Here is a 64,941-nt window from a genome sequence, read left to right on the forward strand (position 1 = left end):
GGCTTGAACAATGGAGCCCAGAAGAAAGTATTGGTGTGGAGGGGGGGGCAGGGATAAGAAAGAAACAGGCAGAGTGTGATCTGGCAGAGAGTGTGACCAAGAGAGAGTAGAGTTTCTAGACTTGTGGACCTCCTGAGGGCACCTGGGTTTTTTGGCCCCTGTGTGACACAGAGTGTTGGACTGGATGGGCCATTGGTCTGATCCAACATGGCTTCTCTTATGTTCTTATGTGACACAGAGTGTTGGACTGGAGGTGCCATTGGCCTGATCCAACATGGCTTCTCTTATGTTCTTATGTGACACAGAGTGTTGAACTGGAGGGGCCATTGGCCTGATCCAACATGGCTTCTCTTATGTTCTTCTGTGACACAGAGTGTTGGACTGGATGGGCCATTGGTCTGATCCAATATGCATTGTCTTATGTTCTTATGTCTGGGACAGTGATGCTCTGTATTCTTGGTACTTGGGGGGCAACAGTGGGAGGGCTTCTAATGTCCTGGCCCCACTGATGGACCTCCTGATGGCACTTGGGGTTTTTTGCCACTGTGTGACACAGAGCGTTGGACTGGATGGGCCTTTGGCCTGATCCAACATGGCTTCTCTTATGTTCTTTAAGAAAGAGCACAATAAAATTTAGAGGTTCCGAAGTTCCACTCCTGTGAGCTCCTGCCCAAAATGAGACCTGCGGAGAACCGAAGCAGATGCTCACAGGAGTGAACTGGAGAATTCACTTTCCCCTAAAAAATATTAAATCACTGAGAGCTCTGTGGAACACACAGTTCGGCCACGGCATCTGTTTCAGCTGGCTTACATTGTCTTGCTCTACGCCCTTGCAATTTGGTGGAAATCAGGGCCAAGAAGTATTGATTCCTGGAGAGCTGCTCTTAGCCTAATGGGGCTTTAGCAGAGATTAGTGGAGGAGGAGGGCTTCGCTGAGCTCTGGATATCGGAAGCAGGCTGCTGGCACGCCAAGTGACCCTCCAAAGTTGTTGCCGCCGCCCTGCTACCCAACTGAAGATCCCAAAAACCGAACCCAGAACCTTCTGCTTGCAAAACACAGGCTCCACCTGAGCTGATATCCGAATATTCTTGTTGGCTGCCATCTCCAGCCACAGTAATCACAATAACCACAACCGCTTCTTTGCCCTTTGCTCTACCACTGAGCCTACAACCCCTCTCCTAAAACACTCTGAACACCAGAAACCCTTTTCTACTGAAGGAGACATCACAGTCAGTCTTGTCTACTCAAACTGGCAGCCGCTCTCCAGGGTCTCAGGTGGAGGTTTTTCCCATTACCTCCTGCCTGGTCCTTTTATCTGGAGAGGCCGGGGATTGAACCTGGGACCTTCTGCATGCCAAGCCGAGGCTCTTCCACTGAGCTATGCCCATCCCAGATCGGCAGCAGCCCTCCAGGGTCTCAGGCTGAGGTCTTTCTCATTACATATGCTGAACATGACTCATTACATATGCTGAACATGAGTCCACAGTGCGATGCAGTGCCTGAAAGGGCAAATGCAATTTTGGGCTGTTTCAACAGATGTCTAGTGTCCAGATCACGTGATGTGATGGTATCGCTTTACTCTGCTCTGGTAAGACCTCACCTGGAGTATTGTGTTCAGTTTTGGGCACCACATTTTAAGAAGGATGTAAACAAGCTGGAATGGGTCCAGAGGAGGGCGACGAAGATGGTGAGGGGCCTGGAGACCAAGTCCTGTGAGGAAAGGATGAAGGAGCTGGGGATGTTTAGCCTGGAGAGGAGGTGGATGAAAGGTGATATGATCACCATCTTCAAGGACTTGAAGGGCTGTCATCTAGAGGACGGGGTGGAATTGTTTTCTTTGGCTCCAGAAGGTAGGACCAGAACAAACGTGTTGAAATTAAATTCAAAGAGTTTCTGGCTCAACATTAGGAAGAACTTCCTGACTGTTAGAGCGATTCCTCAGTGGAACAGGCTTCCTCCGCGGGAGGTGGTGGGCTCTCCTTCCTCGGAGGTTTTTAAATAGAGGCTGGATGGCCATCTGACAGCAATGAAGATCCTGTGAATTTAGGGGGAAGTGTTTGTGAGTTTCCTGCATTGTGTAGGGGGTTGGATTAGATAACCCGAGAGGTACCTTCCAACTCTATGATTCTACTTACTGCCTGGTCCTTTTTAACTGGAGAATTGGGGATTGAACCTGGGACCTTTTGCATTCCAAACTGATGCTCTTTATGGTCCTTTACCAGAGGTGGAATTCTAGCAGGAGCTACTTTACATATTGGGCCACACACCCCTGATGTAGCCAATCCTCCAAGAGCTTACAAAAAAGAGCCTTGTCAGCTCTTGGAGGCTACATCGGGGGGGTGTGGCCTAATATGCAAGGAGTTCCTGCTAGAATTCTACCCCTGCCCCTTGCTAAACAAAACTGCCTCATACTGAATCAGAGCCTTGGACTGTCTTGGTGTGTACTGTCTTCTCAGACTGGCAGCGGCTCTCTCCAGGGTCTTTCCCATCAGCTCCACCCTGGTCCTTTTAACTGGAGATGCCGGGGATTGAACCTGGGACTTTCCACACACTAGGCAGAGACTCTGCCACTCAGCCACAGCTGCACCTCACTGCTGGGCCTGGAAACGGGCAGACGCAACAATGTGGAGATCTGAAGGGAGAGGAGAAATAAGAGAAGCCATGTTGTATCAGGCCAATGGCCCATCCGGTCCAACACTCTGTTTCTCACAGTGGCCAAAACCCAGGGGCCATGAGGAGGTCCACCAGCAGGGTCAGAACTCCAGAAGCCCTCCCACTCTTGCCTTCCAAGCACCAAGAATACACAGCATCCCTGACCCAGTCATAAGAACAGAAGAGAAGCCATGTTGGATCAGGCCAATGGCCCATCCAGTCCAACACTCTGTGTCACACAGTGGCCAAAAAACCAGGTGCCATCAAGAGGTCCACCAGTGGGGCCAGACACTAGAAGCCCTCCCACTGTGCCCCCCCCAAGCACCAAGAATACAGAGCATCCCTGCCCCAGACATAAGAACATAAGAGAAGCCATGTTGGATCAGGCCAATGGCCCATCCAGTCCAACACTCTGTGTCACACAGTGGCCAAAAAAACAGGTGCCATCAAGAGGTCCACCAGTGGGGCCAGACACTAGAAGCCCTCCTACTGTGCCCCCCCAAAGCACCAAGAATACAGAACATCCCTGCCCCAGACAAAAGAACATAAGAGAAGTCATGTTGGGTCAGGCCAATGGCCCATCCAGTCAGACCCACTGTGACACTGTGGCCAAAACTCAAGGGCCATCAGGAGGTCCACCAGTGGACCCAGGACACTAGAAGCCCTCCCACTGTGCCGCCCCCCAAGCACCAAGAATACAGAGCTTCACTGCTCCAGACAGAGTTCCAACAATACGCTGTGGCTAGGAGCCACTGAAGGACCTCTGCTCCAGATGTTTATCAGGTTTATCAAGAGCAGGTGGGAGGAAAACAGTGGCCGGCCTTCGTTACTTTCGTACTGAAGTGCTATCGACATGCAAATGAACAGCTCAGTTCCGAATTCCTCGTTTGCATAGCTCACAGTCGGCTTGCCCACAGACACATTTCCAGTAAGCATGACAAAGCAACCCACGCAGCCGGCATCTTATTTATTTGTTTATTAAAGGGCTTTTATCCTGCCTTTCTCCTTGTGCCTCAGGGCACCTTACAAAGGTATTTTATATAATCCATTTGTGCCTCCGCCTTTCTCCCCAGTTGGACCCAGAAAGCTGCTTACATCATTCTTCTCCCCGCCATTTTATCCTCACAACGACACTGTAAGGTAGCTCAGGCTGACAGGATGCGCCTAGCCCAAGGTCACCACACAAGTTTCCATAGCATGAGCAGAGATTCAAACCTGAGTCTCTCAGAGCCTCATCCAACGCATTAACTACTACAATGTGCTTCCCCCCCACCCCCACGCCTTTAAAAAGATACAAAATAAAATAGAACCTCCACAGTCAGAGGCACTAATCCTCTCAATCCCAGAGCCAAGAGGCAACCTCGGGGGCACGCCTCAGCCTCTCTGCCCTGTTGTTGGCCCTCCAGAGGAACTGGCTGGCCACTGTGTGAGACGGGATGCTGGACTAGATGGACCCTCCCTGGTCTGACCCAGCAGGGCTCTTCTGAGGTTCTCCTCAGGGGAAGGCCTCAGCCTCTCTGCCCTGTTGTTGGCCCTCCAGAGGAACTGGCTGGCCACTGTGTGAGACAGGAGGCTGGACTAGATGGACCTTCCCTGGTCTGACTCAGCAGGGCTCTTCTGAGGTTCTTCTCAGGGGAAGGCCTCAACCTCTCTGCCCTGTTGATGGCCCTCCAGAGGAACTGGCTGGCCACTTTGTGAGACAGGAGGCTGGACTAGATGGACCCTCCCTGGTCTGACCCAGCAGGGCTCTTCTGAAGTTCTTCTCAGAGGAAGGCCTCAGCCTCTCTGCCCTGTTGTTGGCCCTCCAGAGGAACTGGCTGGCCACTGTGTGAGACAGGAGGCTGGACTAGATGGACCCTCCCTGGTCTGATCCAGCAGGGCTCTTCTGAGGTTCTTCTCAGGGGAAGGCCTTGGACTCTCTGCCCTGTTGTTGGCCCTCCAGAGGAACTGGCTGGCCACTGTGTGAGACAGGAGGCTGGACTAGATGGACCCTCCCTGGTCTGGTCCACCAGGGCTCTTCTGATGTTCTTCTCAGGGGAAGGCCTCGGCCTCTCTGCCCTGTTGCTGGCCCTCCAGAGGAACTGGGTGGCCCCTGTGTGAGACAGGAGGCTGGACTAGATGGACCCTCCCTGGTCTGATCCAGCAGGGCTCTTCTGATGTTCTTCTCAGGGGAAGGCCTCGGCCTCTCTGCCCTGTTGTTGGCCCTCCAGCGAAACTGGCTGGCCACTGTGTGAGATAGAAGGCGGGACCCTCACTGGTCTGATCCAGCCAGGCTCTTCCGAGGTTCTTACCAGGGAGAGATGGTGCCCCCCCCCCCCACAGCACTGCCTCAGGGAGCCCCTTCCACAAAGTGGGGGCCACCACGGAAAAGAAACAGGCTCTGGTTGAGGCTACCTCCAATGGCGAAGCAGCCAGGAGACAGCAACCAAAGGGCCAGAGTTGGCACACAGGAACATGTGGGAAGGGCTGATCCTTTAGATCCAGGGTCCCAGACTTTTGAGAGCCTGCAGTCACCTTTGGAATTCTGGAACACCAGGTGAGCGCAGCAGCAAAATGCCTGCCACAAGAGGTGGAGCCAGCCACACAACGGCTGCAAAAAAGGCGGAGCCAGCCACGCAATGGCTGCCACAGCTAACCTTCAATCCTACCATAAAGAGTCTTGTTTATTTACAAAATGAGATTCCTGCCTTTCTACCTTCACAAGGGCTACCAAGTTTATTTTGAACACACATGACACAACCACCGTCTTTGGGCTGGGGTGGCAGCTGTTGTTGCAGCAATGTTTTTAAAAATCCGCCCAGCCAATCATATCTCCACAGGCCAAAAAGAAGCCTCACCAAGCAAAAGACCCACCCACTTTCTGGTGGGTGCCAGAAAATCTGTTTGTGGGCACTGTAGATACTCCTCGATTGGACAAAGCCCTACGGAGGGCTCATAGCCACCACCTTAAACCGGCCTTGGAAACAAACTGGCAAGCTATTACAAGGTAGGTGTGCAGTGTTGTTGCTGCGTAGCCCCCAGCATTAATCTGACTGACACACTGCGGACCAACTGCAGTTTCTGGGTTGCCTCAAGGATGGTCTAACGGAGAGCACAGCGTTCCTTATTTATATTATGTTTTAAAAGTTTCTACCGCAACTTTCGGCTCCCTCATAAGGACCACGGAGGCGGCTAACAAACCAAAACATGCATATTTTATAAAACCATTTAGGGCCAACAAAAACGCACCATTAAAACATTACAGCAACTCGACGTGAAGTTATAAAAGCAAAGAACATTGGCTGAGCCCGAGGAAGGAGAGAACTGGCAAACCAATGCAGTTGATAGAAGCTCCTAGCCACGGCGCCAGCCCACTTTTCAAACAGCGTGGTTGGCTTCATGTGCAGCGCCCCCCCCCCCAAAAAAAAACCTCTTAACCTGTCCTGCAAATGCCAATATCGCTGCATCCAGCACAAGTGGATCCAAACACCCTCATGACTTCTAGCCGCTCAGCTAGAACCACCACCTTCAGTGGAACAGGCTTCCTCCTCGGGAGGTGGTGGGCTCTCCTTCCTTGGAGGTTTTTAAGCAGAGGCTAGATGGCCATCTGACAGCAATGTGGATTCTGTGAATTTGGGGGGAGGTATTTGTGAATTTTCTGCATTGTGTAGGAAGTTGGACTAGATGACCCTGGAGGTCCCCTCCAACTCTAGGATTCTATGATTCTCCTTCCTTGGAGGTTTTTCAACAGAGGCTAGATGGCCATCTGACAGCAATGCGGATCCTGTGAATTTGGGAGGAGGTATTTGGGAATTTTCTGCATTGTGCAAGGGGTTGGACTAGATGACCCTGGAGGTCCCTTCCAATTCTAGGATTCTCCTTCTTTGGAGGTTTTTAAGCAGAGACTAGATGGCCATCTGACAGCGATGAAGATCCTGTGAATTTAGGGGAGGTGTTTGTGAGCTCCCTGCATTGTGCAGGGGGTTGGACTAGATGACCCTGGAGGTCCCTTCCAACTCTAGGATTCTAGGATTCTCCTTCCTTGGTGGTTTTTCAACAGAGGCTAGAGGGCCACCTAACAGCAATGAAGATCCTGTGAATTTAGGGGGAGGTATATGTGGGTTTCCTGCATTGTGCAGGAACTAGATGACTCTGGAGGTCCCTTCAAACTCTAGGATTCTATGATTCTCTTTCCTTGGAGGTTTTTCAACAGAGGCTAGATGGCCATCTGACAGCAATGCGGATCCTGTGAATTTGGGGGGAGGGGTTTGTGAATTTTCTGCATTGTGCAGGGGGTTGGACTAGATGTCCCTGCAGGTCCCTTCCAACTCTTCTAGGATTTTAAGGCAGCCTCATGCGTCCATTATAGCACTCATGGTTTATTCTCTCCGGCCTTCTGTATCGTTTTAAGACCAGAGAGTCGCCCACGCACCCTGGCATGTGCAATGTCATAAGGAAAGCAAGGCCACCCCATTCTATGCACCAGCTGTTCTTGGCGCTGCCGGGCAACAGGTGAGAAGTATAGAGCCCTTAATCAGCCATCTGTAGTGCCCAGCCCTGGAACAATGGAAAAATCGAGGGGGGAGGGGTGGGGAGCCGGCATTTCAAATGATCCTTGAAAGAGGAGCAGCTCACGGGATTGTCTCTGCTCCTGCAAACAGTCCCTGCGCATGATGGCTGTCCATTCACTTCCAACTTACAGAGACTCTAGGACTCCGTGATCTCCTTGCTCAGCTCTTGCAAATGAAAGACTGCAGCTTCGTTGGTGGAGTCCGTCCCTCTCTGGGGAGATCCAGTTTGGGGAAGTGGTTAAGTGCGCGGACTCTTATCTGGGAGGACCAGGATGGATTCCCCACTCCTCCACTTGCACCTGCTGGAATGGCCTTGGGTCGGCCAGAGCTCTCTAATCTGGGAGAACCGGGTTTGATTCCTCACTCCTCCACTTACACCTGCTGGAATGGCCTTGGGCCGGCCAGAGCTCTCTTATTTGGGAGAACCAGGTTTGATTCCCCACTCCTCCACTTGCAGCTGCTAGAATGGCTCTTGGGTCAGCCAGAGCTCTCTTATCTGGGAGAACCGGGTTTGATTCCCCACTCCTCCACTTGCAGCTGCTGGAATGGCCTTGGGTCAGCCAGAGCTCTCTTATCTGGGAGAACCGGGTTTCATTCCCCACTTCTCCACTTGCAGCTGCCTTGGGTCAGCCGTAGCTCTCGCAGGAGTTGTCCTTTAAAGGACAGCTTGTGGGAGAGCTCTCTCAGCCCCACCCGCATCACTGGGTGTCTGTTGTGGGGGAGGAAGGGAAAGGAGATTTCTCCTCCTTCTCTTTCTTCTGTAGCGATTAAGTGTGCAAACTCTTATCAGTGAGAACCGCGTTTCATTCCCCACTCCTCCACTTGCAGCCGCTGGAATGGCCTTAGGTCAGCCATAGCTCTGGCAGAGCTGTCCTTGAAAGGGCAGGTTATGGGAGAGCTCTCTCAGCCCCACACACCTCACAGTTGTGGGGGAGGAAGGTAAAGGAGATTGTGAGCCACTCGGAGATTCAGAGCATAGGGCGGGATATAAATCCAATATTATCCTCCTCCTCCAACTTTCTCCAGCATTATTGCCTTTTCCCAGTGACTCTTGTCTTCTCTGAATCTGGCCAACACATATGTCTACCCCCTCCCTAATTCTCCAGTGTTTCTCTCTGACCAACCATTCCATTCGAGTCCCAATTTACTACAGTCCCCTAGTAGTTTTACATGCCATGAACTTTGTTAGCAGGTGGGACGGGAGGGGGGGGGCGATCGCCCCCAAGAGAAGAACAGCTGCAGGAGATTCAGCGAGGGCCTCTAAGCATGGCTTCCATTCCACATTTTTGTCCCCTTGGGTGGGTGGGAAACAACACACACGAAGTTGCCTTATACTGAACCAGAAGATTAAGGAGATATCCCAGGATGACAGAACTCTTTAAATATTTTTATCCGATAACAGCAACATGCAATGTATTGTCTTAATGAACTTTGTTATACTATTAATTGTATTACTCTGGTGATTGAGAATCTCATTGTTACAGTGTGTTTTGAAAAAGAAGACGACGACGACTGCGGATTTATACCCCGCCCTTCTCCCTGAGTCACAGACTCAGAGCGGCTTACAACCTCCTATATCTTCTCCCCCCACAACAGACACTGTGTGGGTCTGAGAGAGCTCTGACAGAAGCTGCCCTTTCAAGGACAACTCCTGCAAGAGCTATGGCTGACCCAAGGCCATTCCAGTAGGTACAAGTGGAGGAGTGGGGAATCAAACCCCATTCTCCCAGATAAGAGTCCGCACACTTAACCACTACACCAAACTGGCTCTCTAGATGTTGTTACTAATTGGATATGTTTAAGAGTTTTGCCATCCTGGGGGATTTCCTTAATCTTGTAGTTATATATTTAACCACTACACCAAACTGGCTCTCTTAGAGGATATTGTATTTATATCCCGCCCTATACGCTGAATTTCAAAGTCTCAGAGCAGCTCACAATCTCCTTTCCCTTCCTCCCTCACAACAGACGCCTTGTGAGGTGGGTGGGGCTGAGAGGACTCTCACAGAAGCTGCCCTTTCAAGGACAACCTCTGCCAGAGCTATGGCTGACCCAAGGCCATTCCAGCAGGTGCAAGTGGAGGAGTGGGGAATCAAACCCGGTTCTCCCAGATAAGAGTCTGCACACTTAACCACTACACCAAACTGGCTCTCTAGATGTTACTAATTAGATATGTTAAATATTTAAGAGTTTTGCCATCCTGGGGGATTTTCTTAATCTTGGAGTTATATATTTACCCCAGGTCTCCGTTGCAGTACTGATTATACAATACCAGACTCATTTTCAGGCTCCTCTTCCTCCACAATTTCAGGGCAGAGAAATGTTTTTCCTAGCTTGAGACCCCTTTCTGTAACTGAAGATGCCCCAACACAAAATCTGAGATCCGCAAAGCATCCAAAACCATGAGCTCTGGACCTTTTGCAAGGTGCCTCCCCCCCCCCTCCCATTTCCCCTGTGCCACCCTGTGACGCAGACCCTGAGGGCTTTTCATGCTTTTCTGGAACCTTCACAGGCCAAGATGCCCAGCTTACAAAAATTGCCACCCGATACCCTTCTGCAATCCTGGGCACTGCACGCATCCCGAACGAGGCTAACATCTCTGCACCAAGCCATGGGGGACATCCTAAACATTCCAAGATTTGCCACAGGCCTTTCCTGCTAATGGTATCGAAAGCTTTGGTAAGGTCGACAAAAGTCACATATAGACCCTTGTTCTGTTCCCTGCATTTCTCTTGGAGCTGCCTGAGAACAAATACCATGTCGGTGGTGCTCCTGTTAGCTCTGAAGCCGCACTGGCTCTCTGGGAGGAGTTCTTCTGCAATGGTGGGCACCAGTCTGTTCAGGAGTATTCTGGCAAGGATTTTGCCTGCGATGGAGAGCAGGGTTATCCCCCGGTAGTTGGAGCAGTCTGACTTTTCCCCTTTGTTCTTGTGTAGAGTGATGATGATTGCATCACGAAAGTCCTGTGGTAGTTTGCCTTGTTCCCAGCAGGTGACAAGTACTTTGTGAAGTGTGCTATGTAGTACTGTGCCCCCATGCTTCCAGATCTCTGGTGGGATTCCATCAACTCCCGCTGCCTTGCCACTTTTCAGTTGCTTGACTCAGAGTATAGGACGGGATATAAATCCAATATCATCATCTTCTTCATTTGTTCAAGTCACCTGCTTTTCTTCCACTTCTACCCTTCTGGACTCTTTGCAGTTGGAAAATTAGCAGGAGAGGCCACAGTGACCTCTGTGTCCAAGGACATGCCTCTTTTTGCAGCATATGTATGTTATTTTCACTTATTTAAAATTATCAGCTGCCTTTCTTCTTTACAGAGTTCAAGGCAGGTTACAACAGAAAAAGACATAAAGCAGACTGCATTAAAAACGCCTAAAACCAACGTTTAAAATCACAATCTAGGACTGGTTTAAGCAAATGTGAGGGGGCCAAGAGCACCTCCCTGGATAAGAAGAAGAAGATATTGGATTTATATCCCGCCCTCCACTCCGAAGAGTCTCAGAGCGGCTCACAATCTCCTTTCCCTTCCTCCCCCACAACAGACACCCTGTGAGGTAGATGAAGATATTGGATTTATATCCCGCCCTCCACTCCGAAGAGTCTCAGAGCGGCTCACAATCTCCTTTCCCTTCCTCCCCCACAACAGACAGCCTGTGAGGTAGATGAAGATATTGGATTTATATCCCGCCCTCCACTCCGAAGAGTCTCAGAGCGGCTCACAATCTCCTTTCCCTTCCTCCCCCACAACAGACAGCCTGTGAGGTAGATGAAGATATTGGATTTATATCCTGCCCTCCACTCTGAAGAGTCTCAGAGCGGCTCAAAATCTCCTTTACCTCCCCCCCCCCACAACAGACACCCTGTGAGGTGGATGGTGGATTTATATCCCGCCCTCCACTCCGAAGAGTCTCAGAGTGGCTCACAATCTCCTTTACGCACCCCCCCCCACAACAGACACCCTGTGAGGTAGATGAAGATATTGGATTTATATCCCGCCTTCCACTCCGAAGAGTCTCAGAGCGGCTCACAATCTCCTTTACCTTCCCCCCCACAACAGACACCCTGTGAGGTGGATGGTGGATTTATATCCCGCCCTCCACTCCGAAGAGTCTCAGAGTGGCTCACAATCTCCTTTATCTTCCCCTCCCCCACAACAGACACCCTGTGAAGAAGAAGAAGATATTGGATTTATATCCCGCCCTCCACTCCGAAGAGTCTCAGAGCGGCTCACAATCTCCTTTACCTTCCTCCCCCACAACAGGCACCCTGTGAGGTAGATGAAGATACTGGATTTATATACCGCCCTCCACTCCGAAGAGTCTCAGAGCGGCTCACAATCTCCTTTCCCTTCCTCCCCCACAACAGACCCCCTGTGAGGTGGGTGGGGCTGGAGAGGGCTCTCACAGCAGCTGCCCTTTCAAGGACAACCTCTGCCAGAGCTATGGCTGACCCAAGGCCATGCTAGCAGGTATAAGTGGAGGAGCGGGGAATCAAACCCGGTTCTCCCAGATAAGAGTCCGCACACTTAACCACTACACCAAACTGTTCCACAATCCTGGGGCTGCCACCAAAAAGGCCCTCTCTTGTGTGCCCACCCAAAAAGCTTCTTTGATTGACGGGGCCATCAGGAGGGCCTCTCCCTGTGATTTTTAGTCCCAGGCAGGAACATCAGTTACACCTTCCGACCTCCCCACCCCACCCCCAGGAACAAAGTCAGAAGGAATCCAGCCTTTAGAGAGAACTGCCGAGCATCACGCTGGACAAAAAAACCCACCCACCTAACCATCATCCCGTGATTTCGTCCAACCTCTACTTCTTCTTCACTTTCAGGTTGACAACACTGAGGCTTGCAAATGTGAACTCTCAAGGTTATCTCTGATGTAACCTTTAAAAAAAAGGAAAGGTCCCCTGTGCAAGCGCCAGTCGTTTCTGACTCTGGGGTGACGTCACATCACGACGTTTCGCGGTGACTTTACATGGGATGGTTTGCCCTTGCCTTCCCCAGGCGTCTACACTTTTCGCTCAACAAGCTGGAGACTCATTTTACTGACCATGGAAGGCTGAGTCAACCTCAAGATGACTACCTGAACCCAGCTTCTGCCGGGATCGAACTCAGGTCGTGAGCAGAGAGCTCGGACTGCGGTAGTGCAGCTTAACACTCTGCCTTAAGGTCCAGTTAATAAAAACATAAGAGAAGCCATGTTGGATCAGGCCAATGGCCCATCCAGTCCAACACTCTGTGTCACAAAAGAACATAAGAGAAGCCATGTTGGATCAGGCCAGTGGTCCATCCAGTCCAACACTCTGAGTCACATAAGAACATAAGAGAAGCCCTGTTGGATCAGGCCAGTGGCCCATCCAGTCCAACACTCTGTGTCACATAAGAACATAAGAGAAGCCCTGTTGGATCAGGCCAGTGGCCCATCCAGTCCAACACTCTGTGTCACACGGTGGCCAAAAAAAATTATATATATACATACACACACACACACACACACTGTGGCTAATAGCCACTGATGGACCTCTGCTCCATATTTTTATCTAAACCCCTCTTGAAGGTGGCTGTGCTTGTAGCCCCCACCACCTCCTGTGGCAGTGAATTCCACATGTTAATCACCCTTTGGTTGTTTCCAAGGGAACCTTCAGATGAGGGTAGCAAAAGGCTGGGTGTGTGTGTGTCTGTTTGGTGGTTGGGGGGCAAAAGTGGGAGGGCTTCTAGTGTCCTGGCCCCACTGGTGGACCTCCTGATGGCAGCTGGGGTTTTTTGGCCACTGTGTGACACAGAGTGTTGGACTGGAGGGGCCACTGGCCTGATCCAACATGGCTTCTCTTATGTTCTTATGTCTGGGGCAGTGATGCTCTGTCTTCTTGGTGCTTGGGGGGTGGGGGCACAGTGGGAGGGCTTCTAGTGCCCTGGCCCCACTGATGGACCTCCTGATGGCACCTGGGGTTTTTTGGCAACTGTGTGACACAGAGTGTTGGACCGGAGGGGCCACTGGCCTAATCCAACAGGGCTTCTCTTATGTTCTATGCCAGCGCCATTCAACCTGTCCTTGGAGGGCCGAATATTGCCCGAGGTTGGTCTCTCTTTGGGCGGTGGGGGAGAGGGGAAGGTTGGATTTCAGGATCCTTCTGCAGGGCCGATTGCAAAGGTCCCTCTTTCCGGGGTGAAGCGTCTTGCGCGCTGGAAAAGGGAACGGACGGCGGCAGCAGACTGGGTCTAAAAATATTGGTTCTTAGGCAACGAAGCAGGCCCACCCACACACATAAGGCTATCCTTTAATTTTTATAAGAAACAAATAAAACTTTCCAAAAAACGCATAAGTGGAAAAAAAAGGTACAATTAAAACTCGGGCGAAACAAATGTGTATATACGTATTAGTAATTACAGTGTACATCCATTGTACATTTTACTGGCAGTACGCAGTAGCTATTAAATATAAATACAGATGGCCTTGTCTCCAGGGGAGCGGATCTCTGCCAGCTAGAAATCAGTTGTAAAAGTGGGAGATCCCCAGGCCCCACCTGGAGGCTGGCAACCCTAAATACAAGGTCAATTTTAGAATCAAAGAATCCTAGAGCTGGAAGGGACCCGCCAGGGTCATCTAGTCCAACCCCCTGCACAATGCAGGAAACTCAGAAACACCTCCCCCTCAATTCACAGGATCCTCATTGCTGTCAGATGGCCATCCAGCCTCTGTTGAAAAACCTCCAAGGAAGGAGAGCCCACCACCTCCCAAGGAGGAAGCCTGTTCCACTGAGGAATCGCTCTAACGGTCAGGAAGTTCATCCTAATGTTGAGCAGGAAACTCTTTGGATTTAATTTCAACCCATTGCTTCTGGTCCTACCTTCTGGGGCCACAGAAAACAATTCCACCCCATCCTCTCTAGGACAGCCCTTCAAGTTCTTGAAGATGGTGATCCTATCACCTCTCAGCCGCCTCCTCTCCAGGCTAAACATTCCCAGCTCCTTCAACCTTTCCTCATAGGACTTGGTCTCCAGACCCCTCACCATCTTCGTCGCCCTCCTCTGGACCCGTTCCAGCTTGTCTTGATCCTTCTTAAAATGTGGTGCCCAAAACTGAACACAGTACTCCAGGTGAGGTCTTACCAGAGCAGAGCAAAGCAATACCATCACTTCACATGATCTGGACACTAAACTTCTGTTGATACAGCCCAGAATTGCATTTGCCTTTTTAACCACCACATCACATTGTTGACTCATGTTCAGCATATGATCCACTAAGACCCCGAGATCCTTTTCACACAGACTACTGCTAAGACAAGTCTCCCTCATCCTATAACCATGCATTGGATTTTTCCTACCGAAATGCAGAACTTCAGATTTATCCCTGTTAAAATTCATTTAATTGGCTTTAGCCCAGTATTCCAGTTTTAGTTACATCACGGAAGTTCCAATATTACAGAAGTAATAACATTGGGACTTCTATTATATTTTCAAGCTACTAAGAAGACTGCAGATTTATACCCCGCCCTTCTCTCTGGATCAGAGTCTCAGAGCGGCTTACAATCTCCTATATCTTCTCCCCCAACAACACCCTGTCAGGTGGGTGGATCCTGAGAGAGTTCTGACAGAACCTGCCCTTTCAAGGACAACTCCTGACCCAAGGCCATTCCAGCAGCTGCAAGTGGAGGAGTGGGGAATCTTGTTAGTTCTTGGAAGGTAAGCAGGGTCAGCCCTGATTAGTGAGTTGGAAGACCAACAGGGAAGTCCAGGGTCACAACAGGCAGGCAACGCCAAACCACCTCTGTCCTAAAAGGACATTAACATTTCTAACACATGGTCTAACGTGGCTCAGAGTGTTAAAGCTGCAGTACTGCAATCCTAAGCTCTGCTCACGACCTGAGTTCCATCTCCGGAAGAAGGTGGGTTTTCAGGTAGCCGGCTCGAGGTTGACTCAGCCTTCCATCCTTCCGAGGTCAGTCAAATGAGTCCCCAGCTTGCTGGGGGGAAAGTGGGGAAGGCAATGGCAAAACCACCCCGTCAAAAGTCTGCCGTGAAAACGTTGGGAAAGCAGCGTCACCCCAGAGTCAGAAACGACTGGTGCTTGCACAGGGGGACTACCTTGACCTTTTTACTTCTCCCCCACAGCTTGGTGAAAGGGGCTTTGGAGAAGAGGCCCGTAGGCTGCAGTGGGGGCGCAAGCAATGGGGCAGGCATTCCAACTCAATTTGCAAGGGGGCGCCCAGGATTTTGACAGCCCAGGGGCCTCCTTGGGGGTTAATCCAGCAGGGGTGTCAAACATGCAGTTTGGGGGCTGAATCAGGCCCCCGGAGGGCTCCTATCAGGCCCCCGAGCAACTGGCTGTCGTCTGCTTCCTTCTCTCTCTCTCTCTCGCTTCCTTCTGCATCACAGCTCGCTTTGCAAGGCTTGCTCAATCGCACAGGAGCTACAAGGGAAAGCCTCTATTTTCTCCTTTGGCTGAGGCTCCTCCTGGTCCCCAGGGGAAGGAAGGAAAGAGCCAGAGCTTCCAATGAGTGCTAATGTTTTAAGTTTCTTTTTTAAAAATCCTGTGTTTGTCTGTGTCCTTTATAAAGTTTATCCCTCTGCTATCTTAAACAGGTACCTATATGGCCCGGCCCGACATCTCTCGGCCCCACAAGGTCTCATTTATCTCAGATCCAGCCCTCGTAACGAATGAGTTCGACACCCCTGGTTTAAGGGAGCCCACTGCTGACACCCTAGCCAATCTGTCACTGAGTGGGTTGGGGGCGGGGGCCGTGCCAATTTTCCAGTTTTAGTGGCATTTCAGCATAATATTGCAACGTCTATTATGTTTTCAAGCTACTAAAAGGACATTTAAAAGACTAAAAGGCTCAACATGAGGAAGAACTTCCTGACCGTTAGAGCGGTTCCTCAGTGGAACAGGCTTCCTCCTTGGGAGGTGGTGGGCTCTCCTTCCTTGGAGGTTTTTCAAGAGAGGCTAGATGGCCTTCTGACAGCAATGCTGATTCTGTGAATTTAGGGGGAGGTGTTTGTGGGTTTCCTGCACTGTGCAGGGGGTTGGACTAGATGACCCCAGAGGTCCCTTCCAACTCAGGAGGTTGTGGGCTCTCCTTCCTTGGAGGTTTTTCAACAGAGGCTAGGTGGCCATCTGACAGCAATGAAGATCCTGTGAATTTAGGGGGAGGTGTTTGTGAGTTTCCTGCATTGTGCAGGGGGTTGAACTAGATGACCCCAGAGGTCCCTTCCAACTCTATGAAGACCCTGTGACTTTAGGGGGAGGGGTTTGTGAGTTTCCTGCACTGTGCAGGGGGTTGGACTAGATGACCCTGGAGGTCCCTTCCAACTCAGGAGGTTGTGGGCTCTCCTTCCTTGGAGGTTTTTCAACAGAGGCTAGATGGCCATCTGACTGCCATTAAGATCCTGTGATTTTAGGGGGAGGTGTTTGTGAGTTTCCTGCACTGTGCAGGGGGTTGGACTAGATGGCCCCAGAGGTCCCTTCTAACTCTATGAAGACCCTGTGACTTTAGGGGGAGGGGTTTGTGAGTTTCCTGCACGGTGCAAGGGGTTGGACTAGATGGCCCCAGAGGTGCCTTCCAACTCTATGAAGACCCTGTGACTTTAGGGGGAGGGGTTTGTGAGTTTCCTGCACGGTGCAGGGGGTTGGACTAGATGGCCCCAGAGGTCCCTTCCAACGCTATGAAGACCCTGTGACTTTAGGGGGAGGGGTTTGTGAGTTTCCTGCACTGTGCAGGGGTTGGACTAGATGGCCCCAGAGGTCCCTTCCAACTCTATGAAGACCCTGTGACTTTAGGGGGAGGGGTTTGTGAGTTTCCTGCACGATGCAAGGGGTTGGACTAGATGGCCCCAGAGGTCCCTTCCAACTCTATGAAGACCCTGTGACTTTAGGGGGAGGGGTTTGTGCGTTTCCTGCACTGTGCAGGGGTTGGACTAGATGGCCCCAGAGGTCCCTTCCAACTCTATGAAGACCCTGTGACTTTAGGGGGAGGGGTTTGTGAGTTTCCTGCACGATGCAAGGGGTTGGACTAGATGGCCCCAGAGGTCCCTTCCAACTCTATGAAGACCCTGTGACTTTAGGGGGAGGGGTTTGTGCGTTTCCTGCACTGTCCAGGGGGTTGGACTAGATGGCCCAGGAGGTCCCTTCCAACTCTATGAAGACCCTGTGACTTTAGGGGGAGGGGTTTGTGAGTTTCCTGCATGGTGCAGGGGGTTGGACTAGATGACCCTGGAGGTCCCCTCCAACTCTGTGAAGACCCTGTGAATTTAGGGGGAGGTGTTTGTGAGTTTTCTGCATTGTGCAGGGGGTTGGACTAGATGACCCCAGAAGTCCCTTCGAACTCTATGAAGACCCTGTGACTTTAGGGGGAGGGGTTTGTGAGTTTCCTGCACGGTGCAGGGGGTTGGACTAGATGGCCCCAGAGGTCCCTTCCAACTCTATGAAGACCCTGTGAATTTAGGGGAAGGTGTTTGTGAGTTTCCTGCATTGTGGAGGGGGTTGGACTAGATGGCCCCAGAGGTCCCTTCCAACTCTATGAAGACCCTGTGAATTTAGGGGACGGTGTTTGTGAGTTTCCTGCATTGTGCAGGGGGTTGGACTAGATGGCCCCAGAGGTCCCTTCCAACTCTATGAAGACCCTGTGACTTTAGGGGGAGGGGTTTGTGAGTTTCCTGCAGGGTGCAAGGGGTTGGACTAGATGGGCCCGGAGGTCCCTTCCAACTCTATGAAGACCCTGTGACTTTAGGGGGAGGGGTTGTGAGTTTCCTGCACGGTGCAGGGGTTGGACTAGATGACCCTGGAGGTCCCCTCCAACTCTGTGAAGACCCTGTGACTTTAGGGGGAGGGGTTTGTGAGTTTCCTGCATGCTGCAAGGGGTTGGACTAGATGGCCCCAGAGGTCCTTCCAACTCTATGAAGACCCTGTGACTTTAGGGGGAGGGGTTTGTGAGTTTCCTGCACGGTGCAGGGGGTTGGACTAGATGACCCTGGAGGTCCCCTCCAACTCTGTGAAGACCCTGTGAATTTAGGGGGAGGTGTTTGTGAGTTTTCTGCATTGTGCAGGGGGTTGGACTAGATGACCCCAGAAGTCCCTTCGAACTCTATGAAGACCCTGTGACTTTAGGGGGAGGTGTTTGTGAGTTTCCTGCACTGTGCAGGGGGTTGGACTAGATGGCCCAGAGGTCGCTTCCAACTCTATGAAGACCCTGTGGCTTTAGGGGAGGGGTTTGTGAGTTTCCTTCATTGTGCAGGGGGTTGGACTAGATGACCCGGAGGTCCCTTCCAACTCTAGGATTCTATGATTTTCCATCCTTGGAGGTTTTTCAACAGAGGCTGGGATGGCCATCGCCATTAAGACCCTGTGACTTTAGGGGGAGGGGTTTGTGAGTTTCCTGCACTGTGCAAGGGGTTGGACTAGATGGCCCCATAGGTCCCTTCCAACTCTATGAAGACCCTGTGACTTTAGGGGAGGGGTCTGTGAGTTTCCTGCACTGTGCAGGGGGTTGCACTAGTTGACCCTGGAGGTTGGTTCCAACTCTAGGATTCTATGATTTTCCATCCTTGGAGGTTTTTCAACAGAGGCTGGATGGCCATCGCCATTAAGACCCTGTGACTTTAGGGGGAGGGGTTTGTGAGTTTCCTGCACTGTGCAAGGGGTTGGACTAGATGGCCCCATAGGTCCCTTCCAACTCTATGAAGACCCTGTGACTTTAGGGGAGGGGTCTGTGAGTTTCCTGCACTGTGCAGGGGGTTGCACTAGTTGACCCTGGAGGTTGTTCCAACTCTAGGATTCTATGATTTTCCATCCTTGGAGGTTTTTCAACAGAGGCTGGATGGCCATCGCCATTAAGACCCTGTGACTTTAGGGGGAGGGGTCTGTGAGTTTCCTGCACGGTGCAGGGGGTTGGACTAGATGGCCCCGGAGGTCCCTCCCCACTCTGGGACTCCACGACATTACCATTTCGAACACAGCGGCGACCGTCGGCCCCGCTTCGCCAGGGGCGCATGTGGCCTGGGGGCAAGCTGACGCCCTGGCCGGGGAGGGGCCCCGCTTTGCGCGCAGCCCCGGGCCTCCCTCCCTCCCTCCCCGCTCCCCCGCGCAGCACTCACAGCAGGCAGAGGGCGAAGGCGCCGGCCACGCTCTCGCTGTCGCGCACCAGGAAGCTGCCGTCGCGCCCGGCCCGGGCCAGGAGCTCCTCGGCCGCCGCCCGGCTCAGGTCCTTGTGGTACCACAGCGGCGCCCCAGACGCCGAAGCCACTCCGCCCGGGGCCGCCCCGCAGCCGCCGCCCAGAGCCATGCTCAGCGCCTCCGCTGCGCGCAACCCGCCCGGGGCGCCCCGCTCCAGGCTCGCCGACGCCGCCGCCACCGGCTCATGCTGCGCCGCCGCCGCCTCCTCCTGCAGCGCCGGGAACTGGCGGCCTCGGCGGGGAGGAGGCGGAGCGCAGGAGGCGGAGGAGCCGCGCCAGGCCCCGGAAAGGAGAGCGCGCCGCAGGAGGAGGAGCGCGGCACGGGCGGCCCTCGCCACCAGCCCGGCTGCCCGGAGGCGGCGTCGCGGCTCCGCTTGGGTTCGAAGCACACAGTTGGAAGGGAGCCCCACCGGGTCGTCTAGTCCAACCCCCTGCGCGATGCAGGAAACTCACAAACGCCTCCCCCTAAAGTCACAGGAACTTCATCGCTGTCAGGTGGCCATCCAGCCTCTGTTGAAAAACCTCCAAGGAAGGAATATCATAGAATTCCAGAGTTGGAAGGGACCTCCAGGGTCATCTAGTCCAACCCCCTGCACAGGTCAGGAAACTCACAAACACCTCCCCCTAAATTCACAGGATCTGCATTGCTGTCAGATGGCCATCTAGCCTCTGTTGAAAAACCTCCAAGAAGAAGAAGAACCCACCACCTCCCGAGGAGGCGTGTTCATACAATCCTAGAGTTGGAAGGGACCCCCAGGGCCATCTAGTCCAACCCCCTGCACGATGCAGGAAACTCACAAACCCCTCCCCCTAAAGTCACAGGAACTTCATCGCTGCCAGGTGGCCGTCCAGCCTCTGTTGAAAAACCTCCAAGGAAAGAGAGCCCACCACCTCCCAAGGAAGCCTGTTCATAGAATCCTAGAGTTGGAAGGGACCTCCAGGGTCATCTAGTCCAATCCACTGCACAATGCAGGAAACTCACAAACACCTCCCCCTAAATTCACAGGATCTTCATCTGTGTCAGATGGCCATCTAGCCTCTGTTGAAGAACCTCCAAGGAAGGAGAGCCTACCACCTCCCGAGGAAGTCTGTTCATAGAATCCTAGAGTTGGAAGGGACCTCCAGGGAGAACCGGTTGGATTCCCCACTACTCCGCTTGCGGCTGCTGGAATGGCTGTGGGTCAGCCATAGTTCTCGCAGAGTTGTCCTTGAAAGGGAGCTTCTGAGAGAGCTCTCTCAGCCCCACACACCTCACAGGGTGTCTGTTGTGGGGGGGGGGAGGTAAAGGAGATTGTAAGCCACTCAGAGATTCAGAGAGTAGGGCGGGATATAAATCCAATATCTTATTATTATCTGGGAGAACGGGGTTTGATTCCCCACTCCTCCACTTGCAGCTGCTGGGATGGATTTGGGTCAGCCAGAGCTCTCGCAGGAGTTGTCCTTGAAAGGGCAGCTTCTGTCAGCCTCTCTCAGCCCCACTCACCTCACAAGGTGTCTGTTGTGGCAGGGAGAAGAAGAAGAAGAAGAAGACATTGGATTTATATTCCGCCCTCCACTCGAGTCTCAGAGCTGCTCACAATCTCCTTCATCTCCCTCCCCCACAACAGACACCCTGTGAGGTGGGTGGGGCTGAGAGGACTCTCACAGCAGCTGCCCTTTCAAGGACAACCTCTGCCAGAGCTATGGCTGACCCAGGGCCATTCCAGCAGGTGCAAGTGGAGGAGTGGGGAATCAAACCCGGTTCTCCCAGATACGAGAGCTCTGGCTGACCCAAGGCCATTCCAGCAGGTGCAAGTGGAGGAGTGGGGAATCAAACCCGATTCTCCCAGATAAGAGAGCTCTGGCTGACCCAAGGCCATTCCAGCAGGTGCAAGTGGAGGAGTGGGGAATCAAACCCGGTTCTCCCAGATAAGAGTCCGCACACTTCACCACTACACCAAACTGGCTCTCTCAATCACAGGAGATTGTGAGCTGCTCTGAGTCTCTGATTCAGCGAGAAGGGCAGGGTATAAATTTGCAGTCTTCTTATTCCACTTACAACTGCTGGAATGGCCTTGGGTTAGCCAGAGCTCTGCAGAGCTGTCCTTGAAATGGCAGGTGCTGGGAGAACTTTCTCAGCCCCACCCACCTCACAGGGGGTCTCCCATTGGATAGCTAGTTTGGTGTAGTTGTTAAGTGCATGGACTCTTACCTGGGAGAACCGGGTTTGATTCCTCGCTCCTCCACTTGCACCTGCTGGAATGGGTCAGCCATAGCTCTTGCAAGAGTTGTTCTTGAAAGGGCAGCTACTGTGAGAGCCCTCTCAGCTCCACCCATCTCACAGGGTGTCTGTTGTGGGGGGGAGAAGATATAGAAGATTGTGAGCTGCTCTGAGTCTCTGGTTCAGAGAGAAGGGCGGGATATAAATCTGCTGTCTTCTTCTTCCACTTGCACCTGCTAGAATGGCCTTGTGTCACTCAGAGCTCTGGCAAGAGTTGTCCTTGAAAGGGCACCTTCTGCGAGAGCTCTCTCAGTCCCACCCACCTCACGGGGTGTCTGTCTGTTGTGGGGGAGGAAGGCAGAGATTGTGAGCTGCTCTGAGACTCTGTCAGCTTCTGGAGAGCTCTCTCAGCCCCACCCGCCTCACAGAGTGTCTGTTGGGGGGAAGGGAAATAAAGGAGACTGTGAGCCGCTCTGAGACTCTTAAACGTACACTTGACTCCTACTTTGTTCTATTGGTAATATGTTCAAAAAAAATAGTTCTGCTTCAAAATGGACATGAATCTTCAGTCTCTTCTGTAGCGTCTCTGAATAATGCCCTTTTGATCCATTTTCAATGCACTTTGCCATGGAATGTTGTGAAAGCTAAAGCACATCGGGAGCGAACTGTAAGGGCGCTGTTCAGCACATACGAAAATGGGCTAAATAGTCTTCAGCAAGCCATTCAAGACGCTTACATTGAAACAAGCCTTTCGGGCTGGGACGTGCTTGCAGCAGAAATGCGGCCTCGAGATGCGAGGGCGAGCCTCTGCATTTGCATGCAGCCACGCTTCCCCTTTCTTGCTTTCGTGGCCAGCTGCAGCAGAGCTTTGCATGCCTTTGCTGGGAAGACGTGCAGAACCTCAAAATCAGATGCAGTGGGAATGGACATGCCTTTGGCCACTTCTAGAATCTACCCCTCTAATGACAGGAACCCCCAGTCTATTTTTCTGTCTCTCAAAATGATGCAGAGATACACTTGTGGACTCAACCGAACCCTTTGAAGAAGAAGAATTGCAGATTTATACCCCGCCCTTCTCTCTCAGTCAGAGACTCTGAGAGGCTTACAATCTCCTTTCCCTTCCCTCCCCCACAACAGACAACCTGTGAGGTGGGTGGGGCTGAGAGAGCTCAGACAGAAGCTGCCCTTTCAAGGACAACTCCTGCGATAGCTATGGCTGACCCAAGGCCATTCCAGCAGCTGCAAGTGGAAGAGAAGGAGAATTGCAGATTTATACCTCGCCCTTCTCTCTGAATCAGAGACTCAGAGCAGCTTACAATCTCCTACGTCTTCTCGCCCCAAAACAGACACCCTGTGAGGTGGGTGGGGCTGAGAGAGCTCTGACAGAAGCTGCCCTTTCAAGGACAACTCCTGCGATAGCCAAGGCCATTCCAGAAGGGCAGATTTATACCCTGCCCTTCTCTCTCAATCAGAGACTCAGAACGGCTTACAATCTCCTATATCTTCTCCCACCACTACAGACACCCTGTGAGGTGGGTGGGGCTGAGAGGGCTCTCCCAGCAGCTGCCCTTTCAAGGACAACCTCTGAGAGAGCCATGGCTTACCCAAGGCCATTCCAGCAGGTGCAAGAGGAGGAGTGGGGAATCAAACCCGGTTCTCCCAGACAAGAGAGCTCTGGCTGTCCCAAGGCCATGCTAGCAGGTGCAAGTGGAGGAGTGGGGAATCAAACCCGGTACTCCCAGATAAGAGTCCATGCACTTAACCACTACACCAAACTGTCTCTCGATAGAGATCAACCCAGACTGTTCCTGGAAGGTCAGATGCTGAAGCTGAAGCTCAAATACTTTGGCCGCCAAATGAGGAGGGAGCACTCCCTGGAGAAGACTCTTGAGAGTCCCTTGGACTGCAAGAAGATCTAGTCAGTCCTAAGGGAAATCAGCCCAGACTGTTCCCTGGAAGGTCAGATGCTGAAGCTGAAGCTCAAATCCTTTGGCCACCAAATGAGAAGGGAGCACTCCCTGGAGAAGACCCTGATGCTGGGAAAGACAGAAGGCAAAAGAAGAAGGGGACAGCAAAAGAGGAGATGGCTGGACAGCGTTACTGATGTCACAAACACGAATCTGAGCAGACTTCGAAGGATGATGGAAGACAGGAGGGCCTGGCGTGACTTGGTCCATGGGGTCGCAAAGAGTTGGACTCGACTGTGCGACTGAACAACAACAGAGATTCGAATCTGGGTCTCACGAATCGTAGATCAACTTTGTACCCACCACCACCACACAGTGGATTAGGCTCCCTTCCGTGTTCACTCTCGCGGTAGTCTCTGGCTAAAGGCGAAGGCACAAAAACCTCAGGAATTCACCCTGCAGTGACAGATTCCCACCCCCCCACACATGTTGGCAGAACAATGGGGCTGACTCAGCCCTTCCGTTGCCTGAGGAATCCTTTCCCTGCCCCTTTTGCTCAGAGACAAGGCAGGGTATGTCGAGCGACAGCTCCCCCTGCTGGCAGACTGATGATCCGGCTCCATTACACAGAGGATGCAAATCGTTCACACACAAATGGCAAACTCTAATGATGTTATAACTTCTTGAGATACTAATGCCCTCCATGTAAACCCACAAAGCCAGAATGACGCCCAGATTTATGGCACTTCAGACCTATGACATGTCTGCTTTTTATGCCCTCCACTGCTGTTACAGCCCAGTTAACAATACTAAACAAACAAATACAGACCCCAAATTTGTGATTCCTTTAATAAGAACATAAGAGAAGCCATGTTGGATCAGGCCAATGGCCCATCAAGTCCAACACTCTGTATCACACACACACACACACACACACACACACACACACACACACATATATATATATATATATATATATATATATATATATATATATATATATATATATATATATATATATATATATACACACACACACACACACACACACACACTGTGGCTAATAGCCACTGATGGACCTCTGCTCCATATTTTTATCTAACCCCCTCTTGAAGCTGGCTATGCTTGTAGCCGCCACCACCTCCTGTGGCAGTGAATTCCACACACTAATCACCCTTAGGGTGAAGAAGTACTTCCTTCTATCTGTTTTAACTTGACTGCTCAGCAATTTCATCGAATGCCCATGAGTTCTTGTATTGTGAAAAAGGGAGAAAAGGACTTCTTTCTCTACTTTCTCCATCCCATGCATTATCTTGTAAACCTCTATCATGTCACCCCGCAGTTGTCGTTTCTCCAAGCTAAAGAGCCCCAAGCGTTTTAACCTTTCTTCATAGGGAAAGTGTTCCAACCCTTTAATCATTCTAGTTGCCCTTTTCTGGACTTTCTCTAATGCTATAATATCCTTTTTGTGGTGCGGTGAACAGAATTGTACACAGTACTCCAAATGAGACTGCACCATCGATTTATACAGGGGCATTATGATACTGGCTGATTTGTTTTCAGTTCCCTTCCTAATAATTCCCATAATTCCCTTTTTTATTGCAATCGCACCCTGTCTTGACATTTTCAGTGAGTTCTCCACCACGACCCCAAGATCTCTCTCTTGGTCAGTCTCTGCCAGTTCACAATCCATCTGCTAAAAACATTCCCATGACTCTCCATACCAACTCACTGCCCACTTCCTCTATATTTAAAAAATGGCTGGCCATCCCCATTGTGTTTGATGAAGTCTGCTTAAGAGCATACGAAAGCTTACGTTCTGAATAAAACTTAGTTGGTCTTAAAGGCGCCACTTGTCTACTGCTTTATTCACACACGCACACAGTCACACACACTAAATAATGCCCTCTGATCCACTTTCAGTCCACTTTCCATCTGGACTTTTGCTAGTTCACACAGTAAAATCCATCTGGTAAGTGCATTGAAAGTGGAACGGGACTGCATTATTTCACTGTGTGTGATCGCAGCCACACAGTGATTAAAATTTGGGATTCACTGCCGGAGGATGTAGTGGTGGCCACAGGAATAAAGAGCTTTAAGTCTGTTAGTGGCTACGACTCATGGGGATTGAGCAGAACCTCCACATTCAGAAGCACTAAACTTCAGAATTCCAGAGGCAGGAGACAACAAGGGAAGGCCTCGGCCTCTCTGCCCTGTTGTTGGCCTTCCAGAGGAACTGGGTGGCCACTGTGTGAGACAGGAGGCAGGGACTAGATGGCCCCTCACTGGTCTGACCCAGCAGGCCTCTTCTGAAGGTCTTCTCAGGGGAAGGCCTTGGCCTCTCTGCCCCATTGTTGGCCCTCCAGAGGAGTTGGCTGGCTACTGTGTGAGACAGGAGGCTGGACTAGATGAACCCTCACTGGTCTGGTCCAGCAGGGCACTTCTGAAGTTCTTCTCAGGGGAAGGCCTCGGCCTCTGTGCCCTGTTGTTGGCCCTCCAGAACTGGTTGGCTTCTGTGTGAGGCAGGAGGCTAGACTGGATGGACCCTCCCTGGTCTGACCCAGCAGGACTCTTCTGAGGTTCTTCTCAAGGGAAGGCCTCAGCCTCTCTGCCCTGTTGTTGACCCTCCAGAACTGGTTGGCCACTGTGTGAGACAGGAGGCTGGACTAGGTGGACATTCACTGGTCTGATCCAGCAGGGGTCTTCTGATGTTCTTCTCAGGGGAAGGCCTCGGCCTCTGTGCCGTGTTGTTGGCCCTCCAGAAGAACTGGTTGGCCACTGTGTGAGACAGGATGTTGAACTAGATGGACCCTCCCTGGTCTTATCCAGCAGGGCTCTTCTGAGGTTCTTCTCAGAGGAAAGCCTCGGCCTCTCTGCCCTGTTGTGGACTCTCCAGAGGAACGGGCTGGCCACTGTGTGAGACATTATTCCCAGTGGAGGAGAGGCATTTAAAAAGAATGCAGTTCCTTTAAATGTGATGGCCAGAACTCCCTTCAGAGTTCAGTTGTGCTTGCCACACCCTTGCTCCTGGCTCCACTCCCAACATCCCCGATTATTTCTTGAAGCAGACTTGGCCACCCTAGGTCTAGCTCAGGGACGGCTGGCAACCAGCTTCGGAGAGCCTCCTTTGCCAAAGGTCAGTTCAGAGCTGTGGTCGTCCGTCGCCAAGTCTGAATGCGGGATGGGAGGCAGTTAGCAGACAGAACTTCTATATCGCTCACTTGGCTCCGATCCCTGTGGAAAGCCAAAGTCCACCTGCCCCAGCGTCCTGCTTCCAACGGCGGCCAGCCAGCTCCTTCCTGGAAGACCATCTGTGTGGCCGTGGCCCACCTGGGAGACGCCGGATTGTTTTGCTACAGACAGGCGGATGTGGCTGCTACTCCTCTGGAATTGTGCCCTTCTTGGCACAAGAGCTCCCTCCTGAAAGCTCACTTACTGAAGTCCATTTGCCCAGGCTCATGGAAACCTGCCGGCACTTTCGCACATGCTCAATCATGCGCATGAAATGCACTTCGCAACTGAATTTTAACTTGCAGAAACGTCGACTGCAGGGTGACATGATCGAGGTTTACAAGATTATGCCTGGGCTGGAGAGGGTAGAGAAAGAAGGACTTTTCTCCCTTTCTTGTGGGCACTCCGTGAAATTGCTGAGCAGTCGGGTTAAAACCGATAGAACAGAGGTGCCAACGGGAGCTCTCCAGATGTTTTTTGCCTACAACTGCCATCAGTCCCAGCCAGCATGGCTAATGGCTGGGGCTGATGGGAGTTGTAGTCAAAAAACATCTGGAGAGCTACCGTTGGCAACCCCTGTGATAGAAGGAAGTCCTTTTTTTTTTTTAATTTTATTTATATCCCGCCCTCCCTGCCTAGGCAGGCTCAGGGCGGCTAACAACAAGTTCAATAAAATTATACAATATATGATAAGTTTAAAACAACATTTAAATTATACAGTAATTTAAAACAACAATATCTAAAACCAGTTCCAATTGTCTGAGTCGTTCCATAATTTAGACGGCGGTGGTCTTCCTGATGTTATTCTGTACATTTATATAATGGCAGAGATCACTAGATAAAATTGTTGGTGGATTAAACAGCCATCTTATCAGCGGTCTACAAAGGCCTGCTTGAAAAGAATGGTCTTACAGGCCCTGCGGAATTGGTCTAAATTCCGCAGGGCCCGTACGTCCTCTGGGAGCTGATTCCAAAGGCACGGGGCTGTAACAGAGAAGGCCCGTGCCCGGGTGCTCTGTAATTTTGCCTCCTTTGGCCCAGGGATAGTCAGCATGTTCTTCACCCAAAGGGTGATCAACACGTGGAATTCATTGCCACAGGAGGTGGCGGCGGCTACAGTCATACAATCTTCAAGAGGAGATTGGATAAACATCTGGAGCAGAGGTCCATCAGGAGCTATTAGCCACAGCATATTGCCGGAACTCTCTGTCTGGGGCAGTGATGCTCTGTATTCTTGGTGCTTGGGGAGTGCACAGTGGGAGGGCTTCTTGTGTCCTGGCCCCATTGGTGGACCTCCTGATGGCACCAGGTTTTTTGGCCCCTGTGTGACACAGAGTGTTGGACTGGATGGACCACTGGCCTGATCCAACAGGGCTTCTCTTATGTTCTTATGTGACACAGAGTGTTGGACTGGAGGGGCCATTGGCCTGATTCAACAGGGCTTCTCTTATGTTCTTCTGTGACACAGAGTGTTGGACTGGAGGGGCCACTGGCCTGATCCAACAGGGCTTCTCTTATGTTCTTATGTGACACAGAGTGTTGGACTGGAGGGGCCACTGGCCTGATCCAACAGGGCTTATCTTATGTTCTTATGTGACACAGAGTGATGGACTGGAGGGGCCATTGGCCTGATCCAACAGGGCTTCTCTTATGTTCTTATGTGACACAGAGTGTTGGACTGGATGGACCACTGGCCTGATCCAACAGGGCTTCTCTTATGTTCTTATGTGACACAGAGTGTTGGACTGGAGGGGCCACTGGCCTGATCCAACAGGGCTTCTCTTATGTTCTTATGTGACACAGAGTGTTGGAATGGAGGGGCCACTGGACTGATCCAACAGGGCTTCTCTTATGTTCTTATGTGACACAGAGTGATGGACTGAAGTGGCCATTGGCCTGATCTACCAGGGCTTCTCTTATGTTCTTATGTGACACAGAGTGTTGGAATGGAGGGGCCACTGGCCTGATCCAACAGGGCTTCTCTTATGTGACACAGAGTGTTGGACTGGAGGGGCCACTAGACTGATCCAACAGGGCTTCTCTTATGTTCTTATGTGACACAGAGTGTTGGAATGGAGGGGCCACTGGCCTGATCCAACAGGGCTTCTCTTATGTTCTTATGTGACACAGAGTGTTGGACTGGAGTGGCCATTGGCCTGATCCAACAAGGCTTCTCTTATGTTCTTATGTGACACAGAGTGTTGGAATGGAGGGGCCACTGGCCTGATCCAACATGGCTTCTCTTATGTTCTTATGTGACACAGAGTGTTGGACTGGAAGGGCCACTGGCCTGATCCAACAGGGCTTCTCTTATGTTCTTATGTGACACAGAGTGTTGAACTGGAGTGGCCATTGGTCTGATCTAACAGGGCTTCTCTTATGTTCTTATGTGACACAGAGTGTTGGACTGGATGAACCACTGGCCTGATCCAACAAGGCTTCTCTTATGTTCTTATGTGACACATAGTGTTGGACAGGATGCCATTGGCCTGATCCAACAAGGCTTCTCTTATGTTATTATGTGACACAGAGTGTTGGACTGGAAGGGCCACTGGCCTGATCCAACAAGGCTTCTCTTATGTTATTATGTGACACAGAGTGATGGACTGGAGGGGCCACTGGCCTGATCCAACAGGGCTTCTCTTATGTTCTTATGTGACACAGAGTGATGGACTGGAGGGGCCACTGGCCTGATCCAACAGGGCTTCTCTTTATGTTCTTATGTGACACAGAGTGATGGACTGGAGGGGCCACTGGCCTGATCCAACAGGGCTTCTCTTATGTTCTTATGTGACACAGAGTGTTGGACTGGAGGGGCCATTGGCCTGATCCAACAGGGCTTCTCTTATGTTCTTATGTGACACAGAGTGTTGGACTGGATGGGCCATTGGCCTGATCCAACAAGGCTTCTCTTATGTTCTTATGTGACACAGAGTGTTGGACTGGAGGGGCCATTGGCCTGATCCAACAAGGCTTCTCTTATGTTCTTATGTGACACAGAGTGTTGGACTGGATGGGCCATTGGCCTGATCCAACAGGGCTTCTCTTATGTTCTTATGTGACACAGAGTGTTGGACTGGAGGGGCCACGGGCCTGATCCAACAGGGCTTCTCTTATGTTCTTATGTGACACAGAGTGTTGAACTGGAGTGGCCATTGGCCTGATCTAACAGGGCTTCTCTTATGTTCTTATGTGACACAGAGTGTTGGACTGGATGAACCACTGGCCTGATCCAACAAGGCTTCTCTTATGTTCTTATGTGACACATAGTGTTGGACAGGATGGGCCATTGGCCTGATCCAACAAGGCTTCTCTTATGTTATTATGTGACACAGAGTGTTGGACTGGAAGGGCCACTGGCCTGATCCAACAAGGCTTCTCTTATGTTATTATGTGACACAGAGTGATGGACTGGAGGGGCCACTGGCCTGATCCAACAGGGCTTCTCTTATTGTTCTTATGTGACACAGAGTGATGGACTGGAGGGGCCACTGGCCTGATCCAACAGGGCTTCTTTTATGTTCTTATGTGACACAGAGTGATGGACTGGAGGGGCCACTGGCCTGATCCAACAGGGCTTCTCTTATGTTCTTATGTGACACAGAGTGTTGGACTGGAGGGGCCATTGGCCTGATCCAACAGGGCTTCTCTTATGTTCTTATGTGACACAGAGTGTTGGACTGGATGGGCCATTGGCCTGATCCAACAAGGCTTCTCTTATGTTCTTATGTGACACAGAGTGTTGGACTGGAGGGGCCATTGGCCTGATCCAACAAGGCTTCTCTTATGTTCTTATGTGACACAGAGTGTTGGACTGGATGGGCCATTGGCCTGATCCAACAGGGCTTCTCTTATGTTCTTATGTGACACAGAATGTTGGACTGGAGGGGCCACTGGCCTGATCCAACAGGGCTTCTCTTATGTTCTTATGGGACACAGAGTGATGGACTGGATGGGCCATTGGCCTGATTCAACATGGTTTCTCTTATGTTCTTATGTGACACAGAGTGATGGACTGGAGGGGCCATTGGCCCTGATCCAACAGGGCTTCTCTTATGTTCTTATGAGACACAGAGTGTTGGACTGGATGGGCCATTGGCCTGATTCAACATTCAAGTGCTGTCCTGTCATATTTTCCGAAACAGCTCAGAGCACGTGCAGAATACCTTTCCCGCTAAGGTGGCCAATCCCCGGGTGGAGGCAGGGGATACCCCGGTTTGGTGGCACTCCCCCCACTTCAGGGTCATCAGAAGGCGGGCGAGGGGAGGAAATTCCCATAGGGTATAATGGAAAATTGATCCGTAAAAACATAAGAGAAGCCATGTTGGATCAGGCCAGTGGCCCATCCAGTCCAACTCTCTGTGTCACACAGGGGCCACAAAAATTATACATATATATATATACATATACATATATATACACCCTGTGGCTAATAGCCACTGATGGACCTCTGCTCCATATTTTTATCTAACACCCTCTTGATGCTTGTAGCTGCCGCCACCTCCTGTGGCAGTGAATTCCACATGTTAATCACCCTTTGGGTGAAGAAGGACTTCCTTTTATCCGTTTTAACCCAACTGCTCAGCAATTTCATTGAATGCCCACAAGTTCTTGTATTGTGAGAAAGGGAGAAAAGTACTTCTTTCTGTACTTTCTCCATCCCATGCATAATCTTGTAAACCTCTCTCATGTCACCCCGCAGTCGACGTTTCTCCAAGCTAAAGAGCCTCAAGCATTTTAACCTTTCTTCATAGGGAAAGTGTTCCAACCCTTGAATCATTCTAGTTGCCCTTCTCTGGACTTTTTCCAATGCTATAATATCCTTTTTGAGGTGTGGTGACCAGAATTGCACACAGTATTCCAAATGAGACTGCACCATCGATTTATACAGGGGCATTATGATACTGGCTGATTTGTTTTCAATTCCCTTCCTAATAATTCCCAGCATGGCATTGGCCTTTTTTATTGCCATCGCACACTGTCTCGACATTTTCAGTGAGTTATCTACCACGACCCCAAGATCTTTCTCTTGCTCAGTCTCTGCCAGTTCGCACCCCATCAACTTGCATTTGTAGCTGGGATTTTTGGCCCCAATGTGCATTACTTTGCACTTGCCACATTGAACCTCATCTGCCACGTTGATGCCCACTCACCCAACTTCAACAGATCCCTTTGGAGTGCCTCACAATCCTCTCTGGTTCTCACCACCCTGAACAATTTAGTGTCATCTGCAAACCTGGCCACTTCACTGCTCACTCCCAACTCCAAATCATTTATGAACAAGTTAAAGAGCATGGGATTCAGTACTGAGCCCTGCGGCACCCCACTGCTTACCGTCCTCCACTGCAAAGACTGCCCATTTATACTAACTCTCTGCTTCCTATTAATTAGCCAGTTTTTGATCCACAAGAAGACCTGTCCTTTTACTCCATGATTCTCGAGCTTACTAAGGAGCCTTTGGTGATGAACTTTATCAAAAGCTTTCTGGAAGTCAAGGTAAACAACGTCTATTGGGTCTCCTTTGTCCACATGTTTGTTCACCTCCTCAAAGAAATGTAATAGGTTAGTGAGGCAAGATCTTCCCTTACAGAACCCATGCTGAGTCTTCCTCAATAACTTGTGTTCATCAATGTGCCTACTATTCTGTCCTTGATAATGGTTTCTACCAACTTTCCGGTATTGTAGTCAGACTGACTGGCCTGTAATTCCCCGGATCTCCTCTGGAACCTTTTTTAAAGATGGGGGTGACATTTGCTACCTTCCAGTCCTCAGGAACAGAGGCAGATATGAATGAAAGATTACAGATTTTTGTAAGAAGATCCACAAGTTCAACTTTGAGTTCTTTCAGAACTCTTGGATGTATGCCATCCGGACCTAGTGACTTATTAGTTTTTAATTCGTCTATCAGTTGTAGGACCTCCTCTCTTGTCAACTCAGTCTGACTCAGGTCTTTCAACACCCCTTCCAAAATAAGTGGTTCTGGAGCAGGCAAACATCTTCCACAGTGAAGACGGAGACAAAAAATGCATTCAGCTTCTCAGCCATTTCCCTATCCTCCTTCAGTAATCCTTTGACCCCTTAGTCATCCGAGGGTCCCACTGCCTCCCTGGCTGGTTTCCTGCTTCTAATATATTTGAAGAAATTTTTATTGTTGGTCTTTATGTTTTTTGCAATATGCTCCTCATAGTCCCTTTTTGCCTGCCTGATCACAGTCTTGCATTTGATTTGCCACAGCCTGTGTTCCCTTTTATTAATCTCACTTGAACTAGCTTTCCACCACTTAAAGGAGTCCTTCTTACCTTTTACAGCTTCCATTACTTTGTTGGTTAACCATGCAGGCCTTTTCTTATACCTTTTCTTATCCATGATTATCTGGGGCTCTGGGGAGGCTGTGTTTTGAGGTAGAGGCACCAAATTTGCAGCATAGCATCCAGTGCCTCTCCCCAAAATACCCTCCAAGTTTCAAAAAGATTGGACTGGGGGGGTCCAATTCTATGAGCCCCCAAAGTATCCTTCTATGAGCCCCCAAAGTATCCTATCCTTCATTATTTCCAATGAAGGGAAGACATGTAAAAGGTGTGCGGTCCCTTTAAATGTGATGGCCAGAACTCCCGTTGGAGTTCAGTGATGCTTGTCACAACCTTGCTCCTAGCTGCAACCCAATGACTCCTGGCTCCACCCCCAATGTCTCCTGACTCCTCCCCCAATGTATCCTGGCTCCACCCCCCCAAAGTCTCCTGGCTCCACCCCCCCCAAAGTCTCCTTGCTCCACCCCCAAAGTCCCCAGATAGTTCTTGAATTGGACTTGGTAACCCTATTTCCCGCTCTCATCAACACGACTGCCTCTTTCACCTGCACCAACGAAAGAAAATTCTGACTCAAGATAAACCTTGCACAGAGCTCGAAGCAATTTCCAACCTTTATTCCTTTTCATTTCCAAGAAACACGCACAAAGTTTTATACGGGGACCGGAAGGCAGCGCAAACGCAGAGCGACGCTGGACATTCCGGCATGATGCTAAAGCGCAGTTCTTCGATGGATTCCTGAAGCTGGTTAAGGCTTTAAGAAAAACCAGGAAGCACAGCTGGGCATTGCTGAAGGCAGCACATTCGGCTCTGTTTCCCCTGGACTTTGCCCAAAAAGAAAAGCAGAGCTGCCTTCTCACAAGCTATGAGAAGCCAAGTGCGTCAGTGCCTACCTGCCCGGGGACCAAGGCCACATCCAGACTGCTTCTGCCAGCTCTAAGCAGTTGCCGTGGAAAAGCAATGAACAAAACAGGATTTAGCGTGAGCAGCGTGCAGAGACGTAACTTCTCAGTCCAAAGTTCCAGAACACCCAGTCTGGCAAAAGCTCCCAGCCACACAGTGTTTGACAAACCATGGTTGCTACAAGGGTGGGTAGCAAGTTCTGATCCTTGCACCCAACCTCCGTGTTTGCCCCTTTTGTTTAAAAGAAAAATTAATCTGATTTTGCTCTGGAAGCCACCTGGTCTAGTGAACGCCAATACATCATTAAGCCATGAGGTAGCAAAGTGATTGTGCGGATTCGGCTTCTCACTCGTGGACACCGCAGGACCCTCCACCACCGATTAAGGAGCTCACGAAAATGACAGTGATAACTAACCTGCAACCCCATTCCCGGGCCAAGAGAGAGGCCTTCCTTTAAAGAACGGCTCCCTCTATACCCAAAGCAGCCATCACCATAAGCAAAAATGTAAGCAGAATTTGGAAAGAAAAGATTCACCAAGTGTCCCCTTTGAAGAAGTCTTCAAGCCGGCCAATGAAGCAGGGAGACACACACAAAGGTGGGGACACCTAGAACAAAGGTTATCGACTGGTTGTGCTGCCCTCGTCGCTTTGACAAGTGTTCCTTCCTAAATTCTCAAGCTGAAAGGTTTCACCTTTGGAAGCAGAGGAACGGCTCTGTCTCTAATCCCCAAATATTTGTTCCCTTGCCTTGGCGCTCAGGTTAGTGCCTTCTCAACCCTACAACGGAGAGGCACATAAAGATCCAGCCGCTGGTCCTGTCTTAAGTTTTAGGATAGCGCAGTTTGCCTAGATATCCGAGGGGGTCCCCAATGCTTCCCATTAAAAGCCCCGCGTGGACATTTTGGAAGGGAAACAGGCAGAAGGTAGAAAAGCCCCATGTTTAGGAGGAGAGGTATTTAGAAAAGAAAGGTTTCCCGGCTGGGTTTGGTCGCTAGGAAGGCTGCAACAGAACTGCCCATCTGTAATGGTTCCGATCCTGCACTACACCAGAGGAGCTGGAATACCCGTTGCAAAGGATGCATTCCGAAGTGGGCGTTTGAGGAGCACGGAGTCCACCTTGCTACACCGAGAGCAGGAAAAGGAGCACAGGAAAGAGCAATGTCAGGGGCAGACCGACAGCCAAGTCCCGCCCTGCTCTTGAGTAGTACTTGGCCACCGCCACATTGGGGTTCCCCTGCGTGGGGTCAAACCACATCTGGATGCAGCGGCCGCTGCCCCTCCGGAAAGTGGTGTATTGGTAGGAGCTGCTCCAGATCTTCTCGCACAGGTCTTTGGGTTCAGGGAAGACGAGCGTCCAGGGCCGGCATGGACTCCCCAAGGGACACCGATTACTTCCTAGAATTAAGAAGTGGAAGCAGCCGGTCAGAGACTGCCCCATTGCTGGACACCAGGCTGGAGAGATGCACAGTGGATGAGGCAGGGTTGCCAATCTCCAGGCGGGTAGCAAGGGAACCCCTAAGGGTTCTGTGATTAAACCAGCCTCCAATATAATCAACACATTTTCATTGAAATTTATAAAGAAGAAGAAGATATTGGATTTATATCCCGCCCTCCACTCCGAAGAGTCTCAGAGCGCCTCACAATCTCCTTTCCCTTCCTCCCCCACAACAGACACCCTGTGAGGTAGATGAAGATATTGGATTTATATCCCGCCCTCAATTCCAAAGAGTCTCAGAGCGGCTCACAATCTCCTTTCCCTTCCTCCCCCACAACAGACACCCTGTGAGGTAGATGAAGATATTGGATTTATATCCCGCTGTCCACTCCGAAGAGTCTCAGAGCAGCTCACAATCTCCTTTCCCTTCCTCCCCCACAACAGACACCCTGTGAGGTAGATGACGGTATTGGATTTATATCCCGCCCTCCACTCCGAAGAGTCTCAGAGCGGCTCACAATCTCCTTTACCTTTCCCACCCCCCACAACAGACACCCTGTGAGGTGGGTGGGGCTAAGAGAGCTCTTACAGCAGCTGCCCTTTCAAGGACAACCTCTGCCAGGGCTATGGCTGACCCAAGGCCATTCCAGCAGGTGCAAGCGGAGGAGTGGGGAATCAAACCCGGTTCTCCCAGATAAGAGAGCTCTGGCTGACCCAAGGCCATTCCAGCAGCTGCAAGTGGAGGAGTGGGGAATCATACCTGGATCTCCCAGATAAGAGAGCTCTGGCTGACCCAAGGCCATTCTTGCAGCTGCAAGTGGAGGAGTGGGGAATCAAACCCGGTTCTCCCAGATAAGAGAGCTCTGGCTGACCCAAGGCCATTCCAGCAGGTGCAAGCGGAGGAGTGGGGAATCAAACCCGGTTCTCCCAGATAAGAGTCCACACACTTAACCACTACACCAAACTGGCTCTCATAAAGGAAACCTAAACAACTGCTTAAAGCAGTGAATTGTATATAAGGTGAAATCATACAGTATGCCCAGTCCTTTATAAGGACAAAATAAGGTGAAGTATTATAATACACACAGTCTTTCTTGGGACCAAAAGGCCTCCAATTGGTTTCAGCCAAGAACTGGCAAAGTTGTCTTCTTCACAAGTCAAACTGCTGTAGAAAAAAGCCAACAGAAGCAGACAGCTACGAAGGCGGCGCCTCTCTGCCTCCATTTCTCTGAAGCTTCCACAGGCTTAATGCAAAAGATTACAACGTTGATAATGGAAATCAATCCTTCATGTACAATGAAAGTTATGTTTATAATGAGGTGCTCCAGCGACCATTCAGGTGGGGACAGAGGATCCCCCAGTTTGGAGGCCCTCCCCCCACTTCAGGGTCATCAGAAAGCAGGGGGAGGGGAGGGAAATGTCTGATGGGAACTCTGTTATTCCCTAGGGAGACTTAATCCCATAGGAAATAATGGAGAATTGATTTGCAGGTATCTGGGGCTCTGGGTGGGCTGCTTTTTGAGGTAGAGGCACCAAATTTTCAGTATTGCGTCCAGTGCCTTTCCCCAAAATACTCCACCAGTTTCAAAAAGATTGAATCAGGGGGTCCACCCCAAAGAAGGTGCCCCCGTCCTTCCTTATTTCCTATGGAAGGAAGGCATTTAAACAGGTGTGCGGTCCCTTTAAATGTGATGGCCAGAACTCCCTTCGGAGTTCAAGTTATGCTTGTCACACCCTTGCTCCTGGCTCCGCCCCCCAAACCCCAAGATATTTCTTGAATTGGACTTGGCAACCCTAGGATGAGGAGAAAAATGGGGAATCCCAAAAGATCCAACCCCAGGCCAGGATCCAAAGACCTCGTTACGGCGCGACTCTGGTTTGCAGAACTGGGTAACTAACGTGGCTGCAATCCACAGAAGTCCATGGATTCTTCAGAGATGGCCAGCTGAGCCAAAGAAGAGAGCACCTGGGCTTTGCAGAGGAGTAAGTGACTTGTAGGGTGGCCATAATGTCTGAAGGCCAGCCAGGGACACCTTGGGGGAAGGGGAAGGCAGGGGTGCGCGCGCGCTGCCGGAAACAGGAAATGACGTCACTTCCGGTGACGTCACTTCCGGTGATGGCATGCCACCGCCGGAAACAGGAAGTGACACCACTTCCTGTGACATCATTTCCCCCACGCCACCTGCCGGAAACGGGAAGTGACATCACTTCCTGTGACATCATTTCCCCTGTGCCACCTGCCGGAAGCAGGGAGTGACGTCACTTCCTGTGACATCATTTCCCCCAAATGCCACTGCCGGAAACAGGAAGTGACTTCACAGCACTTCCTGTGACGTCCCCAAAAATCCCCCAAATATCACTGCCGGAAACAATTTTGTTCTCAAATCCTGTATATACTTCATCAGTATATGGGATAAGGCACTTTCTCAACTGTGCTGCATAATGCAGCCTATTTATTTTGTCCTGTTGGCTCTGTTGGCTCTATCTGCGCCACCTTCATCACTTTCGGGGTGTGCATCCCCCAGTGGGGTGGGCTCCCGACTCCCTCCGCCGGCTGCTTCTGATAGCCCTGCGCCCCCTCTTTCATTTGATATGTGTCCCGTGCGGGTGCCACCCTCCCGGCAGGAGATGCCGCAAAATGAGCCCCCTTGAGGCTTATTGCGGCAGGGCTCGGGGGAAGCGAGCTAGACTGCTGTTCTTTTGAGGGGTTATAGAGTGTTTCGAGCCCCTCCCTGTGGCCTGTCACTAATAACACAGGTCGAGACGCAGGACAGGAACCCGGAAGTGACCGACAGGCTGCTTCAGCGTGCCGCTGCGCCGGCCTGCTGGGCCCCACAACAATGGGACCGATGCCACAGGGACGGGCTCGAAACACTCTATAACGTTTCCACAGCAGACTTTTGACCGGGTGGTTTGCCATTGCCTTCCCCAGTAACCTACGCGTTGCCCCCCGGCAAGCTGGATCCTCATTTTACCGACCTCGGAAGGATGGAAGGCTAAGTCAACCTCGGGCCGGCTACCTGAAAACCCAGCTTCCACTGGGATCGAACTCAGGTCGTGAGCAGAGGGCTCCGACTGCAGTACTGCAGCTTTACCACTCTGCGCCACGGGGCTCTCTTTTTTTTTTTTTTTTAGATCGAGACACCACATTTGCAGCATAGCATCCGGTGCCTCTCCTCAAAACACCCCCTGTGTTTTGAAAGGATTGGACCACAGAGTCCAATTCTATAAGCCCCAAAGAAGGTCCCCCTATTCTCTTTGGAGTTCAATCATACTCGTCTCAACCTTGCTCCTGGCTCCACCCCCAACGTCCCCTGGCTCCACCCTTAAAGCCCCCAGACATTTCTTGAACTGGACTGAGCCACCCTCTCCCTGACTCACCCCTGGACCAGTCCCAGCCTTTGTGCCAGTTCTCCTTGCAGGTCATCTGGTCCTTGCAGTCCTCCCACCATTGCTCGCAGTCCTCCTTGCAGAGCGGGACGTTCAGGATCCTCTCCTTGCGCCAAGAGTTGTCGGCCTGCAAGCAAGAACCACAACCGTTAGGGTTCTCACTCTGGACTGGAAAACTCCGGGAAGATTGGGGCCAGAGCTCGGGGAGGGATTTCATTTGAACGCAACCCTCCCGAGCATCCGCATTCTCTGGGAAAATTGATCTCTGCTGTCTGGAGATCAGAACATAAGAACATAAGAGAAGCCCTGTTGGATCAGACCAATGGCCCCTCCTGTCCAACACTCTGTGTCACACAGGGGCAAAAAAAACCAGGTGCCATCAGGAGGTCCACCAGTGGAGCCAGGACACTAGAAGCCCTCCTACTGTACCCCCCCCCAAGCACCAAGAATACAGAGCATCACTGCCCCAGACATAAGAACATAAGAGAACCCATGTTGGATCAGGCCAATGGCCCCTCCAGTCCAACACTCTGTGTCACACAGTAGCCAAAAAACCCAGGTGCCATCAGGAGGTCCATCAGTGGGACGAGGAAACTAGAAGCCCTCCCATTATTGCCTCCCCCAAAGCACCAAGAATAAAGAGCATCACAGCCCCAGACATAAGAACATAAGAGAAGTATGCTGGATCAGGCCAATGGCCCCTCCAGTCCAACACTCTGTGTCACAAAGGAACATAAGAGAAGCCCTGTTGGATCAGGCCAGTGGCCCCTCCAGTCCAACACTCTGTGTCACATAAGAGAAGCCATGTTGGATCAGGCCAATGGCCCCTCCAGTCCAACACTCTGTGTCACATAAGAACATAAGAGAAGCCCTGTTGGATCAGGCCAGTGGCCCCTCCAGTCCAACACTCTGTGTCACAAAGGAACATAAGAGAAGCCCTGCTGGATCAGGCCAGTGGCCCCTCCAGTCCAACACTCTGTGTCACATAAGAACATAAGAGAAGCCCTGTTGGATCAGGCCAGTGGCCCCTCCAGTCCAACACTCTGTGTCACATAAGAACATAAGAGAAGCCGTGTTGGATCAGGCCAGTGGCCCCTCCAGTCCAACACTCTGTGTCACATCAGAACATAAGAGAAGCCCTGTTGGATCAGGCCAGTGGCCCATCCAGTCCAACACTCTGTGTCACATCAGAACATAAGAGAAGCCCTGTTGGATCAGGCCAGTGGCCCCTCCAGTCCAACACTCTGTGTCACCTAAGAACATAAGAGAAGCCATGTCGGATCAGGCCAATGGCCCATCCAGTCCAACATTCTGTGTCACATAAGAACATCAGAGAAGCCATGTTGGATCAGGCCAGTGGCCCATCCAGTCCAACACTCTGTGTCACATAAGAGAAGCCCTGTTGGGTCAGGCCAATGGCCCATCCAGTCCAACACTCTGTGTCACATAAGAACATAAGAGAAGCCCTGTTGGGTCAGGCCAATGGCCCATCCAGTCCAACACTCTGTATCACATAAGAACATAAGAGAAGCCCAGTTGGGTCAGGCCAATGGCCCATCCAGTCCAACACTCTGTGTCACATAAGAACATAAGAGAAGCCATGTTGGATCAGGCCAGTGGCCCCTCCAGTCCAACACTCTGTGTCACATAAGAGAAGCCATATTGGATCAGGCCAGTGGCCCATCCAGTCCAACACTCTGTGTCACACAGCGGCCAAAAAAACCAGGTGCCATCAGGAGGTCCACCAGTGGGGCCAGGACACCAGAAGCCCTCCCACTGTGCCCCCCCAAGCACAAGAATACAGAGCATCACTGCCCCAGACAGAGAGTTTCAACAATATGCTGAGTCTAAGAGCCACTGATGGACCTCTGCTTCCTTGCATGTCCCCTGGAGACCGCCTGAAGCCAGCCCATCAAGGATTGGCTCTGCTCTTTGGGACCAAACTACACCACCCCACAGGGCCTTGAAACGAAGCAGAGGGATCATTTCATCAACCAAGAAAGGTCGAGGATGACCTCTGGCAGAAGGAACAAGCCAGGCCACACAGCCTGAGCTTTTAGGCCCAGCTAGGGGATATAGAGAGACACAGAACATCAAGGGGCCTCGAAAGTCATCTAGTCCTGCTGCCTGCACAATTCATAGAACTTAGAATCCTAGAGTTGGAAGGGACCTCCAGGGTCATCTAGTCCAACCCCCTGCACAATGCAGGAAACTCACAAACATCTCCCCCTAAATTCACAGGATCTTCATCGCTGTCAGATGGCCATCTAGCCTCTGTTGAATAACCTCCAAGGAAGGAGAGCCCACCACCTCCCAAGGAAGCCTGGTCCACTGAGGAACCGCTCTAAACTCACAAACCCCTCCCCCTAAATTCACAGGATCTTCATTGCTGTCAGATGGCCATCTAGCCTCTGTTTAAAAACCTCCAAGGAAAGAGAGCCCACCACCTCCGGAGGAGAAAGCCTGTTCCACTGTGGAATCACTCTAGCGGTCAGGAAGTTCTTCCTAATGTGGAGCCGGAAACACTTTTGATTTAATTTCAACCCACTGGTTCTGGTCCTACCTTCTGGGGCCACAGAAAACAATTCCACCCCATCCTCTAGAGGACAGCCCTTCAAGTACTTGAAGATGGTGATCTTATCACCTCTCAGCCACCTCCTCTCCAGGCTAAACAGGCCCAGCTCCTTCAACCTTTCCTCAAAGAACTTCGTCTCCAGACCCCTCACCATCTTTCTTGCCCTCCTCTGAACCCGTTTCAGCTTGTCTAGATCCTTCTTAAAATGTGGTGCCCCAAATTGAACACAATACTCCAGATGAGGTCTTACCAGAGTAGAGTAAAGCGATACCATCACTTCATGTGATCTGGACACTAGACTTCTGTTGATACAGCCCCAAACTGCATTTGCCTTTTTAGCCGCCGCATCACACTGTTGACTCATGTTCAGCGTATGGTCCACTAAGACCCCGAGATCCTTTTCTGTTAATACAGCCCAAAATGTGCTCCACCCCCACCTACCAGGTTAATCCACGGCCCCAGGTTGGGTGAGCATTCGTACAAACAGGTGTCCTGGATAAAGTGCTTTTTGCACTCCTTCGACATGATGCCGCAGTGGTTCCAGTTGAAGTTGTACAGGTACGACTCATCGTTGTGCGCCTCCTGGCTGGTGTTGGTTGTGCAGCAGGAATTGTTTTTCCACGGGGAACACTGCGGGATTGGAAAAGGGGGGGGGGGTGATTTCCGCCAGGAATGGCAGATGAACCAGTATGAAAACAGCAACATCCAACATCTCCAAGGAATTTTGGGTGGTATACCAGTTCAGGTTTAGCAAGGTTTAAAGCAGGGGTAGGGAACCTTTTTTCTGCCAAGGGCCATATGGATATTTATAACAACATTCGTGGGCCATAAAATTATCCTACAACTCCTACAAGAGCTGTGGCTGACCCAAGGCCATTCCAGCAGCTGCAAGTGAAGGAGTGGGGAATCAAGCCCGGTTCTCCCAGATAAGAGTCCATTTACCTTTCTCTTTTTACCTTCCTATGCCACAACAGACACCCTGGGAGGTGGGTGGGGCTGAGAGAGCTCCGACAGAAGCTGCCCTTTCAAGGACAACTCCTGCAAGAGCTATGGCTGACCAAAGGCCATTCCAGCAGCTGCAAGTGGAGGAGTGGGGAATCAACCCCGTTCTCCCAGATAAGAGTTCTTTTACCTTTCTCTTTTTACCTTTCTTTGCTACAAAAGACATACTGTGAGGTGGGTGGGTCTGAGAGAGCACTGACAGCAGCTGCCCTTTCAAGGACAACCTCTGCCAGAGCTATGGCTGACCCCAGGCCATTCCAGCAGCTGCACGTGGAGGAGTGGGGAATCAAACCCGGTTCTCCCAGATAAGAGAGCTCTGGCTGACCCAAGGCCATTCCAGCAGCTGCACGTGGAGGAGTGGGGAATCAAACCCGGTTCTCCCACATAAGAGAGTTCTGGCTGACCCAAGGCCATTCCAGCAGCTGCAAGTGGAGGACGGGGGAATCAAACCTGGTTCTCCCAGATAAGAGAGCTCTGGCTGACCCAAGGCCATTCCTGCAGGTGCAAGTGGAGGAGTGGGGAATCAAACCCGGTTCTCCCAGATAAGAGAGCTCTGGCTGACCCAAGGCCATTCCAGCAGCTGCAAGTGGAGGAGTGGGGAATCAAACCCGGTTCTCCCAGATAAGAGAGCTCTGGCTGATCCAAGGCCATTCCAGCAGCTGCAAGTGGAGGAGTGGGGAATCAAATCCGGTTCTCCCAGATAAGAGAGCTCTGGCTGACCCAAGGCCATTCCAGCAGCTGCAAGTGGAGGACGGGGGAATCAAACCTGGTTCTCCCAGATAAGAGAGCTCTGGCTGACCCAAGGCCATTCCTGCAGGTGCAAGTGGAGGAGTGGGGAATCAAACCCGGTTCTCCCAGATAAGAGAGCTCTGGCTGACCCAAGGCCATTCCAGCAGCTGCAAGTGGAGGAGTGGGGAATCAAACCCGGTTCTCCCAGATAAGAGAGCTCTGGCTGACCCAAGGCCATTCCAGCAGCTGCAAGTGGAGGACGGGGGAATCAAACCTGGTTCTCCCAGATAAGAGAGCTCTGGCTGACCCAAGGCCATTCCTGCAGGTGCAAGTGGAGGAGTGGGGAATCAAACCCGGTTCTCCCAGATAAGAGAGCTCTGGCTGACCCAAGGCCATTCCAGCAGCTGCAAGTGGAGGAGTGGGGAATCAAACCCGGTTCTCCCAGATAAGAGAGCTCTGGCTGACCCAAGGCCATTCCAGCAGCTGCAAGTGGAGGACGGGGGAATCAAACCTGGTTCTCCCAGATAAGAGAGCTCTGGCTGACACAAGGCCATTCCAGCAGCTGCAAGTGAAGGAGTGGGGAATCAAGCCCGGTTCTCCCAGATAAGAGTCCATTTACCTTTCTCTTTTTACCTTTCTCTACCACAACAGACACCCTGTGAGGTGGGTGGGGCTGAGAGAGCTCTGACAGAAGCTGCCCTTTCAAGGACAACTCCTTCAAGAGCTATGGCTGACAAAAGCCATTCCAGCAGCTGCAAGTGGAGGAGTGGGGAATCAACCCCGTTCTCCCAGATAAGAGTTCTCTTACCTTTCTCTTTTTACCTTTCTTTGCCACAACAGACACACTGTGAGGTGGGTGGGTCTGAGAGAGCTCTGACAGCAGCTGCCCTTTCAAGGACAACCTCTGCCAGAGCTCTGGCTGACCCAAGGCCATTCCTGCAGGTGCAAGTGGAGGAGGGGGGAATCAAACCCAGTTCTGCCACATAAGAGAGCTCTGGCTGACCCAAGGCCATTCCTGCAGGTGCAAGTGGAGGAGTGGGGAATCAAACCCGGTTCTGCCACATAAGAGAGCTCTGGCTGACCCAAGGCCATTCCTGCAGGTGCAAGAGGAGTAGTGGGGAATCAAACCCAGTTCTGCCACATAAGAGAGCTCTGGCTGACCCAAGGCCATTCCTGCAGGTGCAAGTGGAGGAGTGGGGAATCAAACCCAGTTCTCCCAGATAAGAGAACTCTGGCCGGCCCAATGCCATTCCAGCAGCTGCACGTGGAGGAGTGGGGAATCAAACCCGGTTCTCCCACATAAGAGAGCTATGGCTAACCCAAGGCCATTCCAGTAGCTGCAAGTGGAGGAGTGGGGAATCAAACCTGGTTCTCCCAGATAAGAGAGCTCTGGCTGACCCAAGGCCATTCCAGCAGTTGCAAGTGGAGGAGTGGGGAATCAAACCCAGTTCTCCCAGATAAGAGAGCTCTGGCTAGCCAAGGCCATTCCAGCAGCTGCAAGTGGAGGAGGGGGGAATCAAACCCGGTTCTGCCAGATAAGAGAGCTCTGGCTGACCCAAGGCCATTCCTGCAGGTGCAAGTGGAGGAGGGGGGAATCAAACCCGGTTCTGCCAGATAAGAGAACTCTGGCCGACCCAATGCCATTCCAGCAGCTGCACGTGGAGGAGTGGGGAATCAAACCCGGTTCTCCCACATAAGAGAGCTATGGCTAACCCAAGGCCATTCCAGTAGCTGCAAGTGGAGGAGTGGGGAATCAAACCTGGTTCTCCCAGATAAGAGAGCTATGGCTAACCCAAGGCCATTCCAGCAGCTGCAAGTGGAGGAGCGGGGAATCAAACCGGTTCTCCCAGATAAGGGAGCTCTGGCTGACCCAAGGCCATTCCAGCAGCTGCACGTGGAGGAGTGGGGAATCAAACCCAGTTCTCCCAGATAAGAGAACTCTGGCCTACCCAAGGCCATTCCAGCAGCTGCACGTGGAGGAGTGGAGAATCAAACCCAGTTCTCCCAGATAAGAGAGCTATGGCTAACCCAAGGCCATTCCAGTAGCTGCAAGTGGAGGAGCGGGGAATCAAACCTCGTTCTCCCAGATAAGAGAGCTATGGCTAACCCAAGGCCATTCCAGCAGCTGCAAGTGGAGGAGCGGGAAATCAAACCTGGTTCTCCCAGATAAGAGAGCTCTGGCTGACCCAAGGCCATTCCAGCAGCTGCAAGTGGAGGAGTGGGGAATCAAACCGGTTCTCCCAGATAAGAGATCTCTGGCTGACCCAAGGCCATTCCAGCAGGTGCAAGTGGAGGAGGGGGGAATCAAACCCAGTTCGCCCATATAAGAGAGCTCTGGCTGACCCAAGGCCATTCCAGCAGCTGCAAGTGCAGGAGTGGGGAATCAAACCTGGTTCTCCCAGATAAGAGAGCTCTGGCTGACCCAACGCCATTCCAGCAGCTGCAAGTGCAGGAGTGGGGAATCAAACCTGGTTCTCCCAGATAAGAGAGCTCTGGCTGACCCAAGGCCATTCCAGCAGCTGCAAGTGGAGGAGTGGGGAATCAAACCGGTTCTCCCAGATAAGAGAGCTCTGGCTGACCCAAGGCCATTCCAGCAGCTGCAAGTGGAGGAGGGGGGAATCAAACCGGTTCTCCCAGATAAGAGAGCTCTGGCTGCCCCAAGGCAATTCCAGCAGCTGCAAGTGGAGGAGTGGGGAATCAAACCCGGTTCTCCCAGGTAAGAGAGCCCTGGCTGACCCAAGGCCATTCCAGCAGCTGCCAGTGGAGGAGTGGGGAATCAAACCCGGTTCTCCCAGGTAAGAGAGCCCTGGCTGACCCAAGGCCATTCCAGCAGCTGCCAGTGGAGGAGTGGGGAATCAAACCCGGTTCTCCCAGGTAAGAGAGCTCTGGCTGACCCAAGGCCATTCCAGCAGCTGCACGTGGAGGAGTGGGGAATCAGATCCGGTTCTCCCAGATAAGAATTTGCGCACTTAACCACTACCTCAAACTGGCTCGCAGTCCCTTTCCCTTTTACCGATGCAACTCCTTAACCATTTCATGCCAGGACAGTCCTATTTACTTGTGCAGAAAACCCTTTGGAGCCCTTCTGTTTTGCAGACTTTCCCAAAAGCCAGCAGACCGAGAGCCCTCGTCTCCTAGGTCCGTTCCCCCCCAGCCGTTACAGGAGCCTGGCTGATAGCAGGAGCAGAGGCTGTGCACTGCTTGGGGGCCAGCTTCTCTGTGGCCCCCAAACTCAGTGGAGCAGAGGCTGTGCACTGCTTGGGGATGTCCAGAGAACCAAGAATTGGCAGCAAGGTAGGCTTCCTCACAAGGAAGGTTTCCACCTCCAGGTGGGGGCTGGAGATCTCCTGGAATCACAGCTTTAGGGCCCCAGTTTGGGGTCTGCCCTACCTGATTATGAAGGGCGTCTTCTAGTCCAGGTTTCTCTTTATGGTGCTTGGCATTCATGCACATGTTCAGCAGGGATTCCTGCACTGCCGCCACCGCCAAGACGCCCAGCAAGTTCAGCCACAGCCACCGGGCTGCCATCTCTCCCCCTACAAGAAAGGCCACAGCTGCAGAAACTGAGCCCGTGCACGACCCGTCCCCCTCCCACGGATTGTCAGATTAAGGCTCGCGGTGGTTGGAGCAGCTATGCGCCGTGCCAAGGCACACAAAGGACTGAGCACCATGATGCAGGAGGGCTCTGAATAACCAAAAGCAAATACAGCTGCTGCTTCTGGCCTCTGCAGGGAACCCGTTTCAGTTTGCCCCGTTTGCAGTCCTTGTTCCTTTCTCTTTTTTTACCTTTCTCTGCCACAACAGACACCTTGTGAGGTGGGTGGGGCTGAGAGAGCTCTGACAGAAGCTGCCCTTTCGAGGACAACTCCTGCGAGAGCTCTGGCTGACCCCAGGCCATGCCAGCAGCTGCAAGTGGAGGAATGGGGTATCAAACCCAGTTCTCCCAGATAAGAGAGCTCCGGCTGACCCCAGGCCATTCCAGCAGCTACAAGTGGAGGAGGGGGGAATAAAACCCAGTTCTCCCAGATAACAGAGCTCTGGCTGACCCCAGGCCATTCCATCAGGTGCAAGTGGAGGAGTGGGGAATCAAACCCGGTTCTCCCAGATAAGAGAGCTATGGCTGACCCAAGGCCATTCCAGCAGCTGCAAGTGGAGGAGTGGGGAATCAAACCCGGTTCTCCCAGATAAGAGAGCTCTGGCTGACCCCAGGCCATTCCAGCAGGTGCAAGTGGAGGGGGGGTGAATCAAAGCCAGTTCTCCCAGATAAGAGAGCTCTGGCTGCCCCAAGGCCATCCCAGCAGCTGCAAGTGGAGGAGTGGGGAATCAAACCCGGTTCTCCCAGATAAGAGAGCTCTGGCTGACCCAAGGCCATTCCAGCAGCTGCAAGTGGAGGAGTGGGGAATCAAACCCGGTTCTCCCAGATAAGAGAGCTCTGGTGACCCCAGGCCATTCCATCAGGTGCAAGTAGAGGAGTGGGGAATCAAACCCGGTTCTCCTAGATAAGAGCGCTCTGGCTGACCCCAGGCCATGCCAGCAGCTGCAAGTGGAGGAGTGGGGAATCAAACCCGGTTCTCACAGATCTCTGGCTGACCCCAGGCCATTCCAGCAGGTGCAAGTGGAGGAGGGGTGAATCAAAGCCAGTTCTCCCAGATAAGAGAGCTCTGGCTGCCCCAAGGCCATTCCAGCAGGTGCAAGTGGAGGAGTGGGAAATCAAGCTGCTGTGAGAGCCGTCTCAGCCCCAACCACCTCACAGGGTGTCTGTTGTGGGGAAGAGAAGATATAGGAGATTGTGAGCCACTCTGAGACTCTGATCCAGATAGAAGGGCAGGGTATAAATCTGACATTCTTCTTCTTCTCCTCCTCCACTTGCAGCTGCTGGAATGGCCTTGGGTCAGCCATAGCTTTGGTAGGAGATTGTAAGCCGCTCTGAGTCTCTGATACAAAGAGAAGGGCGGGGTATAAATCTGCTTGTCACACCCTCGCTCCTGGCTCCACCCCCAATGTCTCCTGGCTCCACCCCCAAAGTCTCTTGGCTCCACTCCCCAAAGTTCCCAGATATTTCATGAATTGGACTTGGCAACCCTATACCATGCTGGTGAGCTGGCATCACAAGGCTGAGGTCTGGTACCTGGCATGTAATGTAATGCCAGGTACCAGGGAATAGCTGCAAACTTTGCTTTGTGCTCTGGCTCTTTCCTTTGCTAAAGAGTCGCTGTGGCTGAGTGAGTTCAATGAGGATGTCCCCACAGGGTAGGGGCTAGACCTCCGTTCTGCCCCACCCAGCCCCCTCCCCTCCACATGCCCAAGAAAGAAGGTCACCAGCAAGTAACACCAGCAGCACCAAGAAGAGGATATTGGATTGATATCCTGCTCTCCACTCTGAATCTCAGAGCGGCTCACAATTTCCTTCATCTTCCTCCCCCACAACAGATACCCTGTGAGGTGGGTGGGGCTGAGAGAGCTCTCACAACAGCTGCCCTTTCAAGGACAACCTCTGCAGAGCTATGGCTGACCCAAGGCCACTCCAGCAGGTGCAAGTGGGGGAGTGGGGAATCAAACTCGGTTTTCCCAGATAAGAGTCCATGCACTTCACCACTACACCAACACTGGCTCTCTAATAAGAAGATATTGGATTTACTATTCCGCCCTCCGCTCAGAGTGGCTCACAATCCCCTTTACCTCCCCTCCCCCAACAACAAACACCCTGTGAGGCGAGGGGGGCTGAGAGAGCTCTCACAGGAGCTGCCCTTTCAAGAACACCTCTGCAAGAGCTACAGCTGACCCAAGGCCATTCCAGCAGCTTCAAGTGGAGGAGTGAGGAATCAAACCTGGTTCTCTCAGATAAAGAGTCCACTACACCAGACTGGTTACACCAACAAAGCTTGCATTCCGCAGCTGCAAAGAGAACAGGCCTTGCTTGGCCAAGAATGCTCCTTCTCTCCCCCATTGCACAGCCCTCCCCAAGTCTAGAACCCACCCCCCGCCACCCACAGAGCAGGACCCTGCTGCTTTACCCACCTGCACACCTGAGCAGTCCACCAGGAAGACCCAACAAGCTCTGAGCCCCACCCGGTCTCCTTCTTCCAAGAGCGGTTTAAGAACTAATCCTTCCCGGTCTAACGAGGCTGAGCCGACCTCAAGACCTTTAAAGGAACTGCCTGGGAAATGCAGATTTTCCTCCAAGGAACCAGGTCCAAAGAGCAATTGAGTGGCCTTTGTTCTCTTAACACCCTTGGCAGGGACCTAGGGTTGCCAATCCCCAGGTGGGGGCAGGGTGGTCAGAAAGCGGGGGGAGGGGAGGGAAATGTCTTCTGGGAACTCTGTTCTTCCCTATGGAGATTTATTCCCATAGAAAACATGGAGAATTGATCCGCGGGTATCTGGGGCTCTGGGCGGGCTGTTTTTTGGTGTAGAGGCACCAAATTTTCAGTATAGCATCTAGTACCTCTCCCCAAAATACCCACCAAGTTTCAAAAAGATTGGACTAGGGGGTCCAATTCTATGAGCCCCAAAAGAAGGTGCCCTTATCCTTCATTATTTCCTATGGAAGGAAGGAATTGAAAAGGTGTGCCGTCCCTTTAAATGTGAGGGCCAGAACTCCCTTTGGAGTTCAATTATGCTTGTCACAGCCTTGATCTTGGCTCCACCCCCAAAGATATTTCTTGAATTGGACTTGGCAACCCTACAGGAACCCCCTTTGCGGTGGACCTTTGCCCTTTGTCTGCCAAGCGTGAGACCGCCGAGGCCAGCTTCTCTGTGGCCCCCAAACTCAGTGGAGCAGAGGCTGTGCACTGCTTGGGGATGTCCAGAGAACCAAGAACTGGCAGCAAGGTAGGCTTCCTCACAAGGGAGGTTTCCACCTCCAGGTGGGGGCTGGAGATCTCCTGGAATCACAGCTTTATAGAATCATAGAATCATAGAGTTGGAAGGGACCTCCAGGGTCATCTAGTCCAACCCCCTGCGCAATGCAGGAAACTCACAAACACCTCCCCCTAAATTCACAGGATCTTCACTATAGAATCATATAATTATAGAATCATATAGAATTCATTATCTCCACATATAAACCGCTTGCTTATTTCTTTATTTATTTAAATCATGCCTTCCACTTCTCCAGGAGGACTGCTTTGGATGCTCCCAAGGTCCCTTTGCGTCCCTAAACGCAGCTCTTCTGGACTTTGATAGAGGTTTAAAAGATAATGCATGGGATGGAGAAAGCAGAGAAAGAGGTACTTTTCTCCCTTTCTCACAAGACGAGAACTCGTGGGCATTCAATGAAAGTGCTGAGCAGTCGGGTTAGAACGGATAAAAGGAAGTCCTTCTTCACCCAAAGGGTGATTAACAGGTGGAATTCACTGCCACAGGAGGTGGTGGTGGCTGCAAGCATAGGGGATTGGATCCGTATATGGAGCAGAGGTCCATCGGTGGGTATAGATGGAACTCTCTGTCTGGGTCAGGGATGCTCTGTATTCTTGGTGCTTGTGGGGGGCACAGTGGGAGGGCTTCTAGTGTCCTGGCCCCGCTGGTGGACCTCCTGATGGCACCTGGGTTTTTTGGCCACTGTGGGACACAGAGTGTTGGACTGGATGGGCCATTGGCCAGGTCCAACATGGCTTCTCTTATGTTCTTATGACTTTGCCCTCAAATCTCCAGGTATTTTGGTGTAGTAGTTAAGTAGGAGCCAGTTTGATGTTGTGGTTAAGTGCGCAGAATCTTATCTGGGAGTACCGGGTTTAATTCCCCCCTCCTCCACTTACAGCTGCTGGAATGGCGTTGGGTCAGCCAGAGCTCTCTTATCTGGGAGAACCGGGTTTGCTTCCCCACTCCTCCACTTGCAGCTGCTGGAATGGCTTTGGGTCAGCCAGAGCTCTCTTATCTGGGAGAACCGGGTTTGATTCCCCACTCCTCCACTTGCAGCTGCTGGAATGGCCTTGGATCAGCCAGAGCTGTCTTATCTGGGAGAACTGGGTATGATTCCCCACTCCTCCCCTTGCAGCTGCTAGAATGGCGTTGGGTCAGCCAGAGCTCTCTTATCTGGGAGAACTGGGTTTGCTTCCCCACTCCCCCACTTGCAGCTGCTGGAATGGCTTTGGGTCAGCCAGAGCTCTCTTATCTGGGAGAACCGGGTTTGATTCCCCACTCCTCCACTTGCAGCTGCTGGAATGGCCTTGGGTCAGCCAGAGCTCTCTTATCTGGGAGAACCGGGTTTGATTCCCCACTCCTCCACTTGCAGCTGCTGGAATGGCCTTGGGTCAGCCAGAGCTCTCTTATCTGGGAGAACCAGGTTTGATTCCCCACTCCTCCACTTGCAGCTGCTGGAATGGTCTTGGGTCAGCCAGAGCTCTCTTATCTGGGAGTACCGGGTTGGATTCCCCCCTCCTCCACTTGCTGCTGATGGAATGGCCTTGGGTCAGCCAGAGCTCTCTTATCTGGGAGAACCGGGTTTGATTCCCCACTCCTCCACTTGCAGCTGCAGGAATAGCCTTGGGTCAGCCAGAGCTCTCTTATCTGGGAGAACCGGGTTTGATTCCCCACTCCTCCACTTGCTGCTGCTGGAATGGCCTTGGGTCAGCCAGAGCTCTCTTATCTGGGAGAACCGGGTTTGATTCCCCACTCCTCCACTTGCAGCTGCTGGAATGGCCTTGGGTCAGCCAGAGCTCTCTTATCTGGGAGAACCGGGTTTGATTCCCCACTCCTCCGCTTGCAGCTGCTGGAATGGCCTTGGGTCAGCCAGAGCTCTCTTATCTGGGAGAACCGGGTTTGATTCCCCACTCCTCCACTTGCAGCTGCTGGAATGGCCTTGGGTCAGCCAGAGCTCTCTTATCTGGGAGAACCGGGTTTGATTCCCCACTCCTCCACTTGCAGCTGCTGGAATGGCCTTGGGTCAGCCAGAGCTCTCTTATCTGGGAGAACCGGGTTTGATTCCCCACTCCTCCACTTGCAGCTGCTGGAATGGCCTTGGGTCAGCCAGAGCTCTCTTGTCTGGGAGAACCGGCTTTGATTCCCCACTCCTCCACTTGCAGCTGCTGGAATGGCCTTGGGTCAGCCAGAACTCTCTTATCTGGGAGAACCGGGTTTGATTACCCACTCCTCCACTTGCAGCTGCTGGAATGGCCTTGGGTCAGCCAGAGCTCTCTTATCTGGGAGAACCGGGTTTGATTCCCCACTCCTTCCCTTGCAGCTGCTGGTATGGCCTGGGGTCAGCCATAGCTCTCTTATCTGGGAGACCTGGGTTTGATTCCCCACTCCTCCACTTGCGCCTGCTGGAATGGCCCTGGGTCAGCCAGAGCTCTCTTAGCTGGGAGAACCGGGTTTGATTCCCCACTCCTCCACTTGCAGCTGCTGGAATGGCCTTGGGTCAGCCAGAGCTCTCTTCTCTGGGAGAACCGGGTTTGATTCCCCACTCCTCCACTTGCAGCTGCTGGAATGGCCTTGGGTCAGCCAGAGCTCTCTTCTCTGGAAGAACCGGGTTTGATTCCCCACTCCCCCACTTACAGCTGCTGGAATGGCCTTGGGTCAGTCATAGCTCTCTCTCGCACTGTTTCGCATCGTTGCTTCCCGAGGCATTTACATTTGTTTTTACATTTGTTTCAGAGAGATGGGTTTCGATGATGCCACAAAAGCGTTTTTCTCGAGACTAGTTTTGGTCTGGTCCTTTCTCTACGGGCGCTTCCAACTTGTATTGTAAGAGACTTCCTGCGTTTTAAAAGACTCCTCCAAAAGCCACCACAAGGTGCAGTAATTTGCATGAGAACTGACAGCACTTGAAATTTTTACATATCATTGCTTGCCTCATCTAGTGATTTAAATTTGTATTGTTTTTGGAGTGTTGACACCATTTCTAAGCAATCGTATACATTTAACTAAGCACTGGTATTCTGGCTGCCCTCTGATTAGAGACACACCCCCTCCCCCCCCCCCACATTGAAACGCTTAAATGTAAAAGGAAAACAATTAAAGCGGAACAGTGCCAGGTGATTTGACGACTCTAAAACTCTGGATCAAACTGAATGTAAAAGCACCCAGAGGTGGCTCTGGGGCCATTTTTCCTGAACTAAGACAAAAATGCATGAGCCATAGGCTAAAAAACTGTAAACTAGTTTACGCTAACTCAGCTTAGAGGGAACGTTGCCCACAGCACCGCCCACACTCAGGTGAGGATGTTTTAGGGATGTGATAGATTCTGAGAGGAGAAACTACTTCACCTTCAGTGTAACTCGTGCTGGAAAAGGTGATTTTCAGTACAATCCTAAACAGACTTTCATAGTTATAACCTATTGTAGTCAATGGGCTTAGAAGACTGTAACTGTGTTCTGCACTGCACTGTTAGACCATAATTCAGGCACAATGGAAGAAGAAGAAGAAGAGGAAGAGGAAGAAGAGGAAGAAGAGGAAGAAGAGGAAGAAGAAGAAGAAGAAGAAGAAGAGGAAGAAGAAGAAGAGGAAGAAGATGATGATATTGGATTTATATCCCGCCCTCCACTCCGAAGAGTCTCAGAGCGGCTCACAATCTCCTTTCCCTTCCTCCCCCACAACAGACACCCTGTGAGGTGGGTGGGGCTGAGAGAGCTCTCCCAGAAGCTGCCCTTTCAAGGACAGAGGCTCAGAGCGGCCTGTAATCTCCTTTCCCTTCCTACCCCACAACAGACACCCTGTGAGGTGCGTGAGGCTGAGAGGGCTCTCACAGCAGCTGCCCTTTCAAGGACACCTCTGCCAGAGCTATGGCTGACCCAAGGCCATTCCAGCAGGTGCAAGTGGAGGAGTGGGGAATCAAACCTGGTTGTCCCAGATAAGAGAGCTCTGGCTGACTCAAGGCCATTCCAGCTGGTGCAAGTGGAGGAGTGGGGAATCCAACCCGGTTCTCCCAGATAAGAGAGCTCTGGCTGACCCAAGGCCATTCCAGCAGCTGCAAGTGGAGGAGTGGGGAATCAAACCCGGTTCTCCCAAATAAGAGAGCTCTGGCTGACCCAAGGCCATTCCAGCAGCTGCAAGTGGAGGAGTGGGGAATCAAACCCGGTTCTCCCAGATAAGAGTCCGCACACTTCACCACTACACCAAACTGGCTCTCCACAATGTGTTGTCTTATCTTAGTCTCCCAGTAGGTTGCCAACAGGCCTGGAGAAAAATTATCGTGTCCTTTTAACAGAAGCCTAGTGGGAAGTTCTTTAAGAGATGATGTTGTTTTCCTCCATTGCCATGAAAAGTTTCAGCTGCCCATTTCCACACAGGAAATCTCTATTAAAGAGACAGGCTATTTTTCCTTCTGGCATCTAGGCAGCCCCACTCCCAGGGAACACAAGAGTTGGTCACACTGGAACATTGACTGCAGCTGTCTTTCTTTCAAATATATTTTATTGCATTTAAATTATCAGATACAAAGTTCATACAAATTATATAATCACGCACCAAATATATAACGTGATAAACTGCATAGTTTACTCATTATAAATGACATATATCATATATTTGAACATATTAACTACAAACTCAAGGAAGTCTAGTGTAAGTGCTAACAGCAGAGATGAGATAAAATTCGACCATAAAGAAAGATCATTAATTATATTAGGGATAGATTCTTGTGAAGTGAGACATTCTAAAATAGGAAGCTAGGTAGCAGAGAAAATGGAAGGGAAGAGAGGACGCTGAGTAATGTTATCAGCCATTATGTAAATACTGCATAATTTTTTATGCCAGAGATTTAAGTCAGGTGATTTATCAGATTTCCAGCATGTACCCACTGCTGTTCTAACTGCTGAGAGACAAGTGACAGTTTCTCTCTTATGAGGTGGACAATCTGAATCAATGCCTCAATTCTGTCTCACACAGTGGCCAACCAGTTCTTCTGGAGAGCCAACAAGAGGGCAGAGAAGACAAGGTCTTCCCCTGAGAAGAACTTCAGAAGAAGCCTGCTGGACCAAACCAGTGAGGGTCCATCTAGTCCAGCCTCCTGTCTCACACAGTGGCCAGCCAGTTCCTCTGGAGGGCCAACAACGGGGCAGAGAGGACAAGGCCTTTCCCTGAGAAGAACTTTAGAAGAGGCCTGCTGGACCAGACCAGTGAGGGTCCATCTAGTCCAGCCTCCTGTCTCACACAGTGGCCAACCACTTCCTCTGGAGGGCCAACAATGGGGCAGAGAGGCCAAGGCCTTCCCCTGAGAAGAACATCAGAAGAGCCCTGCTTGGTCAGACTAATGAGGGTCCATCTAGTCCAGCCTCCTGTCTCACACAGTGGCCAACCAATTCCTCTGAAGGGCCAACAAGAGGGCAGAGAGGCCAAGGCCTTTCCCTGAGAAGAACATTAGAAGAGTCCTGCTGGGTCAGACCAGGGAGGGTCCATCTAGTCCAGCCTCCTGTCTCACACAGTGGCCAACCAGTTCCTCTGGAGGGCCAACAACAGGGCAGAGGGGCTGAGGCCTTCCCCTGAGAAGAACATCAGAAGAGCCCTGCTGGATCAGACCAGGGAGGGTCCATCTAGTCCAGCATCCTGTCTCACACAGTGGCCAACCAGTTCCTCTGGAAGGCCAACAACGGGTCAGAGAGACCAAGGCCTTCCCCTGAGAAGAACATCAGAAGAGCCCTGCTGGGTCAGACCTGGGAGGGTCCATCTAGTCCAGCCTCCTGTCTCACACAGCGGCCAGCCAGTTCCTCTGGAGGGGCAACAACAGAGAGGCCGAGGCCTTCCCCTGAGAAGAACCTCAGAAGAGCCCTGCTAGGTCAGACCAGGGAGGGTCCATCTAGTCCAGCCTCCTGTCTCACACAGTGGCCAGCCACTTCCTCTGGAGGGCCAACAACAGAGGCTGAGGCCTTCCCCTGAGAAGAACATCAGAAGAGCTTTGCTGGATCAGACCAGGGAGGGTCCACCTAGTCCAGCCTTCTGTCTCACACAGTGGCCAGCCAGTTCCTCTGGAGGGGCAACAACAGGGCAGAGAGGCTGAGGCCTTTCCCTGAGAAGAACATCAGAAGAGCCCTGCTGGGTCAGACCAGTGAGAGTCCATCTAGTCCAGCCTCCTGTCTCACACAGTGGCCAGCCAGTTCTTCTGGAGGGGCAACAACAGGGCAGAGAGGCTGAGGCCTTCCCCTGAGAAGAACCTCAGAAGAGCCCTGCTGGATCAGACCAGTGAGGGTCCATCTAGTCCAGCCTCCTGTCTCACACAGTGGCCAGCCAGTTCCTCTGGAGGGCCAACAACAGGGCAGAGAGGCTGAGGCCTTCCCCTGAGAAGAACCTCAGAAGAGCCCTGCTGGGTCAGACCAGAGAGGGTCCATCTAGTCCAGCCTCCTGTCTCACACAGTGGCCAGCCAGTTCCTCTGGAGGGGCAACAACAGGGCAGAGAGGCTGAGGCCTTTCCCTGAGAAGAACATCAGAAGAGCCCTGCTGGGTCAGACCAGGGAGAGTCCATCTAGTCCAGCCTCCTGTCTCACACAGTGGCCAGCCAGTTCTTCTGGAGGGGCAACAACAGGGCAGAGAGGCTGAGGCCTTTCCCTGAGAAGAACACCAGACGAGCCCTGCTGGGTCAGACCAGGGAGGGTCCATCTAGTCCAGCCTCCTGCCTCACACAGTGGCCAGCCAGTTCCTCTGGAGGGCCAACAACAGGGCAGAGAGGCTGAGGCCTTCCCCTGAGAAGAACCTCAGAAGAGCCCTGCTGGGTCAAACCAGGGAGGGTCCATCTTTACCTCAAAAAACAGCCCCCCCCCCAGAACCCCAGATACCCGCGGATCAATTCTCCATTTTTTTCTATGGGAATAAAACTCCCTAGGGAAAAATAGAGCTCCCAGCAGACATTTCCTCCCCCGCCTCCCGCTTTCTTACGACCCTGAAGTGGGGGGAGGGCCTCCAAACCGGGGGATCCCCTGCCCCCACCTGGGGATTGGCAACCCTAATATTTCTCCCATGGGATCCAGGGAACTGGGCAAAGGAAGCTCTGGCTCTTTCCTTCCTTCCCCAGGGGACCGGGAGGGGGAGGAGCCTCAGCCAATAGAAGGAAGAGAGGCTTGGCTCAGTAGCTCTGCTGTGTGACTGAGAGAGCCTGGGAAAGCAAGCTATTCCTCCCCCCTTCCTCCCCAAGGGAGGAGCCTCAGCCAATGGAGAAAACAGAGGTTTTGCTCTGTAGCTCCTGTGCGATTGAGCAAGCCTGGCAAAGTAAGCTGTGATGCAGAAGGAAGCAAGCGAGAGAGAGGGAGAAGGAAGCAGATGACAGCCAGTTGCTCGGGGGCCTGATGGGAGCCCTCCGGGGGCCTGGTTTGGCCCCCAAACTGCATGTTTGGCACCCCTGCCTTAGGTTATCTTTAGTCCAAACTGAACAGCCCCGGATCTGACCTTCAGGTTGCGAAGAGTATGCTGTGAGGCTGAACTCCACTCCCTCTAGAAAGCTTTTGTCATAGCAGAGAGAGAGAGACTTTGACCTTTGGATTTAATATGGGCAATTATTGCTTCAGGCTCTGTGAGGATGTATACAGATCTGAATAGTTTGCAATGGAGACTCAAAGCGAACAGAACAGGAATGGGCCAGCGGTCAGTGTTAGAACTTCTGATTTGCATGCAGAAGGTCCCAGGTTCAATCCCCGGCACATCCAGTTGAAAAAGACCAAGCAGGAGATGATGTGGAGGTCCGTCCGAGACCCTGGAGAGCCTCTGCCAGTCTGTATGGACAAGTATGAACCTTGACTGGATCAAAGTCTCTGTCCCTCTGCTATGACAGGCTGCCAACGAATCACATAGACTTGCCAAGTCCAATTCAAGAATTATCTGGGGACTTTGGGGGTGGAGTAGGGTGGCCAGACCGTCCCGGTCTCCCGGGACATTCCCGGATCTGGCCACCCAATCCCGGATCCCGGGCTGCCTATACCGGGACCATTAAAGGTCCCGGTTTAGGCAGCCCAGGAGCCGGTGGGCCGCGGGCGCGGGCGGGGAAGGCGGGGAGTGAGGGAGGGAGCGTCCCTGCGCCTGCGCAGGGCCTCTGCGCACGCGCAGGGACGCTCCCTCCCTCACTTCCCGCCTTCCCCGCCCGCGTGCGGGGCCCGGCGGCAGTGGTGGAGGCCTCTCCGTGGCCTCCGCTGGTCGCTGGAAGCCCTCCAGAGACTCTGGAGGGCCTCCAGCGACCAGCGGAGGCCGCGGAGAGGCCGCGGGGCACCCGGCGCTGGTCCCCGAAGGCCTTCCAGAGCCTCTGGAAGGCCTTCGGGGACCAGCGCCGGCCAGCGAAGGCTTCCCCGCGGCCTCCGCTGGTCCCTGTAGGCCCTCCAGACTCTCTGGAGGGCCTGCAGGGACCAGCGGAGGCCGCGGGGAAGCCGCGGGGCACCCGGCGCTGGTCCCGGAAGGCCTTCCAGAGGCTCTGGAAGGCCTTCGGGGACCAGCGCCGGCCAGCGAAGGCTTCCCCGCGGCCTCCGCTGGTCCCTGCAGGCCCTCCAGAGTCTCTGGAGGGCCTGCAGGGACCAGCGGAGGCCGCGGGGAAGCCGCGGGGCACCCGGCGCTGGTCCCGGAAGGCCTTCCAGAGGCTCTGGAAGGCCTTCCGGGACCAGCGCCGGCCAGCGAAGGCTTCCCCGCGGCCTCCGCTGGTCCCTGCAGGCCCTCCAGAGTCTCTGGAGGGCCTGCAGGGACCAGCGGAGGCCGCGGGGAAGCCGCGGGGCACCCGGCGCTGGTCCCGGAAGGCCTTCCAGAGGCTCTGGAAGGCCTTCCGGGACCAGCGCCGGCCAGCGAAGGCTTCCCCGCGGCCTCCGCTGGTCCCTGCAGGCCCTCCAGAGTCTCTGGAGGGCCTGCAGGGACCAGCGGAGGCCGCGGGGAAGCCGCGGGGCACCCGGCGCTGGTCCCGGAAGGCCTTCCAGAGGCTCTGGAAGGCCTTCGGGGACCAGCGCCGGCCAGCGAAGGCTTCCCCGCGGCCTCCGCTGGTCCCTGGAGGCCCTCCAGAGTCTCTGGAGGGCCTGCAGGGACCAGCGGAGGCCGCGGGGGAAGCCGCGGGGCACCCGGCGCTGGTCCCGGAAGGCCTTCCAGAGCCTCTGGAAGGCCTTCCGGGACCAGCGCCGGCCAGCGAAGGCTTCCCCGCGGCCTCCGCTGGTCCCTGCAGGCCCTCCAGAGTCTCTGGAGGGCCTCCAGGGAGCAGCGGAGGCCGCGGGGAAGCCGCGGAGCAGCCGGCGCTGGTCCCTGGAGGCCAGCGCCGGCAGCTCCCTCCCTCCCTCGCCGCGCCGCCGCCGCCGGAGGACTCCCCGCCGCCGCCGCCGCTGGACTCCGCCGCCCTGGAATAAGGTAAGGGGGCCGAAAGCGGGGCGGGGGGCGGCCTTCCTTCCTTCCCTCCCTCCTCCCTCCCTTCCTTTCTTCCTTCCTTCCCTCCCTCCCTTGCCTTCCTTCCTTCCTTCCTTCCCTCCCTCCCCCTTCCTTCCTTCCTTCCTTCCTTCCCTCCCCCCTTCCTTCCTTCCTTCCCTCCCTCCCTCCCCTTCCTTCCTTCCTTCCTTCCTTCCTTCCTTCCCTCCTTCCCTCCTTCCCTCCTTCCTTCCTTCCTTCCTTCCTTCCTTCCTTCCTTCCTTCCTTCCTTCCTTCCTTCCTTCCTTCCTTCCTTCCTTCCTTCCTTCCTTCCTTCCTTCCTTCCTTCCTTCCTTCCCTCCCTCCCTTCCTCCCTCCCTCCCTTCCCTCCCTTCCTTCCTTCCTTCCTTCCTTCCTTCCTTCCCTCCCCTCCCTTCTTCCTTTCTTCCCTTCTTCCCTCCCTCCCTTTCTCCCTTCCTTCCTTCCTTCCCTCCCTCCCTCCTTATGTTGTTATGTGATGCAGAGTGTTGGACTGGATGGGCCACTGGCCTGATCCAACAGGGCTTCTCTTATGTTGTTATGTGATGCAGAGTGTTGGACTGGATGGGCCACTGGCCTGATCCAACAGGGCTTCTCTTATGTTCTTATGTGACACAGAGTGTTGGACTGGATGGGCCACTGGCCTGATCCAACAGGGCTTCTCTTATGTTCTTATGTGACGCAGAGTGTTGGACTGGATGGGCCACTGGCCTGATCCAACAGGGCTTCTCTCATGTTGTTATGTGATGCAGAGTGTTGGACTGGATGGGCCACTGGCCTGATCCAACAGGGCTTCTCTTATGTTGTTATGTGACGCAGAGTGTTGGACTGGATGGGCCACTGGCCTGATCCAACAGGGCTTCTCTTATGTTGTTATGTGATGCAGAGTGTTGGACTGGATGGGCGACTGGCCTGATCCAACAGGGCTTCTCTTATGTTGTTATGTGACGCAGAGTGTTGGACTGGATGGGCCACTGGCCTGATCCAACAGGGCTTCTCTTATGTTGTTATGTGACGCAGAGTGTTGGACTGGATGGGCCACTGGCCTGATCCAACAGGGCTTCTCTTATGTTATTATGTGACGCAGAGTGTTGGACTGGAGGGGCCACTGGCCTGATCCAACAGGGCTTCTCTTATGTGACAATACTGACTTTGGTGGACCCAAGCACTGATTCAGTGTAAGGGAGCTTTGTGTTTGTGTCTTCTAGTGCAATTTTGTTCTCAGATCCTGTATTTACTTCATCAGTATATGGGATAAGGCACTTTCTCAACTGTGCTGCATAATGCAGCCTATTTATTTTGTCCTGTTGGCTCTGTTGGCTCTATCTGCGCCACCTTCATCACTTTCGGGGTGTGGATCCCCCAGTGGAGTGGTCTCCCGACTCCCTCCGCCGACTGTTTCTGAGAGCCCTGCGCCCCCTCTTTCATTTGATATGTGTCCCGTGCGGGTGCCACCCTCCCGCCGGGAGATGCCGCAAAATGAGCCCCCTTGAGGCTTATGGCGGCAGGGCTCGGGGGAAGCGAGCTAGACTGCTGTTCTTTTGAGGGGTTATAGAGTGTTTCGAGCCCGTCCCTGTGGCATCGGTCCCATCGTTGTGGGGCCCAGGGGGCCGGCGCAGCAGCACGCTGAAGCAGCCTGTCGGTCACTTCCAGGTTCCTGTCCTGCATCTTGACCGGTGTTATTAGTGACAGGCTGCTTCGGCGTGCCGCTGCGCCGGCCCCCTGGGTCCCACAACGATGGGACCGATGCCACAGGGACGGGCTCGAAACACTCTATAACCCCTCAAAAGAACAGCAGTCTAGCTCGCTTCCCCCGAGCCCTGCCGCCATAAGCCTCAAGGGGGCTCATTTTGCGGCATCTCCCGGCGGGAGGGTGGCACCCGCACGGGACACATATCAAATGAAAGAGGGGGCACAGGGCTATCAGAAACAGCCGGCGGAGGGAGTCGGGAGACCACCCCACTGGGGGATCCACACCCCGAAAGTGATGAAGGTGGCGCAGATAGAGCCAACAGAGCCAACAGGACAAAATAAATAGGCTGCATTATGCAGCACAGTTGAGAAAGTGCCTTATCCCATATACTGATGAAGTATATACAGGATTTGAGAGCAAAATTGTTTCCGGCGGTGATATTTGGGGGATTTTTGGGGACGTCACAGGAAGTGCTGTGAAGTCACTTCCTGTTTCCGGCAGGTGACGCGGGGGAAATGATGTCACAGGAAGTGATGGCACTTCCTGTTTCCGGTGGTGGCATGACATCACCGGAAGTGACGTCACCGGAAGTGACGTCACTTCCTGTTTCCGGCGGCGCGCACACTTCGCGCGCGCGCACCCCCCCCCCCCCCCCGTGTCCCTGGCTGGCCTTCAGACATTATGGTCACCCTAGGGTGGAGCCAGGAGCAAGGGTGTGACCAGTGTAATTGAGTTCCAAAGGGAGTTCTGGCCATCACATTTAAAGGGACCACACACCTTTTAAATGCCTTCACTCCATTGTAAATAATGAAGGATAGGGACACCTTCTTTTGGGGCTCATAGAATTGGATCCCCTGGTCCAATCCTTTTGAAACTTTGGGGGGGGGGTATTTTGGGGAGAGGCACTGGGTGCTATGCTGCAAATTTGGTGCCTCTGCCTCAAAAAACAGCCCTCCCCATCAATTCCCCATTATACCCTATGGTCTACAAAGGGAATAATGGGGTGCCCAGAAGCCATTTCCCTCCCTTCCCCCTCCCCCCCCACTTCCTGATGACTCTGAAGGCGGGGGGAGGGCCTCCAAACCGGGGGATCCCCTGGCCACACCTGGGGATTAGCAAATAAGGGAAAGTGACACGAGGAGGATGAGAGTCGAGAAGAAGAAGATGAAGAAGATATTGGATTTATATCCTGCCCTCCACTCCAAAGAGTCTCAGAGCGGCTCACAATCTCCTTTCCCTTCCTCCCCCACAACAGACACCCTGTGAGGTGGGTGGGGCTGGAGAGGGCTCTCACAGCAGCTGCCCTTTCAAGGACAACTCTGCCAGAGCTATGGCTGACCCAAGGCCATTCCAGCAGGTGCAAGTGGAGGAGTGGGGAATCAAACCCGGTTCTCCCAGATAAGAGTCTGCACACTTAACCACTACACCAAACTGGCTCTCCAAGTTTGAGTCTAGAGATAACCGTGCACAAATATAGTTATTAATAGAATGTCTGCTTTGCAATTATTACACCAAGGTATGCTTCTACTAATAAATGTATAATATTCACTGGCAATTATCATCAATAATGCTTAGAATGATATTACAATTGTCTTAATCAATGAATTCCTGTGCAATGAATAAGATAGTCACACAAAGTCCATAGACACAAGCACAAAACGCAGATTTGAACACCAGACTGAGACCAGTTTTATTGGAGAAGCTGCTGCAGTTTGAGAATTGAAGTCCTCGGAAGCACAATTTATTCAAGGGGGTCGCCGTGTCCACCTGAGTGGCGTGCACATGAAAGCCTCTACCCAGAGTAAAAATGTTGTTGCTCTTAAGTTACCGTGCCTGGACTCAAACGTTGTTCAAGTCCAATTCAAGAAATATCTGGGGAATTTGGGGGTGGAGCCAGGAGTCTTTGGAGGTGTAGCCAGGAGCAAGGGTGTGACTAGCATAATTGAACTCTAAAGGGAGTTCTAGCCCTCACATTTAAAGGGACCGCACACTTTTTAAAATGCCTTCCCTCCATTGGAAATAATGAAGGATAGGGGCACCCTTCTTTGGGGGCTCATAAAATTGGACCCCCTGGTCCAATCTTTTTGAAACTTGGGGGGTATTTTTGGGGGAGAAGCACTGGATACTATACTGAGAATCGCATGCCTCTACCCTCAAAAAACAGCCCTCCCAGAGCCCCAGATACCCGCAGATCAATTTTCCATTATTTCCTATGGGAATCGGTCTCCCTAGGGAATAATTGAGCGCCCAGGCAGGCATTCCCCTCCTCCGCTTTCTGATTACCCTGAAGGGGGGGGGAGGGCCTCAAAACCGGGGGATCCCCTGCCCCCCCCCCGGGAGATTGGCAACCCTACCACGCAGACACCCACTTTTGTGCTGAAAACTTTCAAGCCCTCATCGTTGCACTGAAATGTGTATGTTGTTAGGTTTTGGGGGTTTTTTAATGCTCAAAGTGAAAGGAAACGCAGCCCCCCGCTCCCTCTCAAAAACAACATCCAAATCCTCACTGCAATAGATTTGGACCACGGTAGATCACAAGGCGCACGCGCAAGAAATACTCATTTTTTTTTTCCCCCTCACGGAAGGGAGGGGTGAATTTGCTCGGCGCATGCGCACTGGCCACTTGACGCTCTAGGCCTCGGCCATGTCTATGCCACCACAAACGGTCCGCCCGTTCCGTCCGTCGCAATCCGGAAGTGTTCGTTCAGTTCAGCCGGCGGTGAATTGGATTGTTTTATTTTGGTTTAATATTTTTTTCGGGACATACTTCTGTCGCTGTCGTCCAAGGCGTCAGGAAGAACCAACTTTAAACAAAAAACCTCAACAATCTGAGAAACTACTTCCGGGGTCACGGGGCTATTTCCGGAAGTTCGAATCCCGCCCCGGCGTTTCCCGCGCCTCCGCCCGCAGGTGGGAAGGGAGAGCCACGTGACAGGGGAGGGCGTGATCCGGATGGGCCAAGCGGGTCCCCCCCTTGGCAGCGGGGCTTTGGGGAGGGGGCTGCAGGTGGGCGGCCATTCCGGGAGGTCTCCCGGGCGCGCCGGGAGGCAGTGGCACCTGACCCACCCTCTTTCCTTTTTCTCCCCCCCCCCTTAGGCGGGCATGTCCACCCTCTTCCCCTCGCTGCTGCCCCGAGTGACGGAGGCGCTGTGGTTCAACCTGGACCGGCCCTGCGTGGACGAGAACGAGCTCCAGCAGCAGGAGCAGCAGCACCAGGCCTGGGTAAGCCGGGCAGGGAGGCCGAGAAGGGGCAGCAGGCCCGGGCCACAAGCAGAGCCCTGAGGGGAGGGGCAAGGGCAGGGGTCTGTCCCGGGACCTGCTTCGCTCAACGATTGGGAGGAATGGAGCAGGGGTGGCCAGCGGTAGCTCTCCAGATGGTTTTTACCTACAACTCCCGTGGCCATGCTGGCTGGGGCTGATGGGAGTTGTAGGCAAAAAAACACCTGGAGAGCTACCGTTGGCCACCCCTGGAATACAGAGAACTAGATGTGTTACAGTACAGGTAAGATACAGATGGTGAGGAGTCTGCAGACCAAGTCCTATGAGGAAAGGTTGAAGGAGCTGGGGATGTTTAGCCTGGAGAGGAGGCGGCTGAGAGGTGATAGGATCACCATCTTCAAGTATTTGAAGTGCTGTCATAGAGAGGATGAGGAGTCTGGAGACCAAGTCCTATGAGGAAAGGTTGAAGGAGCTGGGGATGTTTAGCCTGGAGAGGAGGCGGCTGAAAGGTGATAGGATCACCATCTTCAAGTCCTTGAAGGGCTGTCATATAGAGCAGGGGTGGCCAACGGTAGCTCTCCAGATGTTTTTTGCCTACAACTCCCATCAGCCCCAGCCATTGGCCATGCTGGCTGGGGCTGATGGGAGTTGTAGGCAAAAAACGTCTGGAGAGCTACCGTTGGCCACCCCTGGAAATAGAGGGGAATGCTT

At 52.5% G+C, this 64,941-nt stretch overlaps 1 protein-coding gene across 2 annotated transcripts; it reads right to left on the reverse strand.

Moving 5' to 3' along the window:
• Nucleotides 1-33,614: 33,614 nt before the first annotated feature.
• On the reverse strand, nt 33,615-49,314 carry LOC132565868 (folate receptor alpha-like). Of its 2 annotated transcripts, none has more exons than XM_060230529.1 (5): nt 49,071-49,314; nt 46,443-46,588; nt 41,763-41,951; nt 38,738-38,873; nt 33,615-35,316 (listed from the first exon to the last, which is right to left on the reverse strand). In XM_060230529.1, exons 2-5 carry the CDS (start codon nt 46,578-46,580, stop codon nt 35,042-35,044), a joined length of 738 nt encoding a protein of 245 aa, XP_060086512.1. In that variant the 5' UTR covers nt 46,581-46,588; nt 49,071-49,314; the 3' UTR covers nt 33,615-35,041. The 2 variants fall into 2 exon arrangements, with proteins under 2 accessions (XP_060086512.1, XP_060086513.1); XM_060230530.1 differs by having other exon boundaries at nt 49,079-49,241.
• Nucleotides 49,315-64,941: the final 15,627 nt, after the last annotated feature.

Source organism: Heteronotia binoei, unplaced genomic scaffold (genome assembly GCF_032191835.1).
Source record: "Heteronotia binoei isolate CCM8104 ecotype False Entrance Well unplaced genomic scaffold, APGP_CSIRO_Hbin_v1 ptg001761l, whole genome shotgun sequence".
Classification (NCBI taxonomy): Eukaryota; Metazoa; Chordata; class Lepidosauria; order Squamata; family Gekkonidae; genus Heteronotia; species Heteronotia binoei.

Excerpts from the sequence above, each read along its gene's own strand:
- LOC132565868 (XM_060230529.1), bottom strand. The coding sequence starts at position 46,580 with ATGGCAGCCCGGTGGCTGTGGCTGAACTTGCTGGGCGTCTTGGCGGTG. Across the intron at positions 41,952-46,442 it reads AAGACGCCCTTCATAATCAG|TGTTCCCCGTGGAAAAACAA; the intron begins GTAGGGCAGACC and ends CCAATCCCGCAG. Across the intron at positions 38,874-41,762 it reads TGGGGCCGTGGATTAACCTG|GCCGACAACTCTTGGCGCAA; the intron begins GTAGGTGGGGGT and ends TCTTGCTTGCAG.